Source organism: Myxine glutinosa, unplaced genomic scaffold, assembly GCF_964187855.1.
Source record: "Myxine glutinosa unplaced genomic scaffold, kmMyxGlut1.1 SCAFFOLD_2999, whole genome shotgun sequence".
NCBI classification, from domain to species: Eukaryota; Metazoa; Chordata; class Myxini; order Myxiniformes; family Myxinidae; genus Myxine; species Myxine glutinosa.
Window position 1 is genome coordinate 1 of NW_027619092.1, and position 53,209 is coordinate 53,209.

General features: G+C 47.2%; 1 protein-coding gene across 1 annotated transcript; it reads right to left on the minus strand.

The window, feature by feature from the left end:
* Positions 1-5,394: 5,394 nt before the first annotated feature.
* On the minus strand, positions 5,395-37,020 carry LOC144889351 (ATP-dependent RNA helicase DDX1-like; the record flags this gene model as incomplete). Its single annotated transcript, XM_078769547.1, has 9 exons — positions 5,395-5,547; positions 6,276-6,374; positions 6,614-6,674; positions 6,861-6,999; positions 15,795-15,909; positions 16,044-16,120; positions 20,781-20,853; positions 23,160-23,236; positions 36,937-37,020. Coding segments are annotated over 9 exons (878 nt in total), but the record flags the coding sequence as incomplete, so codon positions are not given.
* Positions 37,021-53,209: the final 16,189 nt, after the last annotated feature.

The window sequence follows — 53,209 nt, forward strand, 5'->3', positions numbered from 1 at the left end:
TGGCACTGTTCACCGCCACCCGTCGGGATGACTGGGACGAACATCTCCCTTATTTGCTCATGGCCTACCGAACCAGCCAGCACGGGGCCACCGCATGCAGTCCAGCGTTGCTTATGTATGGGCAGGAGTTACGGGCTCCCGCCGACTTGCTATGCGGTCCCGTGCCAGACACAGTGGTTAACCCGCCGAGGGAGGGGTACGCACGTCACCTAGAGGAAGGCATGGAGCTAGTCCATGCCTTCGCCCGCCGCCAACTCCATCTGGCGGGGGAAAAGATGAAGCGCAGGTACGACCACCGGAGCCAGGGGAGTCAGTACACTCCGGGGATGAAGATTTGGTTCTTCAATCCCCGGAGGAGGAAGGGTAGGTGCCCGAAACTCACCTCTCCCTGGCAAGGCCCGGGGGTCGTCCTGTCGCAAGTCTGTGACGTGGTAGTAAAAATCAAAATGGGGCCACGAGCCCTCCCTCGGATCGTCCACGCCGACCGGATAAGGCCTTACACCGGCGAGCAGGCGCCCCCGTGGATTGCCTCGGCTTTAGATGCCGAGGCGGGACCCAGTACCTCTGAATAAGGGGGGCTTATTAGTGCCAGAGGACTGGGGGATTGATGAGCGATGGGCCCGGTGGGTAAGGGTGGCATCCCTGCCACCCTTCCCATGAGGGGGGCAAATGCGCACTAGCTTATGGGGTTGATGGCAGTGAAAACTAGCCCGGGTGGGTTAGGATATTGATAGGGATCTAGCGAAGATGACATTAGGTGACGTTAAGGTTAGTTAGTGACAAGGATACCTGTAGTGGGGACGCAGGTAGATTAGTGTGGATGATAATGACGAGGGAGCGCAATAGTTTAAAGGGACGACTGGGAAGCGCAAGTTTCAGAGGGGAGTAGTTAGATGAGATGATGCTGTGTGAGAACTGGACAGGTGTGTGGAGCAGTGAGTGTTGTGGATCAGCGCGAATGCACCTGGGGGAGAGAAGGGTGCAGGCGGCACCAAGTATGAGAGCACAGGTGTGCAAGTACAGGTGTGTGGAATATATGGAGCAGAGAATGACTGGTGTGGAGAGAGTTGGAGTAAGTGGTACGGAGTGGTGTGCTGGTGCGAAGGTGTGGATGGGGGAAGAGTGGACCCCCATCACGGATACCCGGGGCGGGTAGTGTAAGTGTTAGGTAGAGGGTACAGGTAAATTGTGGTTGGATATTGGCATCTGTGGTGCGAGTGGAAGAATGATGTTTGGATGGGTGCATTAGTGTTGTGGAAATGGCTGGGCGTGTAGCCTGTTAGTGTGTGTAGTTGGTTTGGGCACTCCACCACTGTGAGGATGTCGGCCAGGTGAGGCCGCAGGTGGGCTCTGGGAGCCGGTAGTTGTGGATGGGGCCCGAGGATCCGGGGGACGGACCCGGGTAGCCCAGTGCCAGAGGGCACCAAGGGGTGACAGAGCCAGGAGAGGGCCTTCCCCAGTTAGTTAGGTTAGGGTGAGGAGCTAGGTAAGCTCGGGTGGCAACTGCAGTGGTGGAGGTGTGCAGGTGGGTAGACCTGCTGGGAGAGCTACACGTCACAGCCCAGAAATTGTGCGAGGGCACCGGGAGATGAATCGGGGGAGTGAGACCCCAAATTGAGAAGCACCACAGTTTGGTCAATGGGAATTGGTTTTTAGAACCCATAGTGTAAGATGGCCAATGGTTTGGCAGGAGAAAGACCCCGGGTAATGTAAAGTTGTTAAAGTCATTTAGGAAATAGTTAGGATTGATGAACCTGTCACACCATACGCAGCCACTTGCCTGAGGTGATGATGATGACTCCACACCTGTGTTCCTTTGTCTTGTGTTGCAGGAAAGGAGAATTGCTGTGTGGATTTGTGAGACGCATCACGACGTGGATGAGACATTGGGGTGATTCCATCTCTCCCTCCTTAGGAGGGACTGATGATGAATTGGTGATGGCAAATTTTGATGTTGAGTTGGAGATGGCAAATTTTGATGAGAGTTGGAAATGGCAAATTTGATTGGTTAGGAGGGAGAGAAGACGAATTTGGTTTATGGGAGGAACGGGGAAGACAGTAGGGACGTTTGTTGATGTGTAAAGTAGATGTTTATGGGTAGTGTTGTGTTTTGTGGATACAGTAAGGGGTAAGGGAGGGGCAATGTAGGTTACCTGGTGGGGGGGGGGGGGGGGGGGCGTACGGTAGGAACGTACCTGTCTCACCTGGTTCCCATGTGCCCCCAGTGTGCATTACCTTATATTGCATGCACTTTTGCGCCCTTACCACCTTGCTCACTTGTCTTTTTTTTGTCTCCCACCTCCGAGGATCTGGCTTTGGGGCAGAGAGAGAGGAGAGAGAGGTGCTGGCTCCGCAGTTGTGGGCCTGTACTTTCGCTGCTTGCTGCCTGGATCGATACACCATATGGACCGCAATTTTTGTGGCCGCCCACCATGGACCGCAGTTCTTTTGCGGCCAAGCACCACCCGTTGATGGACCTCTGGGTCAACGTGGCACCTATGCCATACAGGTGAACCACTTATAGTTGGCCCCCCTGACGGCCACAATTTAGAAATGGACGCGGTTGGCGCCTTTCTTTATTTTTGAAGGAAGCCAGAACACCAAGTGGGCTCCAAGGCAAGACCAGCGGCAGAACATCGGCCGGCTGCGACACCACCGGTGATTATTGAACATTTTATTGGTGCACCGGATGGTGCTGACTGTACATGATGGGGTGGTGCTTTTGGTGCTTGGATGGGGTGCTCTGCATATTATTAAAGGCCGTAGGGCCACAGGGCACTCGTGGGTTGGTGTATCGATGCTGGCATGCGTGCTCTCTCTATGCATAACATCTGCATGTGTTCCTCCAAAAACAGGTCCTGGATCGTAGTGTAAATATCAGTGTAGTCTTGTATAAATGATGCTCCCTACCGGCTGTATGTTTAATTTGAGGATTCTTTCCGCGATTTGGTTATCCTGTGGGTGTGTTTCTGTGAGGAGAAGGGTGCAACGTCGCAGGGGGACATATTTACTCATTTGTGAACATCTGTAAAACTGTCGCACTCAGGGTTGAGTTAATAGTAGAGGGAACTACATCTGAGTGCCACACGAAAGTAAGTAAAAATTTATCGGGTCGGGACGCCCCGAGGTAGAGAAGGGTGCAATGTTGCAGATATGAGATTGGCCTCCATCCATATCCGCTTGTAAATATTCCCCTATTTCCCCAATACTTCCCAACTATCCCCAATCCCCCATTCCCTAGTCCCATTTTCTGTAAACAACACTCTGTAGCCCCGACCTCCCCCTATTTCCCCCATTAAATGTCGCATCCAGGTCCACCGCATCTCACGTAGACAACTATAGGACATCTTGCTAGTTATTCTTAGTCTATGTCAGTCAAGGACTCGTTTCCATTAATTCTGACTCTTCGTTGCACCAGAATGTGATTGTATGGCACCGTTAGAAAGTTTAGGACCTCCCAATACCTCCCCGCAGCTCTTCCTCATGGTACAACAACAACAGCAACAACAACAACAACAACAGCGGCGGCGGCGCGGGGAGTGTGCGTCCTCATTCCGGCTTGGTTAGCCGCCATTGAACATGTGCTCCGACGGGGTTACCACGCAGGGGCTCGCTGTCAGATCCTCGTCAAGGGCGGAGCCCGGTAACCCCCCGCACCCAATAGAAGCGGCGGACCGATTCCATCTGGGGCGGAGCTAACGAGCCGAGGGCGTGTCACTCCCCGCTGAGCATGCGCAGGAAGAGGGAGGTGACGTCAGATGCGCCTCAGCTTGGAGAGAGAAGGACGCCACCTCCGAGCGCTGCGATACCTCCCCGCATCTCTGGACCGGACCGTGTTGATTCTGCCCCTGAGCCAAGGTGCACCTTGTGCTATCGACTGCCTGTCCTTCCTTGCCATCAATCCCTGTGTAAGTCAGTCTTGTCCCGTTTGTCTGTGGTCTGTCGGGGACAAGATAAGACTGTGTCTAAGTGCCCATCTTTTCTGTGCTTTACCTCTTACCGTGTAATCTACCCGTTTCTGCATCACCAATTATATCCTCCTCCGGAGGTCTTGAGAACTGTACCCCTTGTGTCGTTGCATTAATCCCAGCCGTTGTGTCCTTTCCTTCATTGATTTAGCATAGCGCGATTTGGCCAACGTTCGAGTGGAATCGGGCGGGATCGGGTTCTAATCGGGGAGTAACTGTTCGGACGCGGTAATACCAAACCGCTCGGTAAACTAACATCTAAAACCGCGTCTGTAACAATATCAAGGTTTTGGTAGGGGAGGGGTAAGATAAGAGATGGTGGTAAACAGCTGTTTTTAATCCTCCGAATAAACTTTCCCGACATAATTTGCTCCTATGTATATCACAGCTAACGTCTTCCTGTCATGAGCAGAGATAATATAATTTCACCTTCCTTCAATATCTCCGACTCTCACTCCTTAAAAACAACAAACAATTCCGTGTCTTCGATCCTTTCTGCAGAATGAAGACTATATATTTAACTTGAGTGAAGTCGATGGTGTGCCATCACTAATCCCCACGTTTCCCACCTAAAGCCAAGTTGAAAGATGGCATAAAGTTCTACAAGGATTGAAGCAATATCAATTTTTGAGTATAATTTTTTTTTCTTTTCCCATTATCACCCCTGTGACCCTAAGTCCCTACTCCCCTGGAGCATAAACCGAGGGTCAAATCCAAAACAACATTACATATTTCAAGGGTCTCAGATGTTGATTGCATTTACAAAGTTTCATTTTAAAATGTTTAAAAATGTGCCCGTAATTGCATTTTTTGGTATTTGACCCCACCCAGGGGGCAGGGCCAAAAATGATACTGCTTTTGCACCTTCCTTCCATGTGTTGATCATAATTCATAACTAACAAGTTTGGTGCATTTCTGCCCAACCGTTTAGGAGATAGCGCGACGGACGGACAGACACACAGATGCAGCCGATTCCAATATTCCGCCGTTTTTTTTTTCAAAAGCGTGGGGGATAATAATTTAGTCACCAAAAATAATATGTAATAAAAACATTCCCCAGCCTCACCCCTCTACATGATCTCACTCCACCCACCCAACATTTTTTTCCTCTTTCTTCCTATCTACCCCTCTTTCAAATGAACACAATACATTTCCTATCTGTCACAATTACATTTACTCCACATTCCATCCACTTCACCAGTGGACTTAACGTGTAGCCCAATCAAAATATGAAAAATATATTATTTTCTCAGATCTAGCTGAGTATACGTATTTTAATAGAGCCCAAATAGTCAATAGCAATTTCAGTTTATGCTAGCTAAAAATGTGTCCAGTTTATTCTCAATACTCTTCATTTTTATGTTCAACCATTCATGAGAATGAGAAAATAAACTAAAAATACGAATTATAAATTAAATCAGACTTTTCAGTACTCAAAGGCAAGCAATCTGGTTCCAGCGGTTCGACTACTAATATGCTTCACAAGTACCTGCAAACGTTTCCCATCTGATGTGATTTGGGGAATTTTAGCGTGGACACGATGGATAAATTCAGTACAACCTGCTGTTAGCAGTCCATCCTGAATGGTGGGGGGGAGAGAGATGGGGAGGTATGGGGTATTAAACTTCAGTTAAACACTTTACCATGTGAGAAATAAGGAACAGGAGGAACGGTGCAAAAAGAAACAGCAAGAGGCCGAAATTATGGAATGTTATTGACAGAGCACGTAAGCAAAGCAGAAACAAAAAGCAATGTGGCTGCATGCAATAGAGGCAAAACATCCATTAACCTGTAAACACCAACACAGAATGACACTGGTCTTTAGATAAAATTCACATATTTTTGCCATGTAAGTACATTTACTTTGCCATAGAAGTACATGCTTTGTAATTGCATGTACATAGAAATACATGAAGTACATTCGCAAGAGGCGACTGTGTGTCGCAAGAGGCGACTTACAGGGTTGGCAGCAGGAATTTGCAATATTATGCACGAGTATGACCCAAACGAGTATGCAAATGAGCAATATTGTGGGTATTCACATAAGTGGCAAAACCGTTTAGTAAATGTAAAAAAGTTTCAATCCAATTATTTAGAAACAAAATCCAGGTTTAAGAATGGTGTACAAAAGGTATTGCAAAGCATTAGCAAACTTCCACTTGTTTATTTATTTATTTTTACACCAAATCCTTTGCAAAAATATTCCAAATAAAAACAAAATTCCAAGCAAGGCCAACAGACTTGCTCATACAGAATGACAGTATTAAATTTAAGGAACATAAATTGGTCCAGAATAATCTTACTCACCGCTTCATCAAGCACAAAAAAGCGAACTTGTGATAAGGACAATTTTCCTGTCGATATCAAGTCATCGATTCTGCCTGGAGTCCCTACTATGATATGCACCTGAAAAGCACACCGTTCAAATTGATAGGAAGAGAATAAAGCATCCTCGTAGCATTAGCAATTCCAAACTGGTTTAACCCAGCCAAAGACTCATACAATGGGAAATTTAAATCTTGTTGAAATGTCTCGACCTGAAAATACAGAGCAACATTGAGCTTAGCCCAAACAATATTAACAAAATAAAATGAGCATTGCACAAAGTACTATATTTTAGTAATTATAAGGATGAAAAATCTCACCCCATCCTCCAATGCCTGCAACTGATCTTTCGCAGCCACACCACCAATGATCAAGAGCTCCCTAGAACAAGATTTAAACAGCAAGTTGAAAGTGACAGCTTTATCTTTCCTCCCAATAGTTGACCAGGACGAATTACAGAGAAAATAGATGGAACAAGCGAAATTGCAAAAAATAATCAAACAAATGGTACACAGTGTTAGTAAAAGGAGGAAGTAATATAATGTGCCACAACATACTCGTGCGTACTTTATTTTGGGATCCACAACAAACTTCTTGCATTGCCGGATGTTGTTGCAAGTTTGTTCAGCCAACTCCCGAGATGGTTCAATGATCAAAGCGTGTGGGGCATTAATTTGCTTCTTGTCTTGAGTAACCTGGGTGCTTCCTGCACAAGGTGACATTTTAAAATTTAACAATGAAAAAAACCCACAACACAGATCTTAAATAATGAGGAGTGTAATGATAGGTCGACAAGAGATTGTGCACAGTATTTTCTCATGTAACACAGAACTTGTTAGACTATGAACAGTATGCTAGAGTTTACAAGTTCCTCTATGATTGATACATCACACTTAATGTATATGGCAGCATCAATCAGAAGACCTGAGAAATGTTATTGTTTAATTCATTGTAAAAGTTAAATTAAACATCGAGGCAGAATGTCTCAACTCAGTGTTCGCCTCAAAATCTTGTGTCCCAAACCCATCTCTCTCTGTTCCCACCTTACCCAGTCGAACCCAACTGCTCCTGGACTATGTGTCCTTCTCTCCTGACAAGGTGGAGAGGTTTTTGTCAAACCTCGACTCTGATTCTGCAAATGGACCAGACGGCATCAGCCCACAGGTCCTAAAATCCTGCTCTGCCGCTCTATCTCACCCTCTCTCTGTTCTTTTCACACTCTCTTTTGCTCAAGGTCATCTGCCAGCATCTTGGAAATCAGCAATCATTACCGCTTTACACAAAAAGGTGCAAAAACAGATCCTTGCAACTACAGACCAACCAGCCTGCTCCCAATTATCAGCAAAGTCATGGAATCCATCATTGCTTCGGATATCAAATCCTTCCTCTTCTCCAATGGCTTGATCTCCGATCATCAATTTGGATTCAGACAAGGTCATTCTACTCTGGACATGTTGCTTCTGCTGCCTCAACAATGGATGGAGGTCCTCAATGCCAAACAGGAAATCAGAGCTGTCTCCCTTGACATATCACGTGCCTTCAATACGGTTTGGCACCCAGCTCTGCTCACCAAACTCTCCTCCTATGGTTTCCATGGAAATCTCCACTCATGGCTTGCAGACTTCCTCTCTGGTCATAGTCAACATGTGGCCCTGAATGGATTTCTCTCATCGCCCCTTCCTGTTCTGGCTGGAGTTTCCCAAGATAGTGTTCTGGGGCCTGTGCTTTTTCTGGTCTTCATCAACGATCTCCCCGACTCTCTGGAAACCCTCTCTTTCTCTTTGCTGATGACTCCACTGTCTGCTGCTCCATTCCTCATCCATCAGATCGGCAGCCTGGAGCCTCCTCACTCTCCGCAGACCTGGACAAAATTACAGACTGGTCAAACAAGTGGAACATGTCTTTCAATCCTGACAAATCTCACACTCTTACAATGTCTCTCCGAAAAGACCGACTGGAAAACCCTCCCATCTACTTTCTCAACTATCCTCTCCAAGAAGTTCTGTCGCTCAAGCTTTTGGGTCTCACTATCTGCCATGATCTTTCTTGGGAAAACCACATTTCCAAGCTGGCCTCCAAAGCCAGTCGCCGACTGGGCATCCTCCGTCGTGCGAAGTCCTTCCTTGGCACACCTAAGCTCCTCACCACATACAAGGCTTTCATCCGCAGCTCAATGGAATACTGCTCTCCCCTCTGGGCTGGTGCTCCTGCCTCACACCTAGCTCGTCTTCATGCTGTTGAAACCAAAGCATTCAGAATCATTGGAATCTCCCATGATGAAGCTAACTCTAAGGGCCTCTCACTCACTCACCGCAGGCAGGTTGGTGGTCTTTCCGTCTTCTACCGACTCCTCTCTGGCCTTGCCCCCCCAGCTCTCTCTGGGCTCTGTCCTGCAAATATTCCTACAGGTCGTACAAGATCTGCCTGCAACCCTCTTATGGTTAAACTGCCAAAATCAAGACTCTCTGCTCACCTTCACTCCTTCATTCCTCTTTTCTCCCACCTCTGAAACAAACTCCCTCACTCTCTTCAATCCCACTCCACCCTCCAGGTCTTTAAAACAGCTGTTCACCACCATCTCTTATCTTCCCCCATCCAAAACCTTGATCTTTTCTACCCCCGCTAATTTCACCCCAATTCCACTTTTTTGAAATACCAACTTCTGTCCTGGAAGTCCTTGGTGTCCTTGTGTTTTATACTTCTCCCTCCCCCCACCCCTTCCCACGCCTCCTCCCCCCAAGCCCTCTCCCTTCCACACATCTCCCTGCTCTCAAATGTTGTGTTTGTGTGCTTCCCCATCTCTCCCCATATTGTCTTCCGCTCCCTTTTTAAAATATATTTTGTTTGTCTGGTTGATGTGTTTGTGAAGTAAATGTTAGCTCTTTCACGAGCCTCGATTCAGTATCCCCCAAAAAAAAAAAAAAAAAAAAAAAAAATCTAAAACTTTGAACTTTTCTACCCCCGCTAATTCACCCCAGATACACTTTTACGAAATTCCAACTTCTTTCCTGGAAGTCCTTGCAGTGTCCATATGTTTTATACCTCACCCACCTCCCCCCAAGCCCTCTCCCTCCCACAGTTCTCTCGATGTCCCTGCTTTCAAATGTTGTGTTTGTGTCCTTCCTCCTCTCTCCCATCTTGTCTACCGCTCCCCCTATTTTGTGTTTTGTGTGTCGGTTTGTGTTGGTTTGACTTTTTTGTGTGATTAATGTTAGCTCTTTCACGAGCCTCGATCTTGTATCCCACAAAAAAAAAAAGAAGAAAAAAGAAAAGCAGTCTAAACATAATTAAGAGTTCACGGACTGTGTTTTGAGTGTTAATTTTATTTGAAGAAGAAGACGTTTTGGTCGCATATAAACATACATAACCATATACGTTTGCTCTATTATAATAAGATAATATGGATTACTGCTCTCTCTGCTCCCCCAGGTTTTTAAGCACCAGAACAAGCATGGCCTCAAAGGAAATTAGAAATCATTTTCCCTTTGTCATTAAAAGACCCACAACTCTGGATCTGTGAAACTTGGGATGAATAAGGAGGTGCACCCTCCTCACTGTAATACACTATCAATCACCATGATACATACTCATTTGTTTGCAACTTGCTTTAAACAATTCATCAAAGTATTGAAACACCCAAAGAATGTTTAAATAAATTACTTCATAGCTAATAGCTCTCCAAAATATATAGGTAACAGCATTTCCTCTGGTTATGTCACATGCTTCTTTGCTAGCACTTCTGGCTTTGTAGATTTCAACGATGCCTGAAAGATAGGACCTGAAAAGTATGAGCATTGAAAATAGGCAAAGACCACCAAAAATACTCTTTCGGTACCGAGTGGAAACTAACTTTGCATCTGAAAAGTGTCAGGCAATAACTATCTCTTGTGGAGCGAAAACGGCACTTGCAGAGCGAGCACATAGTCTCTCGCCTCACGCGTTCATTCTGAACAAAAATGCCAGGGTTAACTGAACACGCTATTATTATGACCCAATGTTATTATGGCTAATACACCTGTATCATCCATGTATAACCTTATTATGCCACACAGTTTCTTGGCATAGCTATGACGTCATAAATTTAATTCTTTACTCACATCAGGTTGTAGCTCACATTCATGAAGTTTCAGATTTTTCGTATTAAGGATTTAAATTCCACCAATTATGGCTGGGATAGCACTTCACCAATGACATCATCATGATCTCTCCATATACCCCATGGGTGCTCATGACATATGCCAAGTTTCAATTATTAAAGTGGAGCGGTTTCGGAGAAAATGATGTCCAAATCTTTTCATTTGATCCAAAACCGCTGCCATACCGTGTGGTACCTATGATGTCAGACTTATCAACAAAATATTCTCCATGGGGAGGGAGTTCACATTGATCTGACAAAAAGTTGCAGAGGAAAACATTTTAAAAGTGAAAATATAAGGACGCACGGAAGGAAACGCACACACATGCACGTACGCACTCAGACCCATGTGCGCGCGCGCGCACACACACACACACACACACACACACACACACACACACACACACACACACACACACACACACACACACACACACACACAGAACAGAGGCCTTGCAATAGTCTCGCATTCCCTTTGGGACAAGACTAACAATGAACCCAAATGGATGCCCTCAACTCAGCCTCAAAGGTGGATGCCCTCAAATATCAGAAACACCATCCTCGAGTACACAGTAGTGTAATCATTATGTGGTTTAACCTTGACCTGAGCTCCTCACCACATACAAGGCTCTTAGCTGGACGAGCCACATCAACACTGTTTGCAAGAGCAGAACTAATGGAATACTGCTCTCCCCTCTGGGCTGTCACCCCTGCCTCACACCTTCCTCAGCATGATGCTGTGGAGAACAAGGCCTTCAATATCATTGGTATCTCCCGTGATAAAGTTGGGTCCATGGGCCTATCATTTTCACATCGCAGACAGGCCGGTGGTCTCTCTATCTTCTTCGACCTCCTTTCTTGTCTTGCACCCTATGTCCCCTCGGTGCTATGTCACACTTCCCCCCTCAATCCCCCCCAATCCCCCCTCCCCTCATGTTTCTGCAGGGCGCATGCTGTCCACCAGCAACCCTAAACCTCTTCTGGTGAAACTCCCAAAATCTAGACTCACTGCTGACCTCCACTAATTTGTTCTTCTTTTTCTCCACCGGCAGAACCAACTTGCACATTCTCTTCAATCTCATTTTCCCTCCAGGTCTTCAAAACAGATGTTCATCATTGCAATCTCAGATCATCCCTCATTTAAACCCATGATCTTTTCTACCGCCATTTTTCTACCGCCTCCACTTCCCCCCAAATTTCCATTTTTTTCTCCCCTGAGAGTCTACTTCAGTATCCATGATATCCACCCCATGCATCCTTCCCTACCCCTAATCCTTCCTTACCTAGTTGTCCGTCTCAGTCTATTTTCTCCCTCGGTCCGGCTGTTGCCATTTCCCTCTTCTCTTTCTGCTGTTCTTTTTGTTCTGTTGTGTTCTGATCCATTCTGTTGTCTATCTCTTCCACGAGCCTTGACTATGTACACAATAAATAGCCCCCTCTGCTCCCTGCCCCAAGTCAGCTGACGGTCATCTCTTGAGGTTATAGCTCAGACCTCTGTCGATTTGAAGGAACCAACCCCCCAAGGAACTCCCTGATCTGAAATCGAAAAATCTAAGACAGAGTGATTCTGTGGACCATCGAGTAAAAGGGCTGTATCGGGTTTCAGAGCAATCGGTTGGTAAATAAGACATGAGTAGGGATTTTAATATTCAAGGGGGTAACCCTCCTGACCCCCAGTAGCCCCCATGATCAACAACAACAACAACAACAGGCATTTTAAGGCCATTTTCCCTGCAAGAGCGGGGGTTAGCCTTGCGGTCCCCATGACAATGTTCTCCATTTTGCCCTATTTTCTGCATCTCCCCTTGTTAACCCCCTTCCCCGCATTTCTTCTTTGACCATCTTTAGCCAAGTCTTTCTCGGTCTTCCCCGTCCTCTACTTCCTTCTACATTCATTTCCATCACTCTTTTGAACCAGTAACTTTCATCCTTCCTCAACACATGACCAAACCATCTCAACCTGTTTCTCTTCACAGCATCAAACACAGGCTCTATTCCCATCATCTTTCGCAATTCATCATTTGTCTTCCTCTCTCTCAACGATACTCCACATATCCACTGAACCATTCGCATTTCCACCCTTTCCAGCCTTCGTTGCTGCTCTACGTGCATTACCCATGTCTCACTCCCATAAATCATAACACTTCTCACACATGTAGCATACACCTTTCCCTTCAGCTTCAATGACACTCCCCTCCTCGTCAGCACGCCACTCAGTTCCCGAAACTTCTTCCATGCACACCTCACACGAGCAACCGTTGCCGAGTCTGATCCACCTTCTCCATTCAGCATGTCTCCAAGGTAACAAAATGTTTTCACACCTTCCAGCTTCACGCCATCTCCAAGATCCAACTCAACATTTCCTCCATCTGCAGCTCCCTCTGTGCACACCTTACACTTGAATGTAGCTGCCACACTGGTTAATGACCCTCTCAAACCACTACATTTTTGATGAACCCACTCAGCGCACATTGTACATTGAATGGAATTCACTCCGACACCCTTCCTGCACACAGCACACGTCCACTTCCCAGTTCTTTCCACCTCACCACATGCTTTACCACTTGCCATCACCTTCGTATTTCCGATATTCACCTTCAGACCTTTTGTCTCCATACATTCCTTCCACTTGTTCATCTTCTCCTTCAGTCCATCCATACTTTCTGCAATCAACACCAGATCAACTGCATACAACAACTCCCACGGTAAACCCTCCTTTACGTTCTGAGCCAGCACCTCCATCACAGCTACAAATAGTGGTGGACTTAGTACCGACCCCTGATGCACTCCCACCTTCACATCAAACTCACCACTGTTCCCGTCCTTCGTCCTTACAGCTGTGTGCGCTCTTTTGTACATTGGCCATCACTACTCTGATCAACCATTCCTCCACTCCTAGCTTCCTCAATGCCCATGTCACTACTTCACGTGGAACCCTATCGAATGCTTTCTCCAGATCAACAAACCCAAGAAACAACTTCTTCCTCTTCTCCATATACTTCTCCTGTAACTGCCTCACAATAAAAAGCGTGTCTGTCATTCCTCTTCCTGGCATAAATCCAAACTGCATTTTGTCAATCTTCACTTTCTTCCTTATCCTCCTCTCCAACACCCTTTCCAATACCTTCATTCCATGCTCCAATAACTTTATCGCTCGATACGAGCCACAGTCCAGAGGGTCACCTTTTCCCTTGTATAGAGGGACGAGGGTACTCAGTTCCCAATCCACTGGAATGCGGCCTTCTTTCACCACCAGATTGCAGATCTCTGTCATTCTCTTCACACCCCAATTTCCCGCTGCCTTCAACTTATCTCCCACAACTCCCGTCGGCCCTCCCGCTTTTCTCCTCTTCATAGCTTTTATCGCTTCCTCAACTTCCTTCTCGGTTATCTTCTCTGCCGGTCCTAAAACTGGGTTACTCTCTATGTTGCCATCCCATTCATTCTCTGCATTCAACAGTATTTCCATATATCTCTTCCATCTTCCTTTAATTCCATCTGGGTCCACAACGATTTGTCCCACTTCATCCTTCAAGCAACTCACCCCCATCACATCACACCTCTCTTTCGCTATCTGCTTTGCAATCCTGAATACCGCTCTCTGACCCTCTTCCGAATCCAAGCGTTCTCCGAACATTTTCCTACATGCCTCCTGTGCCTTTGCTACCTCTTTCTTTGCAGCCTTCTTGGCTGCTTTATAACTTTCATGCTCTGCCTTTTCTGCCCCCATACCCTTCGCCTTCTGCCACTCCTTGAACTTCTTCCTCTTCTCGTCAATCTCCTTTCCAACTTCATCATCCCACCACCATGTTTCCGAGTGCCTCGGTGGTCCTTTTGTCCATCCACATACCTCACCAACAGCTCCCAACAGACTATCTTTCATTGACATCCAACCACGTTCAAGCTCAACCACATCATCCTCTACCCTACTCAGCCTCTCTTTTAATGCCTCCCTTACTGTCACCTCTTTTAACCTCCACACCTTCATTCTCGGTTGGTACTTCACCCGCCGAGCTCTCCTCGCACCTTTCACCCTTATGTCGCAGACAACCAAGTGGTGCTGTGAAACAGCCTCCTCCCCCGGGATCACCTTTGTGTCCTGGAGGTGCCCCCTATCTCGCCTACGCACCAGCAGGTAGTCAACGGTTGTCGTCGACCCACCTGACGTGTATGTAACAAGCTTATTATCCTCTTTCTGGAACTGAGTATTACAAATCAACAAATCAACTCCATCAGCAAACTCCAAAATCCTTTCACCTCATGATCACCCCCATGATCAGAAATCCAAAAAATCGAAGCCTAAGCGATTGTGTGGGCCATCTAGTTGAAGGCCACTTTCGGGTAGGGATCCAAAGTTTGGGGGTTAACCCACACCTGGTAGACCCCATGATCCAAAATCGAAGGCCGAGAGATTGTGCGGGATACTCTCATGTATCCATGTGTCACGTTTCAGAACAATCCAAAAATCCAAATCCAGAACAACCCAAAGGTGGGTGAAAATGGAGGCATAGCAAAAAGAGCAAAAATTTAATGGATGGGCCATACAGATAACCGGACGGACATCACGACCCATTTTATAAGTTCATCTCTTCAAAAATGGAGAGGAAATTACCTGTAAAAAAGGACAAATTTGGACACTTCCTGACTATTAGAAACCTCCCATACCCTCAACACCTCCCAGATCAACGTTCATTCTATCTCATTTGAAATATGTAGCTGCGGTGTGTATGATGTACAAGATGCATTGCAGCAACATACCATTCCTGCTCCAAATACTCCCACCCAACCCCACTATTTGCATCAGCAAGAGCTGGAAGAGTGGCATCATGCTGGGATCACACCATCTTCAAGTCCCATTACATAACATCACGACTTGAATGGATAATTGCTGTTTCTTCACTCGAGCTAGTTCTAAATCCTGGAATGCCCTTGCACATAACATCACAGGTGAACCATTACAAGAGCATTTGCTGCAGTTTTAAGACAAGGCTATCACCATCTTAAGCAGCAACACCCACATAACCAGAAATATTTTTGTTGATGTCAACAAATCACACTGCAGACATTTAAAACGGCTGTAGCTACTGATGTAAGAGGAAAAAGATTTCCATTACATTTGAGGGAACCCATTCACCATTTTATTTTCTGAATAATTATTGTGCCTGTGATAAAATAACCATGCAGCCTTGTTTTGACCTTTGTAAGGGTGAGCATTTGACTGCTTTCAGTAATAATTTCCGATATTCAACACTTGAATAAAAAGAAAGAGCAGCTGCATACCTTCACGCTTCAAAACAGATTTTTCCCAGGGCTACATTATAATTTAAATTTTGCGTATTGCAAGTGGGGAAATTGCAGGAGCTTGCCTCGGTAATCAGAGGTCACCATATGTGCTGCAAGCGCCTTGTTCAATGCCAAAAATCCATCTTCTGGGGGATGCAGTAAGTCACTGTCCCCAAAGTTGAACTCCAATTCAGCATTCTGAAGGAGAAAAAAAAATGTGTCAAAATAGTAACATCACCTTGAAACAGACAAAGCTTTCACCCATGACTGAAATATAGAGAAAATTTCATTTATTTCAAAAAAGGCCACGTACCTACAGTGTAGACACTCACCTTAAGCACACAGGCTGCAAACATGGGACCACTCCTCATTTGTGCTGGAATTTCAAAAGCAACTCCAAGGTCAATACCTGTAGGATAAGGAAAAAGGATTAATCCCTTCAAGACCAGTCAACGCGAATAAGCCACAGTGTGTGCCAATCTAAAAAAAAACAGCAGGTGGTAGAGCGCACACCTCCGCCAGGCTGAAAAGGTTACATTTTGCATCCTACTGATAGGCCGGATCTGCATTCGAATCTGAACCAAAATCCAAGGATCCTGGGTTCGAATCCCGGTCGATTGCTGAATTAACGCCAGGGGGGTTGACTCAGCCTGTCATCCTTCCGAGGTCGGCTAATTGAGTACCATTTCACTGGTAATTCCCTGTTTGTCGTTAAATGTGGCAAAAAGGGTTGGCGTCAGGAAGGGCATCCGGCCGTAAAACATTGCTTCAAAAAGGGGACCGAAAAACAACAACAACCACGCTTCCCAAAAAAGGCCAACCCCCGCTTTGCGGGGGAAAATGGCCTCTAAAGGTGGTTTTTATTTACATTTTGTCGTCCATTGTATAATTTAAATAAACATAAATGCAAATTTCGCATGTGGAAAAAGTAAGTACACCCCATGAAATGTTTTTTATCTTTTAACATATGTGGACATATCAATATTTGATCTTCATATAAACAGTATCTATAGATAAAGGTGATCTAATTGAACAAAAAACAATTTAATATTGACTTTGCAATAATTTATTCAACAAAAAATTAACAGAGATGCCATTTCCTTCGGTGGAAAAAGTAAGTACACCCTTGGCTCCAATAGGTGGTATTGCCCCCTTTGGCAGAAACAACCTCAAGTAGGCGTTTCTTATAACTGTCTACCAGTCTCTGACATCGACTGGGAGAAATTTTTGCCCACTCCTCCATGCCGAATTCTTTCAGCTGTGCGATGTTTGAGGGGTTTCTTGCATGCACAGCTCGTTTCAAACCCCCCCCAAAACATCTCGATGGGATTTAGATCCGGGCTTTGACTTGGCCATTCCAGAACCCTCCATTTCTTTCTTTTCAGCCATTCCTTGGTGGATTTACTGGTATGTTTAGGGTCATTGTCATGTTGCAAGTTCCACCTTCGGTTGAGCTTCAACTTTCTGACAGATGGCTTCACATTATCCTCAAGCACCCTCTGGTACAATGAAGAATTCATAGTGGATTATATGATGGTGAGCTGCCCAGGCCCTGATGCAGCAAAGCTGCCCCAAACCATAATATTTCCACCACCATGCTTCACAGTTGGTATCAGGTTCTTGTGGTCAAATGCTGTCTTTGGTTTTCGCCAAACATGTCTTCTGGTACTGTGGCCAAATAGCTCTACCTTTGACTCATCTGTCCAGAGCACATTGTTCCAGAAGTGCTGGTCTTTGCATAGGGGTTCATTGGCAAACTTTAGTCTTGCCCTGATGTTCTTTCTGGACAGCAACGGTTTCCTCCTGGCACACCTCCCATGTAGATAAAATTTGTGCAGCCTCTTTCTAATGGTAGATTCGTGCACTTTGACATCAACAGTGGCAAGAGCTACCTGTAGGTCCCGTGATGAAATTCTGGGGTTCTTGGAGACTTATTTCAGCATCTTGCGGTCTGCTCTCGGGCTGAACTTGCTGGGGCGGCCTGGCCTGAACAAGTTGGCTGTTGTTTGGAATCTTCTCCACTGGTAGATGATCTTCCGGACAGTCGAATGATTGATTTCAAATTGCTGGAGATCTTTTTTAATCCCTTCCCAGACTCGTAGGCATCTATAACCTTCTTTCTGAAGGCCGCAGAGAGCTCTTTTGATCTCGGCATGGTGACGCTGCACACGTCAACAACAAAGAGAAAACCAAACTAAATGTCTGAGGTTTAAATAAGACAGGTTCCTCCAAGATCCTCTCCGACGATGTTCTAATCATTTGCACCTGAGCTGGTGCACCTGATTCTAATTTTAGGTATTTGAAGTAGTGATAAATGTAGGGATGTACTTTCTTTTTCCACATGCGAAATTTGCATTTATGTTTATTTAAATTATACAATGGACGACAAAATGTAAATGTTTCATGCTATTTGCTTTAATTATATCACCTTTATCTATCAATATTGTTGAAATGAAGATCAAATAGCTGTACTTTGAAATATGTTGAAAAAGTCAAAGCTTCACATGGGGTGTACTTACTTTTTCACGTGGTGTACTTACTTATATCTACTTCCACATGGGGTGTACTTTTGGGAAGAAGTGTAGCTAGCCCCTGGTCAGAGGTTGTCAGCAATGTTTGCTTTCATGGATGACCTGACAGTTGTCCAACAGTGCGCTGATGCAGCAGTAGAGGTACTGGGACGACTGCAAAGGTTGATGTGGTGGGCAAGAATGGGATTTAAAGCAAGAAAGTCGAAGAGTGTGGTAGTGAGATGAGGTGTGGTGGATAACATGCACAGGTTTGAGCTGGGAGGGGAGGTGGATCCATCATTGGTAGAGGCCCCTGTGAAGAGTTTGGGAAGATGGTATACAGTGGAGTTGAATGATGTGGGAAGAGTGGAGGAGGTCAGAAACAAGCTTTTGAGAGGTTTGAAGAGGATTGATGGATGTGGTTTGCCAGGTAGGTTAAAGGTATGGTGTTTGAAGTTTGGATTGATGCCACGAGTATTGTGGCCATTGATGATGTGTGATATTGCAATTGGGCATGTGGAGAGGATGGAGGTTGTGGTGAGCGGGTTTGTGAGGAGGTGGTTGGGAGTGCCACGCTGTTTGACGAACATTGCCTTTTATGGTCAGGGTGGGAAACTCCAGTTTCCCTTGACATCATTAACCGAGGAGTTTAAGGTGGTGAGGGTGCGGGAGTTCATGATGTTGCGGGATTCAAGTGATGCAGTGGTAAAGAATGCTCTCCCAGAGAAGAAGGGAAGTCGGAAGTGGATTTCAAGAGCAGAGGTGGACGAGATGGAGGAGCAGTTGCAACAGGAGGAGGTCATGGGGATGGTACAGCATGGGAAGCGTGGCTTGGGGTGGATGAAGCATGAGCGATGGGGAAAGGCATGTGTGAAAGAGAGGAGGAAGATGGTTGAGAGGGAGGTGAGAAGAAAGGAAGAGGAGGGGAGATATGTGAAAGCAGTCGGTCAGGCACAGCAAGGTGCTTGGACTAAGTGGGAAGGTGTGCAGGTGAGGATAATGAAGTGGCAAGAGATATGGAGGATGGAGCCAATATTGTTGAATTTCCTGTTGCGGGCAACGTATGATGTGCTTCCGTCACCAGTAAACTTGAGATTGTGGGGGTTGTTGCAGGAGGAGAGATGTTATTTGTGTGGAGGTGTGGGAACGGTGCAGCATGCACCGAGTGCATGTTCAGTCGCATTGGCAGCAGGACAATACAGGTGGCGACATGATCAGGTGCTGACGGTGGTGGTGCAGATGGTGCAACAAGAGGTGCTGAGGTCGAGAGAAAGAAGAGTTGAGAAGGAGACTGATGGGGGAGAGGTGTGGGTTGTCAAAGAGGGCCAAGTGGTAAGAGGTGGAAAGAGGAGGAGGTGGAAAGCAAGAGGGCTGTCAGATGCTTGTGATTGGCTGGTGGTGGCAGACCTAAAGCCACAATTGGTATTCCCAGAGGAGATCTGTGTGACAAGGTTGCGGCCTGACATTGTCATTTGGTCAGGTGCAACAAGACAGGTCATCTTAGGGGAATTGTCGGTACCTTGGGAAGAGAATATGGAGGAGGTGCACGAGAGGTAGAGAGGAAAGTACAGTGAGCTGGAGGCAGAGTGCCGGGAGAAGGGTTGGCGAGTTTCGTGTCAGCCATTTGAGGTGGGGTGTAGAGGGTATATTGGCAATACCTTTTCTGCATTTCTTGCTAGGCTGGGAGTGTGTGGGACAGAAAGAAGGAGGATGTGTGACAAGGTGGCCCAGGTTGCCTTGAAAGGCTCATTTTGGATATGGAGGAAGGTTATGGAGTTACGTCGAACGGTGTAGGTTGGTTGTGTGTGGGATTTTTTTTTTGTTACTATTATTATTTCTTATGTTGTGTATAGGAGTGAGTGGGTGAGGGTGTGTGTTTTTTGCATGAATTAATTTTTGCATGAGTGTGTGTATTTGTATGTTGAGTGGTGTATGTTGTAAGGGTAGGTGGTTGGTTGGTTGGTGTTGTGTGTGTGTGTGTATGTGTGTATGTGTGTGTACGGGTGTGTATGTGTGTATACGGGTGTGTATGTGTGTGTACGGGTGTGTATGTGTGTGTATGAATGATCTGGTGTGTTTTGTTGGTGAGTGGTGAAGGGTATAAAGGTGGGTGTTTGAGTGTTCCACCGTGTTTGTTTGGTGCTGTGGATTCTGGATGTGGAGGTGTTGTTGTTGTTGTCGTCTGCGTTCGCACTGGCTGGGGGTGGGGGTATGTACGCATCCAGGTGTAGTTGCTGCATGTGGATGTGTATGTGCCCCTGCTGGCCCACCTTAGCTAACCGTATCGAGGTTGAAGGGCCGAAACAGGATGATGCTGAGGACCTCGACTGAGGACCGGGTCAGTGCGGCACACTTGTATATATTTACATTATATATATTTACATATACACATACACATATATAAACATACATAATTATATACATACATACATATACACATTTAATATTTTATTGATGGCACAAATTGGTTTGCAAACAAAGATTTAGCGCAGATGTTCCCGTACTTGAAGGCAAAACAGAATGCGATTGATTTATAGAGCTTCATGTATTTTTACTCACCATTTTTTGAATACTTTACGATTCCATTGTCCATGTCAATGTAACATCCAATGCAATCATGCATTGTAAATGGCTGGTGAGCAAACATATTTCAAAAGTGATTCACAATGTCGCAAACATAAATCCAACAAATTCAAACCTATATGTGGATATATATATATACACATAAACACACACCGTCGTGGCCAAAAATATTGGCACTTTTTTCTAATAACTCAATAACTAATAATAATAACTTCTTATTATTCTTATTATTAAATAACTAATAATAATAACAAGAAAAAATAGGTTGAAATTGACCAAAGTATTTGGTCTCCACAATTCTTTATTTCACTGTTAATATTACTTAGCATTGGTTTTTTATTCAGAACTTAATATATCCTTTTAAATCAGAAAATAAAAAGAAATGGCATTGACAAAATTATTGACACCAGAGACGTAATATTTTGTAGCACAATCTTTGGACAAATTAACTGCAGTCAAGTGCTTCCTCCAGCCATGGATGAGCTCCCTCCACCCCACTACTGGCAGTTTGACCCACTCTTCTTGTGCAAACTGCTCCAGTTCCCCCAGATTTGAAGGATGCCTTCTCCCAACTGCTGTTTTCAGATCTCCCCACAGGTGTTCAATGGGATTTGGATCTGGACTCATTGCTGGCCACTTCAGAACAGACCAGCGTTTTGTCTTGAACCATTCCTGGGTGCTTTGTGAAGTGTGTTTGGGGCCATTGTCCTGCTGCATGACCCATGTCCTTCGATGGAGACCCAGCTGTCTTACACTAGGTTGAACATTGCACTCCAAAATGCCTGGATAATCACCCGATTTCATGATGCCGTGCACACATTCAAGGCATCCAGTGCCAGAGGCAGCACAGCAACCCCAAAACATCACTGAACCTCCTCCATGTTTGACTATCAGGAAAGTATTCTTTTCTTTGAAGGCTTCATTTTGTTTTCTGTAAACACAGAGATGATGTGCTTTCACCAAAAAGGTCTAATTTGGTGTCATCTATCCACTGGACATTCTCCCAGAAGGATTTTGGCTTGTTCAGGTGTGTTTTGGCAAACTCCAGTCAGGCCTTCTCAGTAGTGGGGTCCTCCTGGGTCTCCTACCATAGAACCTCCTTTCATTGAGTTCGCGACGGATGGTGCGAGTTGAAACTGTCGTACCTTGTGTCTGAATGTCAGTTTGAATCTGTTTGGCAGTTGATGGAAGTGCTTTTTCCACCATTCAAACAATCCTTTGCTGCAATCTTCGATCAGGTTTTCTCTTGCGGCCATGTCCTGGGAGGGTGGCTACAGTGCCATGGGGCTAAAACGTCCTGATAACATTGCGTTCGGTGGACAGAGGAACATCTAGGTCTCTGAAGATGGACTTGGAGCCTTGAGATTTTCCATGCTTGTCTTCAATCTTGTGCCTGACCTCCTCAGACAATTCTCTGGTTTTATTTCTTTTCTCCATACTCTTTGCGGAACACACAGTGACACAAAACAGCAGAATAACTCCTTTTCTCTATTCAAACTGGTTGAATGAGTGATTTTTATATTGCAGGCACAGACAATTCACCATAGGTGAGTTCAATTCCAAAGTAAAGGAGAATCACCTGCTTGAAATCCAATTATTTCTAACAACTTCTAAAAGATGCCAATAATATTTTCCAGGCCATTTTAGAATGTCTGTGTGGAATAAGCTAAGATTTAGTCATTTTTTCAGCTTTTTTGTTTTGTTCCACTGCAAACCAAAGAAATACATATGTGGATACTAAAATATTTTTTAATTTCAACAATTTTCTGGAAGAAATGGTGCATTATTTGAAAAAAGTGAAAGGGTGCCAATATTTTTTGCCACGACTGTATGTATGTATGTATGTATGTATGTGTGTGTGTGTACACACACACACACACACACACACACACACACACACACACACACACACACACACACGGTACCCATGAGGGGGTGGAACACACATTCTCTCTGTAAATGTGTATCGTGTAGTGCTGCTCCAAGTGTGAGAGGGTATGACAAGTCCCCACCCTTTACAGTACAGTATTCCCATCCCCATGCTTTCCAGTGCAATGAGGTGTTTGCAATTATGCAGCGAGACATATTTTGGAGAGGTGTTTTGAATTACACGTTTGCATAAGGATAACAAAACAACATAACCTCGTGGCCACTCCCGGAGGGAGCGGGTGCTTCTTGTATAATAAATAAAAGTTGCACGATTGTATGTGAACCAGGTAAACATTGTAACCACAGCACGTATAGTACAGGTGGATTGGGGGAATATTTTGCATTCTACCAGCTTCTCCAAAAACCTATCGTAGCAATCACTTCACAGCCATTTTGAATGCATATTGGTATAAAAAAAATGCTTACCTCTCCATAGCTGTCAAATTGTTTGTTATTCGATTTCTTTCCAGTTCCACCAAACCCAAAGCCAAACCTGTCGGTACCTGAAACAACAACACATTAATTACTAATTGACAACTTAACACAGGATTTAAAAAGAAAAACACAAATCGTTTTTTCAGGTTTTTTTTTCTTTCACTGTTCCTTTTTTCTGCTGCGTCCTGATCCATTCATTGTTCAAGCTCTTCCATAAGCCTTAACTTTGTATTAAAAAAAAAAGTTACAATAAGAACAAGAAAGAGCAATCAAAGACTGCAGACCCTCGCCAGGACGTGTTTTCAGTGTTTTTAAAGGCTTTTGTGTTAAAACAAATATGGCGGCCGAACCAGTAAACTGCTTGAGGTTAAAAAAAAAGTTTAGGTTCGCAAAAAGGGGAATATAATGTAAATTGCACAGTTATATTGTAAAACAAGTACAAAAAGTTTTAATTAAAACAAAAGCCACGTCGATGTTACACAATGCCTAGATGCAGCTGTGCCTATAACGTCGATGTTATAGGCACAGGACATTCCTATTGATTCGATTACTTGATGTTATTTTTGTGCAAAGTGAAAATATATCTCGGCAATTTCCCGTGTGTGGCGACGAATTTTTAATATATCTCGGCATTTTCCCCGTCTGTTATTTCAGGCGGTGTATGACTGACCATGCCGCGATTTAAAAAAAAAAAATCTCGGCAATTTCCCGTGTGTGGCGACACGTGAACGAAGCTATGCTCCTCTCTCCACATTATTGTGACGACGTATAAATTAAATATTTCATCGTGACGATTGTCATCAAATGGACGAATTTTTAATGTATCTCGGCTTTTTCCCGTCTGTTATTTCAGGCGGTGTATGCCTGACCATGCCGCGATTTTAAATATATATATCTCGGCAATTTCCCGTATGTGGCGACACGTGAACGAAGCTATGCTCCTCTCTCCACATTATTGTGACGACGTATAAATTAAATATTTCATCGTGACGATTGTCATCAAATGGACGAATTTTTAATATATCTTGGCATTTTCCCGTCTGTTATTTCGGGCGGTGTATGACTGACCATGCCACAATAAAAAAAAAAAAAAAATCTCAATGGACTTGAAGTTACAGGCCTTTGAGAATTCATTTCGTTCTATAAAGGGCAACTTTCATCGGATTTTCTTCCCGTTTTTTTTCAACCGAGTCTAAAACTATGTTAGCGACTGTGAAAAATGAAATGATATATCGAATTTGATTTGAAATAAAACTGTGTGAGAGAGGAAGACACCACGGGCCTACAAAACAGGCCTCAAAGCTGTGTGAGTTAATAAAATGGTGGATATTTGTTTATATGAAGCCTCTCCCACAATGGGTGGAGCTATGGTTCCCAGAATGGGTGGAGCTTTGAGGTTTTGTCTTCTCTGCAAGAACAAGAACAAGAAGAACAACAACAGCAGAGGGCACTCTATTAGCAGCGTCTGCGACGCGGCTAAAAAAAAAGGCCTTCTTCAGGGACAAGTAATGGGCTTACAGCTGTTCTGCAGCAATGTAAGTAAGTTAAGCCTTGAAAGTTGATGCAAACGATTCCTACAGGTGTCCCAACCTCTGCTGATTACTTGATTACAAACCCCCTGTCTGTATAAAAGCAGTACTGGAACAGACTGTTATTACACCCTCTGAAGCACTATTTGGACAATATTGCACTGCAGGAAGTAGTATATTGGAAACTGGAGGAAACTCTGACAGGAAGAGGTCTGGCAGACCCAAAGCCACAACAGATTCAGAAGACAAGTTTCTGAGAGTCAACAGCTTGCGTGATAGGCGGATCACAGGACAACAGCTTCAAGCACAGCTTAACACTGGTCAAAGTCAACAAGTCTCAGTTTCAACTGTGAAGAGAAGACTTCGAGCTGTAGGTTTGAAAGGTCGAGTGGCAGGAAGAAAGCCATTGCTAAGATGGCAAAATAAGAAAAAGAGGCTTGCCTGGGCCATGAAGCACTGCCAGTGGACAAGTGAAGACTGGAAGAAGGTCTTATGGACCGACGAATCAAAATTTGAAATCTTTGGTTCATCACGCAGGGTTTTTGTACGCCGTCGAGTAGGCGAAAGGATGTTTCCGCAGTGTGTGACACCAACTGTCAAACATGGAGGAGGAAGCGTGATGGTCTGGGGCTCTTTTGTTGGATCCAGAGTCGGCGACTTGCACAGAGTGACTGTCAAATTTGTCATTTTGCTGTGCCATGCAATACCCCCTGGTATACGCCTAGTTGGTCAGGGGTTCATCCTATAGCAAGATAATGACCGTAAACACACCTTCAGGCTATGTCAAAACTACCTTCGAGGAAAAGAACAAGACGGTAGGCTTCAATTTTTTTTTATTTTTTTTGTATACAACATCGAGGCTCGTGAAAGAGCGAACATTAATCACACAGAAAGACAAACAGACAAACCGACACATAAAACAAATAACATCGGGAGCGGTAGACAAGATGGGGAGAGAGGGGGAAGGACACAAACACAACATTTGAGAGCAGGGACCGAGAGACATGGAGACATTGAGAGATCTGTGGGAGGGAGAGGGCTTTGGGGGGGAGGCATGGGAAGGGGGGGGGGGGGGTGGGAGAGGTATAAAACACATGGACACTGCCAGGACTTCCAGGAAAGAAGTTGGAATTTCAAACAAGGTGGATCTGGGGTGAATGAGTGGGGGTAGAAAAGATCAAGGTTTTGGATGGGGGAAGATAAGAGATGGTGGTGAACAGCTGTTTTAAAGACCTGGAGGGAGGAGTTGGATTGAAGGGAGTGTGGGAGTTTGTTCCAGAGGCGCGAGAAAAGAGGAATGAAAGAGTGAAGGTGAGCAGCGAGCCGAGATTTCGGCAGTTTAACCATCAGAGGGTTGCTGGCAGATCTTGTGCGACCTGTAGGAATATTTGGGGGACAGAGCACAGAGAGAGCTGGGGGAGCAAGGCCGGAGAGGAGTCGGTAGAAGACGGAAAGACCACCTACCTGCCTGCGGTGTGAGTGAAAGGCCCTCAGAGATAGCTTCATCGCGGGAGATTCCAATGATTCTGAAAGCTTTGGATTAAACAGCGTGAAGCCGAGCTAGGTGTGAGGCAGGAGCACCAGCCCATAGGGGAGAACAGTATTCCATTGAGCTGCGGATGAAAGCCTTGTATGTGGTGAGGAGCTCAGGTGTGCCTAGGAAGGACTTCGCACGGCGGAGCTCAGTCGGCGACTGGCTTTGGAGGCCAGCTTGGAAATGTGGTTTTCCCAAGAAAGATCATGGCAGATAGTGAGACCCAAAAGCTTGAGCGACAGAACTTCTTGGAGAGGATTGTTGAGAAAGTATATGGGAGGGTTGTCCAGTCGATCTTTTCGGAGAGACATAGTAAGAGTGTGAGATTTGTCAGGATTGAAAGACATGTTCCACTTGTTTGACCAGTCTGTGATTTTGTCCAGGTCTTCAGAGAGTGAGGAGGCTGCAGACTGCCGATCTGAGGGAAGAGGATTGGAGCGGCAGAGAGTGGAGTCATCAGCAAAGAGATAGAGAGGATTTTCCAGAGAGTCGGAGAGATCATTGATAAAGACCAGAAAAAGCACAGGGCCCAGCACAGGGCCCAGCACACTGCCTTGGGGAACTCCAGCCTGAACAGGAAGGGGAGATGAGAGAAATCCATTCAGGGCCACACGTTGACTACGACCAGAGAGGAAGTCCGCAAGCCATGCATGGAGATTTCCATGGATACCATAGGAGGAGAGTTTGGTGAGCAGAGCTGGGTGCCAGACCGTATCGAAGGCACGTGATATGTCAAGGGAGACAGCTCTGATTTCCTGTTTGGAATGGAATGGCCAGCACAGACAGTCTCCAGACTTAAAACCCATCGAGCTGGTTTGGGATGAACTGGACAGAAGGGTGAAAGCAAAGCAATCAACAAGTGCAACACATTTGTGGGAACTTCTGCAACAGTGTTGGGAAGAACTTCCCGAACAATATTTGATTTCCATTGTAGAAGGAATGCCACGAGTGTGTTCGGCGGTTAAATCTGCAAAAGGTGGCTACTTTGCCGAGTCAAAATTTTAAATTAAATTTTGTTAAACAAAATGATTCTATGATTTCTTTTTTATCTCCAATTGTTTATTTGTTCTCTGCTTAATTTCAGAGTACATTAAGACATCAAACTGCGTAAATTTCAATAAAAACTGGAAAAATTGAGATGTTCTAAAACTTTTGACCGGTCGTGTAAGGTGCGAAATTTATCGGTTTTTCCAAGATGGCGGCCATACCACGTAACCTATGACGTCATAATTATCATTAAAAAATTCTACAGGTGGAGATGCACCTGTGGTGAAAATTTCCTGTCAATCGGACCAACAGTTGCAAAGAAAATCATATTTATTCTGTGCGGAAAAACAATCAAACAAACAAACAAACAGACAGACAGACAAATGAAAAATCGGTCAGAGACTGAGGACTTGCCGGAATTAAAAATACTAGCAACGGTACCCACCCTATGGGCGGGGCTTCAATTGGGAAGCCCAAATGAAAAGGCAAAATATCAGAAATTGAAGGTTTTTTTTAATTTAAAATGATTCATATAAACATCCGTTGAATCATATCACACGCAAATCATCAAAATCTAAACAGTATCTTTAGAATTTCGATAAAAGCCACATCACTGTTCATGTCGGTAAATATTATTCCATCGTGTTTCAAATCGTGATCGATACACTACGATCGTGATCGTGAATCGTGATCGATAATCGTGTTCACAAATCGCTATGTCGTATGTACTCCTGATACGTGTACCAAATTCCCGATACGTGTAACTGTACCAAATCAACAGTTAAAAGGATTTTGAGCTGATAACTGTTACGGCCTTGGCAAGATCATTGGAGACAGCGTTTATTTTACTTTTAATGAAGGACACTGTCTCAAGCCGCAGTCCCCATCACGGATGGGGCTCAGCGGTTTACCCGAGCCTGACGGCGAAGGGCAAGGTACACGCTGGCCCGTCCAGTGTAGCGCGCGTGCGGCCCCGGACATCGAATGGCTTTTTTTTTTTTTTTTTTTTTGTATACAAGATCGAGGCTCGTGAAAGAGCTAACATTAATCACACAAAAAGACAAACCGACACACAAAACACAAAAAACAAGGTGAGCGGCAGACAAGATGGGGAGAGAGGGGGAAGGACACAAACACAACATTTGAGAGCAGGGACATCGGGAGGACTTGGGGGGAGGTGGGAGAGGATTAAAACATATGAACACTGCAAGGACTCTGGGGTGAATTACCGGGGGTAGAAAAGATCAAGGTTTTCGATGGGGGACGATAGAGATGGTGGTGAACAGCTGTTTTAAAGACCTGGAGGGAGGAGTGGGATTGAAGGGAGTGGGGGAGTTTGTTCCAGAGGCGGGAGAAAAGGGGCATGAAAGAGTGAAGGTGAGCAGAGAGCCTAGACTTTGGCAGTTTAACCATAAGAGGGTTGCAGGCAGATCTTGTGCGACCTGAAGGAATATTGGGGTGACAGAGCACAGAGAGAGCTGGGGGAGCAAGGCCGGAGAGGAGTCGGTAGAAGACAAAGACCACCAACCTGCCTGCGGTGAGTGAGTGAAAGGCCCTCGGCATTGACTACATCGCAGGAGATTCCAATGATTCTGAAAGCTTTGGCCTCAACAGCGTGAAGCCGAGCAAGGTGTGAGGCAGGAGCACCAGCCCAGAGGGGGGAACAGTATTCCATTGAGCTGTGGATGAAAGCCTTGTATGTGGTGAGGAGCTCAGGTGTGCCAAGGAAGGACTTCGCACGACGGAGGATGCCCAGTCGGCGACTGGCTTTGGAGGCCAGCTTGGAAATGTGGTTTTCCCAAGAAAGATCATGGCAGATAGTGAGACCCAAAAGCTTGAGCGACAGAACTTCTTGGAGAGGATTGTTGAGAAAGTAGATGGGAGGGTTGTCCAGTCGGTCCTTTCGGAGAGACATTGTAAGAGTGTGAGATTTGTCAGGATTGAAAGACATGTTCCACTTGTTTGACCAGTCTGTGATTTTGTCCAGGTCTGCAGAGAGTGAGGAGGCTGCAGACTGCCGATCTGAGGGATGAGGAATGGAGCGACAGAGAGTAGAGTCGTCAGCAAAGAGATAGAGAGGATTTTCAAGAGAGTCAGAGAGATCATTGATGAAGACCAGAAAAAACACAGGGCCCAGAACACTACCTTGGGGAACTCCAGCATGAACAGGAAGAGGAGATGAGAGAAACCCATTCAGGGCCACACGTTGACTACGACCAGAGAGGAAGTCCGCCAGCCATGCGTGATTTCCATGGATACCAAAGGAGGAGAGTTTGGAGAGCAGAGCAGGGTGCCAGACCGTATCGAAGGCACGTGAAATGTCAAGGGAGACAGCTCTAATTTCCTGTTTGGCGTTGAGGACCTCCATCCATTGTTGAGAAAGCAGAAGCAGCATGTCCAGAGTAGAGTGACCAGGTCTGAAACCAAATTGATGATCAGAGATCAAGCCATTGGAGAAGAGGAAAGATTTAATATCTGAAGCAATGATGGATTCCATGACTTTGCTGATAATTGGGAGAAGGCTGATTGGTCTGTCGTTGCTGGGATCTGTTTTTGCACCTTTTTTGTGCAAAGCGGTGATGTTGGCTGATTTCCAAGCAGATGGCAGATGACCTTGAGCAAAAGAGAGGGTGAAGAGAACAGAAAGAGGGAGTGAAAGAGCAGAAGAACATGATTTTAGGACCCGTGGGCTGATGCCGTCAGGACCAGTTGCAGAATCAGAGTCGAGGGTTGACAGAAACTTTTCCACCTTGTCAGGAGGAAAGGACACAGAGTCCAGGAGCAGCTGGGTACGACTGGGTACGGTGGGTACAGAGAGGGATGGGTTTGGGACACAAGATTTAGAGGCAAACACAGAGTTGAGGCATTCAGCTTTTTCACGTGCGGAGTCAGCCGTTAAGCCGTTTGAGGTGAGGGAGGGGATGGAGGGGGAACAAACACCAGAAACAGATTTGACCAGACGCCACCAGGATTTGGAAGAGGGAGACAGATAAGAGAGTTCGGTCTTGAGAATGGTGAGATATTGTTTCCTGGCTCTCCTGAGGGTGGACACACACTTGTTTCGGGCTTTGTGAAAGGAAATGAGCTTTCCTTCCGTTGGATTTGCTTTCCAGGAGACGAAAGCAAGTTGTTTCAGGGCAACAGCCTCACCACAAGATTCCGTGTACCATGGACGGGAGGAAGGGTATGACAACTGAAGACGAGATGGTATAAATCTGTGCATGAGAGAGAGCAATTTACTTTGAAAGAATTCCCAGGATGAGTTGATGTCAGAGGCGGTAGAGATGGGAGACCAGTCCAGATGATTGATGGCTGCTTGAAGATCGTGCCAGTTGGCCTGAGTGAAATGCCAGACTCGTCGACGCTGAGGAGGCTCTCTGAGAATGGTCAGAGAGATGTCCACTTTGACAAGCACATGATCAGATGAGCCGATTGGAGCAGAAGAAGAGCAGCAGACATTTTCAGGGAAGTTTGTCATAACCAAATCCAGAAGAGAAGATGCTCCGTTGACTGAGATCCGGGTCGGGAAATTGACAGATTGTGTCAGTCCCAGTGAGTCGCAGAAGTCCTTTGCTGAAGAGCCATGGCTGGTGAGAGAGGTACCCACACCCAGCCAACTGGCATGGTGACAATTGAAATCACCACATATGAGGAAGAGAGAGTTGGGATGGGTAGATAGAAGTTGGTCCATATTATCAGACAGTGAGATGCAGATGGAGTCATCGCTGATTGGTGGACGGTACAACACACATATGAACAAAAGGTGGGAGCGAAGGGGAAGCCGTAGCCAAAGGTATTCCTGGGGGTGAGGTGGAGAGAGGGCAGTGGAGGGCGAGTGAGGAAGAGAGTTTTTTATAAAGATAGCAACCCCACCTCCAGGACGAGGCTCAGGTCTATCATACCGGAGGAGGGAGTAACCTGGGAGAGATACCAAGGCATCAGAGACATCATGAAGGAGGAAAGTTTCTGTTAAGCAGATCACATCTGGTTTGTCAGAAGCAACCTGTATGGAGAGGTCAGTCAAGTTTGAGCGAAGGCCCCGGATGTTTGAGGTCCATACCGTTAATGAAGATGAAGGGGGAGCATCGGGTCCAGAACAGGGGGGGGGGGAGGGGTAGGGTAAGATGTGGAAGAGGAGGAAGAGGTAGGGAGAGCTGTTGAAGGTGTGTCAGAGATTTCAGAATAGCTAGCAGAAAGGGAAGAATGGGGCGGACAAAAGGTTTGATGGAGATTGGGTGAGGCACAGTGAGGTGTTATTTGAGGAGGGGGAAGAGCAAGGCAGAAGGTTTGGGGAGATGAAAGTGAAAGTTGGAAGGAGGAAGAAGCAGGGAGGATGCTTTGAGGAGGAGGGGTGAGAGGGGAGTTTCGGAGGGGAGGAGCGAGGGAGAGTCTCAGAGGGGAGGGGTGTGGGAGGAGTTTAGGAGGGAGGGGAGGGAAGGGGCAAGGGGGGAGATTTGAAAGGGATGGGTGATGGGGAGGATTTGGAGAGGAGGGGTGAGATTGGATTTTGAAAAGTGTACGATTCATGGGAAACGAACATTTTTTGCAAAATGAGTTTGAGACCTTTGAGTCAAAAATACGTTTGAGGACACTGGAGGAGGGACCGATGACACGGTCGTGACCAATGACCGATGACATCGTGACCGATGACACGTTCATTAAACATTAAACGTTCATTAAAGGATTACGAAACGAAAAACATTACGAAATTACGTTCACACAGTTATGTTAAACACTACCGTGAACACATACATCATCACAACATCATTACAATGAGAACATCGTCACAATGGACGTTATGCGAACGTGAATGTTATGCGTGAGTCCAAACCTGAGAATACTAGAGACCAAAGCTGAAATTGGAAAAACTAAATAGCCTATTTTACTCCTGGAGATCCCAGGATTACCCACACAAAATATCGTTGCGATCGGTTCAGCAGTTTTTACGGTACCTTCGAACAGACGGACAGACATTTGGTGAATCATAGTAATATGGCGGCCGAACCATGTGACCGATGACGTCATCATTATTTGTTTTCTAAACTAATTTATTCCTAGATTATGCTCAAGAAATTTCATCTTCATCGGATTAAGTTTTGTACTTGTCGAATTATGACGTCAAAATGGAGGCACCTATGACATCATCATTAACATATTTTAATCCCCATGGAGAGTTCCTTACAATGAGCCATGTCTCAATTTTTTTCTGTTCAGCACATTCAGAGATATAGAGGTGCAAAATCTTTCGGTTTTTCCAAGATGGCGGTCGAACCACGTGACCGATGACATCATTATTTTTTTTTCTCCACCAGTTTATGCTGTCATGTCGCTCAAGAAATTGCATCTTGATCAGATGAAGTTTTGTACTTAACGAATTATCGAATCATGACGTCATAATGGAGGCCTTGGGCCGAGAGAGTTAAAAATTGGGCACAGTCTATTTCAGGGCAAACAAATATGTGTGTAAAGTTTGGCGATTCTACGTGCAACGGTGTAGACATAGTACTGCAAACAAACCGACAGACAAACAGACAGAAGAAAAATCGGTCAGAGACCGAGGACTTGCCGGAATGTACTTTTTTATTGGCCATTTTGGAAAATATGGCAGCCGAACCACATGACCGATGACGTCATCATTATTTGTTTTCTAAACTAATTTATTCCTTGATGATGCTCAAGAAATTTCATTTCTATTCAGCACTTTCGGAGATATAGAGGTGCAAAGTTTTTCGGTTTTTCCAAGATGGTGGCTGAACCATGTGACCGATGATGTCATCAATTGGACACAGTCTATTCCAGGGCAAGGCAAATATGTGTGTAAAGTTTGGTGATTCTACGTGCAATGATGTATACGTAGTACTGCAAACAGACAGATGAAAAATCGGTCAGAGACCGAGGACTTGCCGGAATTTACTTTTTTATCGGCCATTTAGGACAAATATGGCGGCCGAACCACGTGACCGATGACGCCGTCATTAACATATTTTATTCCCCATGGAGAGTTCTTTACAATGAGCCATGTCTCAATTTTTTCTATTCAGCACTTTCGGAGATATGGAGGTGCAAAGTTTTTAGGTTTTTCCAAGATGGCGGCCGAACCACGTGATCGATGACGTCATCATTAACATATTTTATTCCCCATGGAGAGTTCTTTACAATGAGCCATGTCTCAATTTTTTCTATTCAGCACTTTCAGAGATACAGAGGTGCAAAGATTTTCCAAGATGGCGGCCGAATCATGTGACTGATGACGTCATCAATTGGGCACAGTCTATTCCAGGGCAAGAAAAATACGTGTGCAAAGTTTGTCGATTCTACGTGCAACGGTGTAGACGTAGTGCTGCAAACAGACAGACAAACCAACCGATCAACATACAGACTTGGCATTTAATATGGAATATTTTTTTTGTGGGGGTGAACTTACTTTTCAAGATGTCTTAGAACCAAAAGTTCATTGGAATTATGTTGAAATTATTCGAGATTTTGTTAATGTGACCTTAAAAAGAAACAAAAACCACATTTGACATTTTGAAGCAAATAAATTGATCCTTGAAAGTGATGTAAACTGATATCAAACTCAATTCACAGACAGTACTGTGTTAAACTTCTGTGCGTTTTCCAGAAGTATCTCTATTTTGCACATCAGCCAAATGTTTTTTTTAACAAAAACAAAAGTTAAATTACGACTGGGATTACGGACAGTAAAATTACAGTTCAGTACTTCGTGTAACCCCCACGAGCATTCAGGAGAGCACGTACACGTTGAGGCATGCTTTCCACGAGATTTGCCAAGGTTTGGACAGGAATCGCTTGCCATGCAGTTACAACAGCCTGCTGCAATTCACGCACAGAGGTAGGCTGCTGGTCCAAGTGGTCGATTTGACGCGTTAATTCTGCCCACAAGTTCTCTATCGGATTCATATCCGGGGACATGGCAGGCCACTCCATATGCTCTACACCACGGTCAGCAAGAAAGTGTTGGATCATGCGAGCACGATGAGGCCGTGCATTGTCATCTTGGAACACAATGTTTCCTCGAAAGGCTGCACGAGCAAATGGAAGCAATGTTTCTTCCAGAATGGCCCTGTACTTGAACTGGCTCAGGGTTCCATTCAGAACAACCAGGTCAGTTTTGCCCCCTGCATGAAAAGCAGCCCAAACGTTTACCCCACCACCTCCAGCTTGGACTCTTGGCACTATACAATCTTTGTTGTAGGCTTCATGCACTTGTCTGTGCACTCGGATGCGGCCATCTTGACGATAGACCAGAAATCTAGACTCGTCACTGAAGACCACGTGATTCCAGTGTCCTGGCTGCCATTGACGGTGCTCTCTGGCCCACTGCAATCAGCGCTGGCTGTGTTGTCTGGTCAGACGTGGCTTTCTCAGGGGGCGCCTGGCACGATAGCCTGCTTGAACCAGTCGTTGGTCGACTAGCCTTCTGGATACAGGCACATTTGTCAGATGCTGCCACTCAGCCCTAAGCCGATTAGCTGACTTGGTACGGCCATTGCGGACTAACCGGTGCAGCTGGCGATCATCCCTCCTTGTGGTTCTGCGGGGACGTCCTGGCCTCGGTATTGGAGTAAGGACACCCCTCTGAGCATTTAGTTTCAGGATCTTTGACACCTGACCTTGAGTGATGCCATAATGCCGAGCAATAGCACGCTGTTTCATGCCGGAATTTCATAAAGCCACCACTCCATGAGAAACAGCATTGTCGAGTTGACGGACCATCTCCCGAGGAAGCGGCAATAACTTTTGGAGACGTGCAGCAGTTGTTTTCCACTAATACAGAACGCAACAACCCTTATATACCCGACTGTGAAGCCAATCATCAAATGTACCTGTCCGTACATTTTGTCACGCCACCTGTGATATAATCCTGTTGTTGACTTCTTGCTGCAACAGACAATCAGTGACATGGTTCTTTTCACAAATAAATCACCAAAGTGTAAAAGAAACTCACCAGATTGATATACTGAGTTAAGAAAGTAAACCCATGTCAAGGAAAAAAATAATTCCATATTAAATGCCAAGTCTGTACTTGCCGGAATCTTTTTTGGCAAGTAACAAGCAGATCAGAGACCGAGGACTTGCCAGAATGTACTTTTTTATCGGCCATTTTGGACAAATATGGCGGCCGAACCACGTGACCGATGGCGTCATCATTATTTGTTTTCTAAACGAATTTATTCCTTGATGATGTTCAAGAAATTTCATCTTGATCGGATGTAGTTTTGTACTGGTCGAATTATGATGTCATAATGGAGGCACCTATGACATCATCATTAACATATTTTATTCCGCATGGAGAGTTCTTTACAATGAGCCATGTCTCAATTTTTCTATTCAGCACTTTCAGAGATAGAGGTGCAAAGTTTTTTGGTTTTTCCAAGATGGCGGCCAAACCACGTGACCAATGACATCATCATTAACATATTTTATTCCCCATGGAGAGTTATTTACAATGAGCAATGTCTCAATTTTTTCTATTCAGCACTTTCGGAGACATGGAGGTGCAAATTTTTTCGTTTTTTTCCAAGATGACGGCCGAACCACGTGACCGATGACGTCATCAATTGGACACCGTCTATTCCAGGGCAAGACAAATACGTGTGCAAAGTTTGGCGATTCTACATGCAACGGTTTAGACGTAGTACTGTGAACAAATAGACAGACAAACAGACAGACAAACCAACCGATCAACATACTTGCCGGAATCTTTTCCGGCAGGAAACAAACCAACCGATCAACATACTTGCCGGAATCTTTTCCGGCAAGTAACAAACAAACAAACGGACTCAAACGCAATACCCTCTCCTCTGTCGAGGGTAATAATGACACTTTCCCACCTATCCTCCTGACCAAATATATTCACAGGACTAAAAAAAAAGCATTAGTTTCCTGAAATGAAGCATTTGTTTTCCAAAATAGGCTGCGTAAAAGGTAAACATCAACACATACCAGTACAACCACAAAATATATGATATCTGGAATATTTTAAAGCTTGAATATATCACTTGACAGATAATTAAAACAGGAGTGTAATGCAAAAGGAAGAGCCTAAAAATAAAAAACACATTTTAAGAAAATGGTTAAATATATATATTGTGCTGCCAGGATGTTTGATGTCATGTGCGAATGGTTGAAAGTCACAAGTTCGAGTTTCTGGGGCACAGCTTTGATTGGCGTGTCCAGTTTTGCGCATGCCCTCATTTGGCAATAGTGGGGCTGCTTAACTGATGAATTGTGCCTTTTCCCTTAAAAGCATGAAACTTGGCACATGGCTAGAATACCCCAAAAGAGTATTTCATGAAGAGTAGGTGAGCTAAAGCAGCTGTTTATTTTTGTGAATGAATTACCAAGAATCCCTTGCCGTTTATACAAGTTGCACAGATATCTCACCCCTTTCAAGGCTTTCAGTAACGATGTCAACTGGACATCCTCTGTCGTGCAAATATACAGCAAAATGAGAATAAAATAAAAATCTCAGAAGAGTTAGCGGTAATGAAAACATTCTCTCACAGTTTTAAAATCATACAAACTAAAAAGTCAACAAGGTGACAACCAACCAAAAGGAATTAATGGTGAAGAATTAAAAATGGAAAGATAACTTCAATTTCCTTTGTACCCTCCGATTAAAATAGATGGACCATGACACTCTAAGATCCATTGTCATTAATTAAAACAAATAAAGGTCCAATGCTTAACATACCGAGGTCCAGTGAAGCTCGATCAGTTGACCATCCGACTCGGCAGAGACCATCGTCATGACAAACGACTTCGTAGTAATACTTCCCTGTGAAATGTGTGCAAATTCATGTCAATATTGGCTTGTTAATTGTGGATTTAACTTTAAGTAAAACAAGTCAGGAGACGACGATGGTTCACGAGGGAGCGGTATTCAATGACAAAGGACGGACTATAACAGAAACAGGCCCGGAAATGTCAAAACAAAGGTTACTGACCTTGAAATGATAGAAAATAATGTATAATCAGTTATGAGGTTAGTTAGCTACACAATACGGAAAATTTGGTGAAAAATGAAATGGAAAAAAAAAAAATTAAAAATCGAGCTCCGTGGGGCTAGACACATGACATTAGCCTAACCAAATATCGAAACCCCTGTCAGATTCCACCAAACCCCTCGGAGAAGATGTAGCTTGAACTCGATTACCCCCTAAAATGACATCTTTTTTGGGCGTGGCTCCGCCCACAATACGCCCACTCTTGGCAGGACACAACTAGATCATGATATCAACCTCCCACCCAAGTTTCATCAAGATCGGATGATATTGTTGCGAATATGGAATTTGGCCTCCATATCCGCTTGTAAATATTTCCCTATTTTCTCCAATACTCCCCAACTTTCCCCGATCCCCCATTCCCTAGTCCCATTGCATGTAAATAACAATCAGTAGAGCCGACCTTCCCCTTATTCCCCCATTAAATGTCGTGCCCAGGTCCACCGCACCACACGTAGACAACTTTCGGACATCTTCCTAGTTATTCTTATTCTATGTCAGTTAAGGCCTCGTTTCCATTAATTATGACTCTTCGTTGCACCAGAATGTGATTATATGGCATCAGTAGTGAGTTTAGGACCTTTCCCATACCTCCTTCCATCTTCTTCCCCAACAATTACAACAACAACAGAGGAGATGGCGGCGGAGCGGGGGAGGATGCGTCCTCACACCGGCTCGATTAGCGCCATAGACCATGCGCTCCACGGGGTTACCACGAAGGGGCTCCTTGTCAGCTCCTCGTCAAGGGCGGAGCCTGGTAAACCCCCCGCACGCACCCAATGAGAAGCAACGTGCCGATTCCACGAGGCGGAGCTAACGAGCCGAGGGCGTGTCACTCCCCGCCGGATATACGCGGCCCCGCGCCGGATGTGACGAGAGATGCGCCTCAGCTTGGAGAAGGAAAGCCACCTGCGAGCGCTGAGTCAGATGCGCCCCGAGCTTGGAGAAAGAACGTCGCCTTCCGAGCGCTGTGACCTCCCTGCATCTCTGGACCGGACTGAGTCGATTCTGCCTTGAGCCAAGAGTGCACCTTGAGCCATCGACTGCCTGCCTTTCCTTGCCATCAATCCCCGTGTGAGTCAGCATTTTGTCCCGTTTATCTGTCGTCTGTTGGGGTTAATATAAGAGTGTGTCTAAGTGCTTGTCTTTCTATGCTGTCCCTCTTGTAGTTGTAATCTAACCTTCCGCCTTAATATAACCTCCTCCGGAGGTCTTGAGAACTGAACCCCTGGTGTCGTATTGTGTTATTGTAATCCAGCCGGGTGTCTTCTTTTTCTTATTGAGCCAGCGTAGCGCGACTTCGTCAACGTCGAGTATAGTCGGGTAATTTGTGCGGACACGACGGCCATTCCGCTCGGCCCACCTTAACATCAAAGTCGTGTCTGTAACAATTGGTGTCGAGGAGTGAGATTCGAACCCGGGACTAAATGTATTAGGCCCAAATTTTGGGAGGGAAAATCGATTCGGAGCGCGTACTGCGCTCGACGGAATTATAACGAAAAAAAAAAAAAAATTTGGATTTGTTTTACGAAACTCGAATTTTGCAAGTCGCGCTATGGCGGATCAAGACGGCTGGGGTCCGGTAGGGGAGAGTGAAGCAGGGTCGGTCCAGGACCAAATTGAGGGACATGAGGAGAGCGAAGCAGTGAGGGCGGCAGGTTCGCAAAATAGCGCCGTCACGCACGAAGTAGCGGGCGCGCAAAATGGCGCGCTCGCTCACGTGGTTGAAGGGTCCCAAAATAGCGGCGCCGCGGAGGGCGAGCCTGCGGTGGCGGCTGGGGACGCTGGGCAAACCGGGTTTGACCTCAGATTATTCTTGACCCAACTGAATGCAAAAATGGATAGGATGGAGGGCCAAATGAGGGTTGATAGTGGGCGATTGGAGGGCCAAATGGGGTCCAATAGCGAGAAATTGAGGGAGGACATGGGGGCGCAGATCGGGGGGTTAGGGAGTAGAATAGAGGGATTAGACAAGAAATTAGAGGGGTTAGACAATGGGATAAAAGAAGTAAAACATGGGTTAACGGGGGTAGAAAACAGAATGGCCGCTCAAGAGAATCAAATGGAAGGGATGCAAAAAGGGTTAGAGGGGTTAGAAAACAGTATGGAAGGCAAATTGAGGGACATGAGGGACCAAGCGGAAAGGGAAGTTAACCAAATGGGGCAGCAGATAGAGGGGGTCAGAATGGGGGTAGAAACCAAACTGGATGCTCACAGGGAGGAAATGGAGCAGATGAGGGTGGCATCTGGGCAGGAGATGCAAGTGATGGGAGAGGAGATCAGAAGAGGAGTGAGTGAGGAGGTCGGAGGAGTGCGCGAGGAGGTGAGGCACTGTAAGGAGCGCATGGAGAAAGAGGTGAGAAAGGGGACTGTAAAATTGCAAGGTGGTATAGAGGAGTTGACGCTGGGAGTAGAACAACTGACAGTGGGACAAAAGGAGTTGGGGGACCAGGTAAAGAAGAACACAGCGGTAATAGAGGGTTTAAAATCGACACAGAAGGAGATGAAAAAGGACGTAGGGGTAATTAAAAAAGAGTGTCAGACGGTACATGAGGACCTGACGAGGAAAATGGACAAGGTGGTAGAGGTAATGGAGGTTAAAGAGCGGGAGGTGCGGGAGCACATAGAAAAAAATAAAGTGGAGTTAGAGGAAGAACTTAAAGGGGCGCACGAAGAGATGAAGGAGATGAAGCAAAAATTAGAAGAAGTGGAAGAAGGGGTGAGCGAAATTAAAAAGCGACGGAGAGAGGATAAGAAAGAGATAAAAGAGGAGGTAAAAGAATTGGTCCAGAGTCTGTGTTTGGATCGTGATGATGTGCTCATTAACCGGATGAGGGATTCGCAGGTGATGGAGGAGAAGCGAAGAGAAAGAGGACCCGGTGTAAGTGGTGACCAATATGGTCGTGCGTATGATGCGCCAGGTGATTTAATAAGCTTGGGGGTCGAGATAGACCCGGATGTTCGTGAGAGGCCAAGAGTGAGGTGTATGGCTGGTCCGGAGGGTATGGAACGAGAGGTGCGAGGTGTGGGTGAGCAAGGTTGTGGTGGTGGTGGTATGGAATGGGTAGCGGGTTGCGGAGGTGTGACCCATGCATCGACACCAACAGGGGTAGTTGTTGGAGGGACCGGGGAGGCACGAGAGCCCCTTGGGGGTAGTGTACTGTGGGGGCCCGGCCGGTTCGGCCCCGCGCTGACCCCGCAAGGGGCGACGCACGGGGTCCGGCAGGCGGGCAACGACTCACATACGAGGTGGTCCCACAAGGTCCCACTCGCGCCGTATGACGGCAAGAGTGATCTACGCGCGTACCTGGCGCAGTTCGACTGTGTGTGTAAGGGCAACGGTTGGGGTGAGGACGAAGGTGGAGTACACCTGGTGGCCGCATTGCGCGGCGCGGCGGCGGAGGTGCTGACGGCATTACCAGCGGGTGCTCTCACCCTGCCAGCCCTCCGCGACGCCCTAATTAATCGATTCGGCATAGAACAGCAGAGCGAGCTTGTTAAAGCTCAGCTCGCGCTGCGAAAACGCAAGCCCCAGGAAGCCATCGGGGAACTTGCCCACGACATTCGCCGCGCAGTGGGGATCGCACATGCTAGCATGGCAGCGGATTCCCGGGAAAGCCTGGCGCTGGACCATTTTATCCAGGCCCTCCCGGATATTGAGCTCCGGCAACAGCTCGCCATGTGGCGCCCGCAGACTCTGAGCCAGGCGGCTGACGCTGCGGCCCGTTGGGAAGCAGCGAGGCCCCTGGCCCGAGGGGGCGAGCGTCTCGCAATGGCGGTCCGCCAGGTGGGACCCCCGATGGAGGGCGGACCCCTTAGGGGACCCGCCCCCGACGTGGGTCCTGACCTGGCGGGCATGGTCCGGAGGCTGGTGGACCAGCGCCTGGCGGGACCTGGACCATGGCAGGCGGCCACGGAGGTGGCCCGCGGTGGACCACGAGCGGGTAATCCAATTCGGACCTACAGGGGGGGGAATTTGGAATTCCGGAGGCAAGCACCTTATCAGGTGAGGTGCTATACCTGCAACCGCCTGGGTCACCTGGCGCGGCACTGTCGAAACGCGCGCCGGGATGATCCCCGGCAGTTGAGGTCCTCAACTCCGCCCAGGGGGGAGCGGGTTAGCCGACCCCAGACACCCCCCCGCCAGACCCCGGGAAACTAGAAGGTGTCGGGCACGTAGGGCGGTGTTCGGCAGCAGAGGATGGAGGAGAGCCCTCATTGACGCGACAGGTCATTTATTGTGGCCAAATTGGAACCGGTAGCCTGACAATTAGATGCAAAATTGCCGGCGTGGGGGTAGACGCCGTAGTGGACACAGGAGCTAGCGCCACGATCATCAGCCCTGTGGTCCTTGATTCGAGCGCAGGTGGCTGGGATAAGATCCAGCGCCTGCAAAATTATAGTTTGCAGCTTGCTACCGGGGTAACGGCCCCGATCATAGGGCGTGGTTCTGTGACCCTCAAGTTAGGGTCGGTAAGGAGGGAGATAGATGTTTGGGTGGCGGAGGTGTGCGACCCATGTTTAATAGGGTTGGACCTGTTGACTGCCAGCGGTTGTAAAATCGACTTGTGCCGGGGGATCCTGCAGGTGGGAGTAGAAGAGCTGCCGTTAGGGGGAGTGAGCACGGCCGAGAGAGCGGAGCTGGAGGCTTCCGAGGCCGTGACCATCCCCCCAAGGGCCGAGGCGATAGTGCCGGCCCGGTGGGCAGCTCGCCCAACATGGCAGGAGTCCTGCGGCCTGGTCGAACCGGTGGCAGCGCAGTCCATACCGGGTTTAATCGTGGGCCGCACCCTTGTAAAAACGGACGGACCGGTAGTGGCCGTCCGAGTAGTAAATGTGAGTACAGAACCACGCACTATAGTAAGGGGCACGAGGGTAGCTGGCTGCACCCCAGTTGAGGAAGTCGCGACAGTGAGGGGCGAGAACGTCCAGCCGAGCCGACCCCGGGGGGAGCCTTCAATAACAAGTAGGAATTGGCCCGATCCCATTTGCGAGATGGTAAATCGTAGTAGCGTAGAGTTGGGAGGTACCCAGAGGGAGGCCTTACACAAACTGGTTGGGTCCCATTTGGACCTCTTCTCCCTGTCCACCGAGGATATTGGACGTACGGGCCTGGTGAAACATCAGATCCACACCGGTGAGGCCCGGCCTATTCGTCAGGCCGCCCGACGGCTCCCTTGGAGCAAGAGGGCGGAAGCTGACGAGCAGGTTGCAAAAATGCTCGACGCAGGTGTGATCGAGCCCTCGGGAAGTCCTTGGATGTCACCTGTTGTGCTGGTCAAAAAGAAGGATGGGACCACGCGGTTCTGCGTGGACTATCGCCAGCTAAACAACGTGACACTCAAGGACTCATATCCCCTGCCAAGGATTGATGACACCCTCGATGCCGTTGCGGGCTCAAATTGGTTCACAACTTTGGACCTCAAGAGTGGGTATTGGCAGGTGGAGATGGATAGGGCAGGGAAGGAGAAAACGGCATTTTCCACAGGTAAGGGACTGTATCAGTTTACTGTGATGCCGTTTGGTTTGTGTAACGCCCCCGCCACCTTTGAGAGATTGATGGAGCATGTACTAGGCGGCATGCCATGGCAATCATGCCTGGTGTACCTGGATGACGTCCTGGTACATGCCCAAACGTTCCCCCAGGCACTAGCTAATTTGGACCAGGTGTTCGGGTGCCTCAGACAGGCAGGGTTGAAGCTGAACCCGAGTAAGTGCACTTTGTTTGCAAGAGAGGTGGCCTATCTAGGTCACGTGATTGGCCGCGAGGGGGTAAAAACAGACCCAGACAAAATTAAAGCGGTAGAGGAGTGGCCCGCACCACGTACCATCAAAGAGGTGCGGGGATTTTTGGGACTCTGCTCCTACTACCGGCGCTTTGTGGCGAAATTTGCGGAGTTGGCCCGTCCCCTCCACCGGCTTACGGAGAAGGGGACGCGATTTAATTGGACACGGGAGTGCCACGAGGCCTTCAAAAAATTGAAGGGGTGTCTAACATCCGCACCCCTTCTAGCTTACCCCACTAGTGACGGGACATTTACCCTGGACACGGATGCGAGCCAGGAAGGATTGGGCGCAGTTTTGTCTCAGACACAGGAGGGCGTGGAGAGAGTGATTGGTTATTATAGTCGGGCCTTAAGTAGGCCCGAGAGAAATTATTGCGTCACTCGCAAAGAGTTATTGGCTATGCTGGCTGCCATGAACCATTTCCACCCGTACTTGTACGGGCGGAAATTTTTGGTTAGAACTGACCATTCCTCCTTGCAATGGCTCCTTCGGTTCAAGGAACCGGAGGGCCAAATTGCAAGGTGGTTGGAAAAGTTGCAGCAGTACGATTTTGATGTGGCCCATAGGGCCGGGAAGGCCCATGGTAATGCGGACGCACTCTCTCGGCGTCCTTGTCTGGGAGAAAACTGCAAATTTTGTGCGAGACACGAGGAGAGGGAACAATTGGGCGATTCGGACCCGACCCTCGTTGTCCGGGCAACCCGGGTGAGAGGGCCAATTTTGCCACTAACCGCGGACGAGGAATTTGGAGAGTTGGCTTGGAGCACGGCCCAGCAGGAGGATCCTGTTCTGGGGCCGGTGTTCCAATGGGTCAAATTGGGGCAAAGACCAAAGGGGGAAGAGGTCACCCCCCTCGGGGCGCAGACAAAGGCATATTGGGCTCAGTGGCAGACCCTGGAATTGAAAGGCAACATCTTGTATCGCAAGTGGGTGGAGGTTCCCTCTGATAGAACTTCCTGGCTGGTGATAGTCCCTGACAAATTCAAGAACGTCATATTGCAACAGGTGCATGGTACCCGCTCCGGCGGCCATTTGGGCAGGACAAAGACAATATCTCGGGTCCGCCGGAGGTTCTATTGGGTGAATATGGGGCGCGACATACAGGACTGGTGTCGGAGATGCGACGCCTGTTCTGCCAAAAAGGGACCAGCACGGAGGATGAGGGCCCCCCTTCAATTACATCAGGTGGGGGCCCCCCTTGAGCGGGTGGCTATGGATATTCTAGGACCGCTGCCCCGCACCCGCCAAGGTAATAAGTACATCCTCGTGGTAATGGACTATTTCACCAAGTGGCCGGAGGCCTACGCCCTCCCCAACCAAGAAGCAGGGGTGGTAGCGCAGGCCTTCGTGGAAGGATTTGTGTGCCGGCATGGGATTCCACAGGAGTTGCACACCGACCAGGGACGAAATTTTGAGAGCAAATTGCTAAAAGATGTGTGCAGTCTCCTGTCAATTCGAAAAACCAGGACAACGCCTTTAAGACCTCAATCTGACGGGATGGTGGAAAGATTCAACCGAACTCTAATCCAACAACTGGCACTGTTCACCACCACCCGTCAGGATGACTGGGACGAACATCTCCCTTATCTGCTCATGGCCTACCGAACCAGCCAGCACGGGGCCACCGCATGCAGTCCAGCGTTGCTTATGTATGGGCGGGAGTTACGGGCTCCCGCCGACTTGCTATGCGGTCCCGTGCCAGACACAGTGGTTAACCCGCCGAGGGAGGGGTACGCACGTCACCTAGAGGAAGGCATGGAGCTAGTCCATGCCTTCGCTCGCCGCCAACTCCATCTGGCGGGGGAAAAGATGAAGCGCAGGTACGACGACCGGAGCCAGGGGAGTCAATACGCTCCGGGGATGAAGATTTGGTTCTTTAATCCCCGGAGGCGGAAGGGAAGGTGCCCAAAACTCACCTCCCCCTGGCAAGGCCCAGGAGTCGTCCTGTCGCAAATCTGTGACGTGGTCATTAAGATCAAAATGGGGCCACGAGCCCTCCCTCGGATCGTCCACGCCGACCGGATAAGACCTTACACCGGCGAGCAGGCGCCCCCGTGGATTGCCTCGGCTTTAGATGCCGAGGCGGGACCCAGTACCTCTGAATAAGGGGGGCTTATTAGTGCCAGAGGACTGGGGGATTGAGGAGCGATGTGCCCGGTGGGTAAGAGTGGCATCCCTGCCACCCTGCCCAGGGGGGGCAAAGGAGCAATAGCTTATGGGGTGTATGGCAGTGAAAACTAGCCCGGGTGGGTTAGGTTATATTGTAGGGATCTAGAAAGATGACATTAGGTAACGTTAAGTTTAGTTAGTGACTGATACCTGTAGTGGGGACGCAGGTAGATTAGTATGGATGATAATGACGTGGGAGCGCAATAGTTTAAAGGGACGACTGGGAAGCGCAAGTTTCAGAAGGGAGTAGTTAGCTGAGATGATGCTGTGTGTGTGAGAATTGAACAGGTGTGATTGCACAGGTGTGCAACTGGACAGGTGTGTGGAGCAGTGTATGAGTAGTGAGTGTTGTGGATCAGCGCGAATGCGCTTGGGGAGAGAAGGGTGCAGGTGGCACCAGGTGTGAGAGCACAGGTGTGCAGGTACAGGTGTGTGGAGAGAGTTGGAGTAAGTGGTACGGAGTGGTGTGCATGGTGCGAAGGTGTGGATGGGGGAAGAGTGGACCCCCTTTCACGAGTACCCGGGGCGGGTAGTGTAAGTGTTAGGTAGAGGGTGCAGGTAAATTGTGGTTGGATATTGGCATTTGTGGTGCGGTTGCAGAATGGTGTTGTGAATGGGTGCATTAGTGTTGTGGAAATGGCTGGGCGTGTAGCCTGTTAGTGTGTGTAGTTGGTTGGGCACTCCACCACTGTGAGGATGTCGGCCAGGTGAGGCCGCAGGTGGGCTCTGGGAGCCGGTAGTTGTGAGTGGGTGCCTGAGGATCCCGGGTGTGGATCGGGCAGCCCAGTGCCAGAGAGGGCACCGAGTGGGGAGAGTGCCAGAGGGCCTTCCCCTGGTAGTTAGGTTAGGATAAGGAGCAGGTAAGCTCGGAGGCAACTGCAGTGGTGGAGGTGTGCAGGTGGGTAGACCCACTGGGAGAGGTACACGTCGCAGCCCAGAAATTGTACGAGGGCACCGGGAGATGAATCGGGGGAGTGAGACCCCAAATTGAAGAGCACCACAGTTTGGCCAATGGGAATTGGTTTTTAGAACCCATAGTGTAAGAGGGCCAATGGTTTGGCCGGAGAAAGACCCCGGGTAGTGTAAAGTTGTTAAAGTCATTTAGGAAATAGTTAGGATTGAAGAACCTGTCGCACCATACGCAGCCACTTACCTGTGGTGATGATGATGACTCCACACCTGTGTTTTCTTTGTTTGTGTTGCAGAAATGAGAATTGCTGTTGGATTTGTGAGACGCATCACGACGTGGATGAGACATTGGGGTGATTCCATCTCTCCCTCCCTAGGAGGGACTGATGATGAATTGGTAATGGCAAATTTTGATGTTGAGTTGAAAATGGCAAATTTGATTGGTTAGGAGGGAGAGAAGACGAATTTGGTTTATGGGAGGAACGGGGAAGACAGTAGGGATGTTTGTTGATTTGTAAAGTAGATGTTTATGGGTAGTGTTGTGTTTTGTGGATACAGTAAGGGGTAAGGGAGGGGCCATGTAGGTTACCTGGTGGGGGGGGCGTACGATAGGAACGTACCTGTCTCACCTGGTTCCCATGTGCCCCCAGTGTGCATCACCTTACATTGCGTGCACTTTTGCGCCGTTACCACCTTACTCACTTGTCTGCTTCTTTTGTCTCCCACCTCCGAGGATCTGGCTTTGGGGTAGAGAGAGAGGAGAGAGAGGTGCTGGCTGCGCAGTTGTGGGCCTGCACTTTCGCTGTTTGCTGCCGGGATCGATACACCATATGGACCGCAATGGTTGTGGCCACCCACAATGGACCGCAGTTCGTTTGCGGCCAAGCACCACCCGGGGATGGACCTATGGATCAACGTGGCACCTATGCCATACAGGTGAACCACTAATAGTTAACACCACCAAGTGCACCACAAGAAGAGCAAGAGACACCTGCAGGGTTAGGGGTTGTCGAATTTATTTTTATTCCAATGAACAATGGTGACTGCACCGATTGGTGGTGGGGTGGTGCTGTTGATGCTGGGATGGGGTGCTCTGCACGTTATTAAAGGCCGTCGGCCACAGAGCACTCGTGGGTTGGTGTATCGATGTTGGCAAGCGCGCTCTCTCTATGCATAACATCTGCATGTGTTCCTCAAAAAAACAGGTCCTGGATCGTAGTGTAAATAGCAGCGTAATCTTGTAAATAATGCTCCCTACCGGCTGTATGTTTAGTTTGAGAATTCTTTCCGGATTCGGTTATCCTGTGGGTGTGTTTCTGTGAGGAGAAGGGTGCAACGTCGCAGGGGGACATATTTACTCATTTGTGAATATCTGTAAAACTGTCGCACTCAGGGTAGAGTTAATAGTAGAGGGAACTACATTGCGTGCCACACTAAAGTAGGTAAAAATTTATCGGGTCGGGACGCCCCGAGGGTAGAGAAGGGTGCAATGTTGCGAATATGGAATTTGGCCTCCATATCCGCTTGTAAATATTTCCCTATTTTCTCCAATACTCCCCAACTTTCCCCGATCCCCCATTCCCTAGTCCCATTGCATGTAAATAACAATCAGTAGAGCCGACCTTCCCCTTATTCCCCCATTAAATGTCGTGCCCAGGTCCACCGCACCACACGTAGACAACTTTCGGACATCTTCCTAGTTATTCTTATTCTATGTCAGTTAAGGCCTCGTTTCCATTAATTATGACTCTTCGTTGCACCAGAATGTGATTATATGGCATCAGTAGTGAGTTTAGGACCTTTCCCATACCTCCTTCCATCTTCTTCCCCAACAATTACAACAACAACAGAGGAGATGGCGGCGGAGCGGGGGAGGATGCGTCCTCACACCGGCTCGATTAGCGCCATAGACCATGCGCTCCACGGGGTTACCACGAAGGGGCTCCTTGTCAGCTCCTCGTCAAGGGCGGAGCCTGGTAAACCCCCCGCACGCACCCAATGAGAAGCAACGTGCCGATTCCACGAGGCGGAGCTAACGAGCCGAGGGCGTGTCACTCCCCGCCGGATATACGCGGCCCCGCGCCGGATGTGACGAGAGATGCGCCTCAGCTTGGAGAAGGAAAGCCACCTGCGAGCGCTGAGTCAGATGCGCCCCGAGCTTGGAGAAAGAACGTCGCCTTCCGAGCGCTGTGACCTCCCTGCATCTCTGGACCGGACCGAGTCGATTCTGCCTTGAGCCAAGAGTGCACCTTGAGCCATCGACTGCCTGCCTTTCCTTGCCATCAATCCCCGTGTGAGTCAGCATTTTGTCCCGTTTATCTGTCGTCTGTTGGGGTTAATATAAGAGTGTGTCTAAGTGCTTGTCTTTCTATGCTGTCCCTCTTGTAGTTGTAATCTAACCTTCCGCCTTAATATAACCTCCTCCGGAGGTCTTGAGAACTGAACCCCTGGTGTCGTATTGTGTTATTGTAATCCAGCCGGGTGTCTTCTTTTTCTTATTGAGCCAGCGTAGCGCGACTTCGTCAACGTCGAGTATAGTCGGGTAATTTGTGCGGACACGACGGCCATTCCGCTCGGCCCACCTTAACATCAAAGTCGTGTCTGTAACAATATCATCGGGTAGTTATGCTGCGGACAGACACACACACACACACACACACACACACACACACACACACACACACACACACACACACACACACACACACACACACACACACACACACACACACACACACACACACACACACACACACACACACACACACACACACACACGACGAATATAGTGGTCACTTCATAACTCGTGAACCAAAAGTGGAAAACAACAAAATGTCACATTTGCTTTTCACAGCCATCCAGACACACGCAAATGGAATACATGATGCAACCACAGAAATTACTCTGAAATTCACCCAATTGCTTAAGGGTTTACATTTTCATGCCACAATGCAAAGTGGAATAACCAATAACGATCAGTGATAGTGATTACTTTGATATTTGAGCCGTTTCCCTTCTATATGTGAGAACATAGAAGTTATCTGGGGAACAAGAAGAACGACTACCAAAATTAATAATCCCTGTTCATCTCCATTCATTCATTCCTCTTTTTACCTCCGCCACCAAAGGTGGAAGGAGGTTATGTTTTCACCCCTGTCTGTCTGTCTGTCTGTGAACAAAATATCTCAAAAAGTTGTGGACAGATTCGGATGAAATTTCGCAGAGATGTAGTGTATGTGACACCGACGAAATGATTAGATTTTGGTGAAGATCAGGATTTGGATCCGGCTACTAGAATTTTTAAGTGATTCTTCACCATTGGGACCTTGGCAATAGTGGGGTTGACTCAGGGGGTTGACTCAGGGGGTGTCCGCCACTCAGGGGGTTAACTCAGCCTGTCATCCTTCCGAGGTCGGCTAATTGAGTACCAGTTCACTGGTAATTCCCTGCTTGTCGTAATAGGCAACAAACAGGGTTGGCGGCAGGAAGGGCATCCGGCCGTAAAACATTGCTTCAAAAAGGGGCCCAAAAAACAACAACAACCACGGTCCCCGAAAAGGCCAACCCCCGCTTTGTGGGGAAAAATGGCCTCTAAACGGTGGTTTCTTCACCATTGGGAGATAGGGCCAAAAACGATACAAAGCAGGATATCTCAAAAAGTTGTGTATGGATGATTTTAATTAAATGTGATTCTGTATTGTGATTTTCTGGTCTACTCTGGGATACAAAATGTAAACTGTTCACCTGGCGGAGGGAAGCTCTCGACTGAGTGCCGTTCTTGTTCCTGTCTGTGGAACCAACTTCCTTAGTCTCTTCAATCTCATTCTTCCCTCTAGGCAGTCTAAGGCTTCAAGACAGATGTTCACACCATCTTGGGTCATCCACAGCAAGGATTTTTATTTACCTTATTTACCAGCAGATTGCTCTGAAACCCGATACGGCCCTTATACTTGATGGTTCTGCAGGATCACTCGGTCTTACATTTTCTGATTTAGTATTGTTCAAATTTAGATAATGGGGGGCTTCAAGGGGAGGTTACCCCGTGAAACTTCGGATCCCTACTCGTCCCTTATATACTACGCAATTGCTCTGAAAGACAAAACAACCATTCTACTTGATGGTCCGCAGGATCGCCTAGTCTTAGATGTTTCGATTTCGTGTCAGGTGGCCTTCCCATGGGATCAGTGGGGCTTCCAGGGACTCCCCCAAAATCAGCAGTGGTCTGAACTACAACATCCAGAGATGTCAGTCAGCCCACATGGGGCTATTTTTTAGCTCCTGTTGGACTTAGTCCGAAACGGGGGCTTACGGATTGGATCTCGTCCGTCCGTTGGTGCGTCAGCAACCATATCTCGGAGATGCATTTACCAATCTTGTTCAAACATGGCACATGCCATGAATGATGCCTTACATATACACCTCATGTTGTTTGGAGATCGGATCCAAGATGGCTCAATGGTGGCCATTTTGTTACTTAAACGTGTCCAGGTCCACAACCATTTCTCGGACATACATGGACCGATTTTGTTAAAACTTGGCACAAAGACAATACATGAGAGTGAGTATTCATGTGTTTTGTAATCCATCCACTGATGGCCGACTGGTAGCCTTTAACTTTGGACAGCAAAATTACGAAAACCACTCCGCACAACATGGACCATGGTTTTCGGTTTTTATATAAAAAATAAAAGGGTGAGTCAAAAGTAGCGCCCGATTTCTGTTTATATATATATCTATATATCTATCTATATATATATATATATATATATATATATATCTATATATCTATATATCTATCTATATATATATATATATATATATATATATATATATATATATATATATATATATATATATATATATATATATATATCAGTTGATTGTTTGTTTGACATTTGTATTACAGTGTACAAGAAGGTATAAATAAATGAATGACATGTTCATCTCACCACATCATTATGGACGTCATGTTCGTCAGTGGCTTGATGAAAACTTTCCCCGAAAATGGCTCGGTATATATTGTTGCGGATATGGGATTTGCATCCATCCATATCCGCTTGTAAATATTCCCCTATTTCCTCAATACTTCCCAACTATCCCCAATCCCCCATTCCCTAGTCCCATTTTCTGTAAACAACACTCTGTAGACCCGACCTCCCCCTATTTCCCCCCATTAAATGTCGCATCCAGGTCCACCGCATCTCACGCAGACAACTATAGGACATCTTGCTAGTTATTCTTAGTCTATGTCAGTTAAGGATTCGTTTCCATTAATTCTGACCCTTCGTTGCACCAGAATGTGATTGTATGGCACCGTTAGGAAGTTTAGGACCTCCCAATACCTCCCCGCAGCTCTTCCTCACGGTTCAGAAACAACAACAACAACAACAGCAACGGCGGCGGCGTGCACAGGGAGTGCGCGTCCTCACTCCGGCTTGGTTGGTAGGGGGTGTTGGGAGGGCACGAGGCCTTCCCCACGAGCCGCCATCAAACATGTGCTCGACGGGGTTACCAAATAGGGGCTCCCTGTCAGCTCCTCGTCAAGGGCGGAGCCCGGTAACCCCCGCACCCAATGGAAGCGGCGGACCGGTCCCATCTGGGGCGGAGCCAACCAGCCGAGGGCGTGTCACTCCCCGTTGAGCATGCGCAGCCGAGGGAGTGGTGACGTCAGATGCGCGCTGAGCTTGAAGCAAGAGAGACGTCCCTTCCGAGCGCAGTGAGACCTCCCTGCATCTCTTGGACCGTGCTTGATCCTGCCCCCGAGCCAAGGTGCACCTTGTGCTATCGACTGCCTGTCCCTTCCTGCCATCAATCCCTGTGTAAGTCAGCCTTGTCCCGTTTGTGTGTGGTCTGTCTGGGATAAGACAAGATTGTATTTAAGTGCCTATCTCTTCTGTGTCTTTACCTCACTACCTTGTAATCTACCCCTTTTCTCCACCACTAATTATACCCTCCTCCGGAGGTCTTGAGAACTGTACCCCTTGCGTCGTTTCATTTATCCCAGTCGTTGTGTCCTTTCCAATCATTGATTTAGCGTAGCGCGATTTGGCCAACGTTCGGGTGGAATCGGGTGAGTTGGGGAAGAATCGGGGGAACTGTTAGGTCGCGGCAATACCACCGCTCGGTAAATAACATCTAATCCGCGATCCGTAACAATTGGTGTCGAGGAGTGAGATACGAGGCCCGAAGCACGCTTAACGCGCTCAAAATTACAAGCAGTTGGAAATTGTTTTGTTTTTAAAGGAAAACCCGAATTTTGAAAGTCGCGCTATGGCAGATCAAGACGGCTGGGTTCCGATAGAGGAGAGTGAGGCAGGGTCGATCCAGGACCAAATTGAGGGACAAGAGGAGAGCGAAGCAGTGAGGGCGGCAGGTTCGCAAAATGGCGTCCTCGCGCACGAGGTTTCGGGCGCACAAGATGGCGTCCTCGCGCACGTGGGTGTAGCGGCACCAAATTTTTCCGCGCCCGTGACCGTAGCAGTACCAAATTGCGCTGCGCCCGTGGTCGCGGCAGCCGAGCCAGAGATGCCAGAGTACATGCGAGTCTTTATGATTCAAATGATGGCAAAAATGGATGCTCAGGGGGAGCGATTGGAGGGCCAAATGAGGGCTGATAGTGAGCAAATGAGGGCTGATAGTGAACGATTGGGGGGCAGAATGGGGGGCAAAATGGGAGAAATGGGGGAACGGTTAGAACAAAGGATGGGGTCCAATAGCGAGAAATTGAGGGATGACATGGGGGCCCAGATCGGAGGGTTAGGGAGTAGAATAGAGGGATTAGACAATAGATTAGGGGAAATACAGGAGGGGTTAACGGGGGTAGAAAACAGAATGGCCGCTCAAGAGAATCAAATGGAAGGGATGAAAAAGGGGTTAGAAAACAGTATGGAAGGCAAATTGAGGGACATGAGGGACCAAGCGGAAAGGGAAGTTAAAAAAATGGGGCAGCAGATAGAGGGGGTCAGAATGGGGGTAGAAACTAAATTGGATGCTCACAGGGAGGAAATGGAGCAGATGAGGGTGGCATCTGGGCAGGAGATGCAAGTGATGGGAGAAGAGATCAGAAGAGGTGTGAGTGAGGAGGTCGGAGGAGTGCGC